The 72,089-nt window shown below is 35.9% G+C and overlaps 3 protein-coding genes and 1 long non-coding RNA gene across 5 annotated transcripts in view; 2 read left to right on the top strand and 2 right to left on the bottom strand.

Moving 5' to 3' along the window:
• The first annotated feature begins 6,062 nt into the window (after positions 1-6,062).
• On the top strand, positions 6,063-26,561 carry LOC123537326 (uncharacterized). The gene is made up of 6 exons (XM_045321003.2): positions 6,063-6,281; positions 7,467-7,600; positions 14,610-14,698; positions 22,101-22,217; positions 23,771-23,896; positions 26,398-26,561. The coding sequence occupies exons 1-6, from the start codon at positions 6,120-6,122 to the stop codon at positions 26,406-26,408; spliced, it is 639 nt and encodes a 212-aa protein (XP_045176938.2). The 5' UTR covers positions 6,063-6,119; the 3' UTR covers positions 26,409-26,561.
• Positions 26,562-30,644: 4,083 nt separating this feature from the next.
• On the top strand, positions 30,645-61,517 carry LOC123537410 (A disintegrin and metalloproteinase with thrombospondin motifs 16-like). The gene is made up of 22 exons (XM_045321118.2): positions 30,645-31,020; positions 35,460-35,593; positions 36,425-36,516; positions 37,218-37,331; positions 37,830-37,955; positions 38,324-41,369; positions 42,273-42,362; positions 45,265-45,463; positions 45,885-45,967; positions 46,363-46,451; positions 46,873-46,966; positions 48,058-48,135; positions 49,171-49,328; positions 49,664-49,813; positions 52,668-52,844; positions 53,927-54,065; positions 54,516-54,629; positions 55,742-55,799; positions 56,486-56,566; positions 57,416-57,607; positions 60,021-60,221; positions 60,975-61,517. The coding sequence occupies exons 8-22, from the start codon at positions 45,283-45,285 to the stop codon at positions 60,986-60,988; spliced, it is 1,809 nt and encodes a 602-aa protein (XP_045177053.2). The 5' UTR covers positions 30,645-31,020; positions 35,460-35,593; positions 36,425-36,516; positions 37,218-37,331; positions 37,830-37,955; positions 38,324-41,369; positions 42,273-42,362; positions 45,265-45,282; the 3' UTR covers positions 60,989-61,517.
• Positions 61,518-67,379: 5,862 nt separating this feature from the next.
• On the bottom strand, positions 67,380-71,267 carry LOC123536739 (uncharacterized). Its single transcript, XR_006683391.2, has 4 exons — positions 71,062-71,267; positions 70,696-70,848; positions 70,308-70,374; positions 67,380-69,037 (listed from the first exon to the last, which is right to left on the bottom strand). It is a non-coding gene; the product is annotated as an uncharacterized LOC123536739 (long non-coding RNA).
• A 307-nt stretch (positions 71,268-71,574) lies between these two features.
• Positions 71,575-72,089, bottom strand: part of LOC123536868 (uncharacterized) — a 16,420-nt gene continuing 15,905 nt past the window's right edge. For both annotated transcript variants that reach the window (XM_045320356.2, XM_045320355.2), the window contains exon 2: positions 71,575-72,089. This exon is cut by the window's right edge and continues 8,876 nt beyond it. The gene's annotated coding sequence lies outside the window, so the exon portion shown is untranslated.

The raw sequence follows: 72,089 nt of genomic DNA, 5'->3' as shown, positions 1-72,089 counted from the left end.
TAGCCAACGCAGGAGGCCTATATATACCAACACAGTGCATGGTGATGTTTTTGAAAATAAGTTGCCATACTCCGTACTCAAAACTTTGAGTCATACCGGTTGAGCAATAAACATGTCATATATTTTAGCTTTTTGCGTCAAATTATACTAAACATTGACTTCATGTATTAGCCCTGCCTTTTATTTAAATTTACAGTAAAATAACACTCATACAAATATGTACTTTCCAAAGTTTTCACAAGCTAAAATTACATAACAATGCTTTTGATTTTTTGACCGGCTATATGTTTCAAGTCGTTTTCAACATTATTTCATTTACATTTACACAAAGGTGGTAGTATTTGTTGATATTGCACCAGCACTGAATTGCTGTCCAAAGGTAACTTACAATGGGTCCTCCTTGGCCGAGAGGTTAAGGTCACAGACTTCGAATTACTTGCTCTTTACCTCTGTGTGTCCGAAACCTCCTGGTTAAGAATTCTTTTATGAGAGGAAGCCATCCAGCTGACTTACGAATGCTTGGTGGTTATTCCCAGGTGCCTGCCCGTGATGAAATTATACCCGTTAGAGGCATCTGGGGTCGCGTTCCACCATCAAAAGTTGGAAATTCGTCTTATGACCTCTAAATGTGACGTTAAACGCAACAAAATAGAGAAAAAATCAACTTAAAATAGCATTAACTTAAGCGATAGCACGACGTAACTAAATAATTATAAATGTACTCAAGTCTTTTCGTGAAATTTTGGTCTGAACTGATAAAAGCTTCAGACTCTTCTTAGAAATATTTGCAAATAAAAATGACAGGTCTTGTGCTTGAATTCACAAAATGATATTCGGTCCGTTTGCCGAATGCAGGCTTTATTCTACGTAATCCGGATAAATGGCGTTTAGTTGCCGTTTCTTTTTTATGCCTGTGCTTAAAAGGAGGTAGGTTACCTTAGTGTTTATGTATGCGCATGCTCAAACGGAAGCTAACGTGACGATTTACGACGACGTTTACGACAAACTAAATGTGTTTGTATATCCATTCTTCTGGGAAAAAAATCATGAACCTGTCTCCGATCTGATTCTTCATGGTTTAATAATGCAGAAATGATAAATAAATTGCCACAGAAACGTTTCAAAACAGTGTTGCCTTAAAATTATGTCATTGACATCATGACGTTACGTGTCAGTTACCGCGCAAAATTAATAGCTTTTATGTTGAAAGTACGTAATTCTGTGCATTTTATTTATTTGAACTATTTGTTAAACAGCCATTATTTGCTGAAATATTTTTTGAGTCTTTCGCTCTGAATAATGATCAATATTTTGCTCTTTCGTGTAGTTATATTGAAATGTACGTTATGCGGAATGTAAGAAAATGGATGATGGTTACTGATGTTATTGGGAATATAGTTGGATGAAAGATTACTTATTACGGCCATTTTCAAATAAAAAGTGGGCAATTTGATTTGTAATAAATATTTTTCAGTTTCCGTTGATAATTTGTTACTTATATACTTAAATTAAGCTCTAAAATTATTCAAATGTCAGTAGAAAATTGTGGTTTCTTGAATTAAATTGATGTTACCATGGAAACGAAGCCCGTGACCTATATATCTAAATGTAGAATTCAAAAGCGTTGACAATGGTCTATATAAGGAACACAGCTTTGGCTTTTTATTTGCATTTCCACAATATCAATGAGAATAATCGCAGCATGCAGAACTTAAAAAATGTCAGACGAGGGGTAGTGCTGCAAGTATTTTAAGCTGTGAAAATTGTTTAAATAAATGCAAATAAAAAATGTAACACGAAAATATTACTTACGTTAGAAATAAAATGTTTTAAAGCTACATTAACAAGAAAGATAATTTTATTTAATAGCTTTAAAATGAGAGAAAATACGTTACCATGGAAACATGAGCCCCGCGACAAATACATTTTAAGCTTATATTAGAAAGCTAACGCGCATAGTAGTAAAATTATCAATTATACATACTTCTACCAAAATACACTGAAAAGTGTTAAATATCCTTATTTTCCATCTTCTTCCAATATAAAATACCTTTGGAGGGTCATGTACTTCAAACCTGGATAAAAATTGTACTTGAAGGGACAGAGATAGACGAAATTGAGATTGTAGCAGTTAAAACATTAAATTACACGAAATACAAAAAAAATGCTGCGGTTCAACTAATTTGAATTTAAACTGGTAAAAAGGTAACCTACCTCCTTAAATAGATATTTACGTCCTTGATTTTGCATTTCTCTTTGATATGGTCATACCCTGTTTGACTATACACTGGGGTTTCTGAATGTACTGTGCATCCTTTACAAACGGAATAAGAAAAGAGGAAACAGCGATGCGCTAAATTTGACCTTCATGACTTTGACAGAGATGTAATGCAAAGAACTAAAATGGTATATATATAAATTAATAAATAAATCATTCCATGATTTGAACTATGTACAGTCATATTTATGTATGCCATCTGGTGTTTCTATCGACTGCGCCCCGTTTCCAATAAAGAAGAAGTTGCAAGTAAGTAAATTGACTGCATTTTTATAGTAACATATTATACCTGATTTACATTTGAAAATAAGGCATATCTGATGGACGATTTGCATTTATAGTTATCATAAAAGCACCACTCCGTTTTTCAGTATAAGATGCATACATCATATCATTAGATTTTTGCGGACTTATGAAATATTTTTCGACCGTCTGTCGATATATACTCGTACATAAGTATAATATTTTTGACACTTCCGGATAAGCTTGAAACGTCACCACAAAATACAGCATTACACGCTTTCTGCTTCCCCTCTGGCGGCCAGAAATACGTTTGAAATATAAAATGAAAGCGGCAAAAACAGCTTATTTTATTTGTCATGTGGTTTTGTATCAGAAGATTTTCAAAGTTTTTGCTTCTGTCAGTCTATATAGTCTATATAAACTATTTGACCCCCAGTGCGGGGCCATATTTGACCCTAGGGGGATAATTTGAAGAATCTTTGTAGAGGAGCACTAGATAATATTACATACCAGACATCAAAGCCCTATGACCTGTTATATTGGACAAGAATATTTTAATGTTTTTCCTTTTGCTTGCCATGAATATAAAGTTTTTCCTTTCGGTTGCCGTGTCAACTAAAGTTCTGTATGGAATTCATTGTTTGAACAGTTTGTAAAGAAGGTCATCCAAGGAACATCCCTATAAAGTTTCATCAAAATTGGCCTGGTGGTTTAGAAGAAGATGTTTAAAGGAAAATGCTGCGGACGATGTACCACAGACGACGGACGCCGGACAATCACTGACCACAATGTCTCACCATTGAGCACTTCATGCTCAGATGAGCTAAAAAGTGAAATGCTATTCAACACAAATATGATAAAACGTCATATGTGTGAAGTATCTGGTTTGTAAATTATGATTTGGCCCTATCATCACAAATACTCTGGCGACTAAAAGCATGAAAAAAGTATGAAATAAACAAAAATGCCAGTTTCTGACCTCATGTGCATTATTTGAGGACATCTGACGCTTCTGATGATAAACCAGGTAGCGAAAATATAACTTTTCTTTGCTTCCGATCCTGCTTATGGCGGCATAATTGACATAAAAATCATCAGGAATGGGATTGCTCCCCGAGAATGGAGTTGCTCGTATATGTTACACTTTTCTATATGTACTGTAAAACCAGATTGCGTCTGCAATAGGTATATATTTATAACTGAATTATTTCAATGGCTATAATTGCCTAATAATTTCAAGAAGAATGGGACCAAAATTTGAACACAATCAGACATAATAGGATTATTATAATAGTAGCTCGATCTGGCATGCTGTATTCGGCTCGCGTGGATTTTGCGAGAATTGATCTCACAAGTCGCGCATGCGCCGAGTGTGATCCGTCCTTGCAAAATCCACGAGAGCCGAATACAAAATCCCAGATCTAGCTACTGTTGTGATGACCCTTTTATTATATACCTTCGCCTTTTTGTTTGTTTATTTTTAATCGAACGAAATCTTAAATGTTTGGTGATGTTAAAATGAAATGAATGATGTTTTTACAAGTGTACGCTATTTATATAACTACACTCAGTTCCAAAAGAAAGTGTGCACTTAGTTTTCTGTTATTTTTTCTCGGTTATTTTCATGAAAACTTATAATGTTTGGTACCAAAATTTAAATCAGTTCGTAAACAAATTATTATTATTATTATTTACCAGATTTTTATAGCGCTCTTTTCATCTATAAAATAAACGTTCAAAAGCGCTGTGCATTTTAGATTTTGAGTTATACCTGAGAGTTAGTGTATGGAAAAAATGAAACAAAAACGTCGGGAAATTTTTTGAAATATTTAAACTTAAAAAGTACACACTTTCTTTTGGAACTGAGTATATGTCAGCTCATGCATATTTATGAAAGTAGTCCGGCAATATACAATACGGGAGATACAATACGGGATTATTGGAAGGTACAATTTTTTCAGCCTGTTGGTATTTCCTTTTGAAATGCAAGCTGTATTTTTGACAGAATTTATATAGGTTTATAATAAAATGAAATACCCGCATTGTATCATTGTCCATACCAAATGGTACAGTTGACCTCAGAAATGTTGCAAACATAGTCATGAGGAAATCATGTATAATAACTACATTTTAAAACGCGGTTTTCTCATTTTGTATATCATTTGCGTAATCATAAGACACAAGACAATTAACAGAATCAAAGGGGCAACGTTTGCAGTTCTGGACTAACATTGACCAAATGCATTTGACTGCATTTATACAATTCTGATACCGGTATTTCATGGTTACGGAGTGCTGCTAGTGAAGTTCCTGGGTATTGTATGATGCTCAACACAAGCACCGGGAGTTGCGCAACCCATTTTAAACGTATTACCAGTAGGAATTGGATTACGCGTTTACCAGCTGTGTAACTGCTAAGGATACCATGTTCCGTATGTATCAAAGTTTCGAGTGTGTTTTTCCGAATATTTAATTCGTATAGCTTAGCTTACCATTTAACAGTTGTTACAAGTTGTAAAAGGTACATATGGACGCAGTTTCGTTACAGTTAAGATGTCTGATCAAAAAGAGAGCTAATAAAACATCAAGCTATTTTATATATAGAATATGTTCCCTGGTTAAATGCATTTCGGAGACAAGTACCTTACAGGCTGTGTTGTCAAGTTTTACTCCTGCTCAGCAAAACTATGTATTAGGAAACAAATAAGACTTTCTTAAAAATGGATTTGCTGACGTGAAAGTGTAACAAAATAGTTGAAAACTCTTAATTACACTTAATTAACACTAACTCAGCTCATAGTTTACAGATTTTCGGTTTCAGCAAATCTTTCACATACGTATTTCAAAGTGGGCAGCTCGGTCTGAGAAACAGGAAGAAAAGAGAGTCTTCTCTGAGTTTTAGTAATAATTTATGAAGTTTTTACAAAGACTTTTTACGCATTTCTTTACACCTTACACATGTTTAAAACTTTTATATGTAACTTATCTATTTCTTTGTAATTTATTAAGAAAAGCCCCATTCCTTACAGATATTGTAAAGTAGGTACAGCCATTTAACCTAATAATGTTACAATAATGTTATATCTGTTATTGATTTCTGGAGCACCAAGGTGTTCCTTGTTCAGAAAATAGAGCAAATCTGAAAAAATGTCGTATTCCTACCCACCAAAGAAATACATATGTTTGACATTTTTGCTCAGTTTGTCAAGATTCAGCGGTATATTGAATAGGCAAGTAAACTTGCGAGAAGATAATATTGTTTTGCATTTTGACGGTATGTTACTTTTTCTGTGACAAAGTGATATAAATCTTTTCTATCTTGATGTCTTTTCCGGAAAATCGTCAAGAAATGGAGAATGTGTCCTCTTTATATGTATACTCAAATTTGCATACGTGACGAAAAGTTTCACCACTAGTGCAAGGCAGGAAACCATGCATTACATTTCCTGGATTTTTTAAGGTTATTTTTGCAGTTTCATCGGTAATGCGGCCGCCCGGGGGCTTAAATATTAAATGAAACTGAATCTTTACCACAGATAGCAGCAACATACAACGCGTTGCAATCAGTAAAAGTTTTCCATTTTAATTAAACCATAAAATGGGCAAAATCATGATTTTGTTTACTGGTCTAGCAATTATTTTCAGTATCTTTCCAGCACAAGCTACTCCCGAATGCGACTGCGGGAGGGAGCAGTTCATTAGATATGCTAGAATACCGAGCTACAATACCCTGTTGTCACTAAACGAGTTCGATGTTTTCGTAAGTAAATATTTTTCATTTTTCTTTATTTATTTTCCTTTTTTAACTTTTACTATTTTATCTTACATTTTTAGAAATGTTTTTGCAATAACCAAGTTGTAGATGTATCGCTGTTTGTACAGTTTTCATTTTAAATAGATTCAAAATGCACAAGACCTCAAGGCCAGAGACTGTATTTACCAATATCTCGACTACTCGCACTGTCTCCGCGTTCCAATCCATGACTACCTCTATGTTCTCTGAGTTCCAATCCCTCGACTAGTCGTACGTTCTCCGTGCTCTTCGACCAAAGGCACTCGACTATTAGAACGTTCTCCGCGCTGTTCTACCAGAGGCTGTATGTTTAAATCCCTCGACTAACTATAGGTTCTCTGCGCTATTCGGGCTTAAGACAATTGTCTGGACATATTCGCTTCTATCTCTGATTCATATTAGGGAGATGTGAAAGGTCGATGCTGAGATTTTTCTTACGTAACAAATTCCAAATATTTAAAAGCGTTGCGTAGATGTACAAATTATCTTCACATTTTTCCTCAAGATTTCTATTTTTAATAGCAGAGGACTCCGTAGGCAAGTGGTAAAGGTCACGTCCCTCTTTGTCGTTAATGGGAGGCGGCTTTCCGGCTGGGGAGAACAAGGTCAGGCCATTTGTGCCAAAACTAATACCTGGGAAAACCAAGTTCTTTTCTAGTATATGGCATCTACCTATCCAAAACATGTTTCATCGTAAAATTGAATACTGAAAGTATTCTCAAAAAGTTGTCCATTTTAAATAAAGGAATGTCAGTTGTGAAGAAATAAGAATAAATAATTGCTGAAAACTACGTGAAACATACTTATATGAAGTTTCAGCACTGGTACATTATATTATTGCAAATGCACCAAAACGAAGACTTTTAAAGGATTTGAAGCGTCCAAATTGTGGTCCCTTTCCAGAATTAAGCACATGTATCAGTAAATTGACAATCGTTTGTAGAGTAAGATACATGTTTTATATGCTGTTCAATGTTGATTACAAACAACTCTTTCTTTCCATGACTTTTTTTTTTCTCTCCAAAATATGGACGTAACCCTTAAGTCGCTAACAAAAAATATAGTTTTCATTTACTTCAGAAAAATGAGTAAAAGGATTATGTATAGGGTAAGGTTGATTTTATCTAACATTCGACTTTATTTGTCTCACAGGTTGTTGACAGGACAATGATGGAGGCTTATTTCGGTCTTATTCAACCACCAGCATTTGCTCCTGATTTGCATTACAGAACAACAATCACGAGAATACCGGGAAGCTCATTGTACATGCAATCTGTAGACTCGGAGTAAGTTATTATGCAGTATGCAGACGCGAAGTAAGTTACCATGCAATATATAGACGCTGAGTAAGTTGCCATGCAATATGTGGACTCAGAGTAAGTTGCCATGCAATATATAGACGCTGAGTAAGTTACCATGCAATATATAGACGCTGAGTAAGTTGCCATGCAATATATAGACGCTGAGTAAGTTGCCATGCAATATGTGGACTCAGAGTAAGTTGCCATGCAATATATAGACGCTGAGTAAGTTGCCATGCAATATATAGACGCTGAGTAAGTTACCATGCAATATATAGACGCTGAGTAAGTTGCCATGCAATATGTGGACTCAGAGTAAGTTACTTAACAATCTATAAACTCGAAGTATGTTGCCTTGCTATCTTTAAATCGGAGTAAGCTATTTCGCAATCTGTAGAGTCGGAGCAAGCTTCACTGTATTAATTATGTAGATTGTAAGTTACCTTACTATCTTTAGTTATTGAGCAAGTAATCTTGCCAGATACTTTCCCATCTGCAGGGTCGGAAATAATAACCTTTGCTGTCTGTAATTTCGGAGTAAAGTAGACTGTAATCTATAGATTCGTAGTAAGTTACCTGTCATCTGCAGACTTGGAGTAATTTTAAGAGCAATATGCAGATTCGGAGTAAATTGCATGGCAATTTATAGTTTCAAGGTAAAGTAACAGTTATAATCTACAGACTCGGAAAACGTTTCCTTGCAATCTGTAGTTAGTTGCTTTGAAGTATGTAGACTCGGAGTAAGCTGCTTTGAAATAGATAGACTCGGGGTAAGCTGCTTCGAAGTATGTAGACTCGGAAAAAGCTGCTTTGAAGTATGTAGGCTCGGAGAAAGCTGCTTTGAAGTATGTAGATTCGGAAAAAGTTTCCTTGCAATCTGTAGACTCGGAGTAAGTTGCTTTGAAGTATGTAGACTCGGAAAAAGCTGCTTTGAAGTATGTAGACTCGGAGAAAGCTGCTTTGAAGTATGTAGACTCGGAAAAAGTTTCCTTGCAATCTGTAGACTCGGAGTAAGCCGCTTTGAAGTATGTAGACTCGGAAAAAGCTGCATTAAAGTATGTAGACTCGGAGAAAGCTGCTATGAAGTATGAAGACTCGGAGTAAGTTGATTTGAAGTATATAGACCTGGAGTAAGTTGCTTTGAAGAATTTAGACTCGGAGTAAGCTGCTTTGAAGTATGTAGACTCGGAGAGGAGAAAGCTGTTTTGGAGTTTGTAGACTCGGAGAAAGCTGTTTTGAAGTATGTAGACTCGGAGAAAGTTGCTTTGAAGTATGTAGACTCGGAGAACGCTGCTTTGAAGTATGTAGACTCGGAGAACGCTGCTTTGAAGTATGTAGACTCAAAGTAAGTTGCTTTAAAGTATGTAGACCTGGAGTAAGTTGCTTTGAAATATGTAGACTCAAAGAAAGCTGCTTTGAAGTATGTAGACACGAAGTAAGTTGCTTTGAAGTATGTAGACTCGGAGTAAGTCGATTTGAAGTATGTAGACTCCGAGAAAATTGCTTTGAAGTATGTAGACTCGGAGAAAGCTGCTTTGAAGTATGTTGACTCGGAGTAAGTTGCTTTGAAGTATGTACACCTGGAGTAAGTTGCTTTGAAGTATTTAGACTCGGAGAAAGCTGCTTTGAAGTATGTAGACTCGGAGAACGCTGCTTTGAAGTATGTAGACTCGGAGAACGCTGCTTTGAAGAATGTAGACTCGGAGAAAGCTGCTTTGAAGTATGTAGACTCGGTCGGCGTAAGTTGCTTTAAAGTATGTAGACCTTGGGTAAGCTGCTTTGAAGTATATAGACCAGGAGTAAATTGCTTTGAAGTATGTAGACTCGGAGTAAGTTGCTTTGAAGTATGTAGACTCGGAGTAAGCTGCTTTGAAGTATGTAGACTCGGAGTAAGTTGCTTTGAAGTATTTAGGCTCGGAGTAAGTTGCTTTGAAGTATGTAAACCTAGAGTAAGTTGCTTTAAAGTATATAGACCAGGAATAAATTGCTTTGAAGTATGTAGACCAGGAGTAAATTGCTTTGAAGTATGTAGACTCGGAGTAAATTGCTTTGAAGTATGTAGACTCGGAATAAGTTGCTTTGAAGTATGTAGACTCGGAGTAAGTTGCTTTGAAGTATGTAGACTTGGAGAAAATTGCTTTGCAATATGTACACCTTGAGTAAGTTGCTCATCTGTAGACTAACAGAAAGTTACCTTGCAATCAATAGACTGGTAAGTAATACTATGCCCTTATATGTGCAGTGACTGCCCTTTAACCATACAAAAATGATCATAAAATCAATTCGAAAACATTTGTCAAATATCTGCAGCAGAAAATTGTGTATAAAATGCAATGAAATGTTTAATTGCAGATGGTACCTCTAACTGTAAGCATTGGTCAACAGTTGATGATTGGCAAGACAATTTGTTCCTTTTGGTGACCTTTATCTTTTTTAGTCGTAAATTCTATAATATATCCGTTTGTTTTATCTATTGTGAAATTTATTAGAACTCTGCAAAATGTACAGGTTTATATACATTCCAGTAGAATCAAAAAGATACAAACCTTCTAAGAATTAAATTTAGCGGATTAGATTTGATGAAACGCTATTTGTCTCTAAGATACGGCAGCATGTAACGGACACTATAAGATATGTATACCTGGTCACGTGTATTGAATGATGACATGGTGACACATTGCTACTACAGAAATGCAGTTAATTATAAAAGATCATTTATGCATATATATCTCTATTTTTCCGTGGAAAAGGATCCTTCCATACTTTCGCGTGGAAAAGGGTCTTACGTTAGTTTCTATTGAAAAGGATCCATTTTCTGCTTTACGTGATATTCTAGGAATGACAAATGGTGCAATTCTGTGTAAAAACTGCAACTCAGAAATAAAAGAAAAAAACGTTAATAGCAGACATATATCTGGGCCGTTCCATGAAAAAAACTGTATTAGTGACGTGATATAATTTGTGCATATTATAAATATTTTAAAACACAGGAAAATCATTGTTTTTCTTATGTTCATGCAGAAACTAGAAACTAGTGTATTGTAGTTTAGTTATTTAGGGCAAATCAAATTCTACCATATTTTACAAATAAATGTTATTTATGTTGTCATGGCGACCGAAATTCCAAAGCACCCATGCACTATTAGAATATAGCGGTGAATAGATAAAAGGCTCGTGATGAAACCAAAAATACACGGTTAATTTATTTTTCAGTAAAAACAATTAAAACTGTTTCTAAATATTCAAATGTATGACGTTTAGTTAGTGATGCGCATTAACTGTCTTATAGATGACATATGCACACGTTCATCACATTCATAACGTCAGGTCTTTAAATGCATTCGGTTACATACTTAAAAACATTGTAAGTCTTGAAATAGTGAAGATAATTTCTTCAATTTTTCAGATTTGAAATGTAAAAGAATGTTCGGCATGAATATTTTGTTATCTCAATTATGAATCTTTTGTCATTAATACAGGTTTTGTCATGGCACGGCCCATTATTATTATTTAATATCCTACCTTCTTGCGAAATAAAGGGCAAAATCGAGGAGTATAATAAATTTTGGAGACGAAGACTTTTTGACCTTTGTTCAAAACGATGCCAGTTTTTATGATAAACAAGTAAAATACATATTTAAGCAATGTCTTTTTTTTTTGTAAATTACCGCTCAAGAAATTGGAAGTTGATTTATCCGCAGCGTTTGCGCAGGATTTAGGCTTGTCCGGCTAACTCTTCTAGTTCTTTGATATGGTCGATGATATCATTAGATTTGCACTGCGGACTCGTATATTTTAGCTGCGTTGATAAAAATGCCTTTTGATATGTATTTGCGTGTTGGTGTGTGTATGTATAATATCTTTGACACTTCCGCACAAGCTTGATATGTTACCACATTAAAGTAGCAATAGACGATTTCGAGTCGCCCTCTGGCGGCCGGAAATGCATTTGAAATTTTTAGTCAGTATGCCGACCAAAAACCCCCCAAATTGGAGTATGCACAAGATGTTTTTACGTGAAAAGGTTCTACAGCATGTACTTTCATAGAAACTGGATGATGCAATTTTGTCTTCATTGAGCATCTTCAAGATGGCCGCCAAGATGGCTGCCAAAAATGCAAAGACAACATATCTCCTAAATTACAGGACATTATGACAGGATTGTAATGTATATATTATTTTTATTGCTAGAGGTAACATGATAAACATCAAAAGTATAATTCAAAGAAGAAATATTCATGTGAAAAATCCAAAATGGCTGTAAAAAATGGCCGCCAAAACAGAAAATCCCTATATATTGCATTAAACATTCAAAATGTGCAGATATTTTCCACCGTATATGAGTACTTCTAATAATTAGGAATGTATACAAAACTTTAAATGTTCTTCAGTTATTTTATAACGAAGAGGTGGATAAAATGGATATTCTTATTCAAAAGCATAAGAATTAAATTTTGAATATAAACTGTATATAAGAAGTAGGTATGATTTGCGATCAATTTGCTATAAATGCCAGTAATGATATATCAGGTGTCATTATAATGTAACTGTATGAAATTAACTGGTCCTTGTTCTACCTATGTATTATATATGTTAAAAGGTACACTGTTGTCTATATATGATATATTTTGTTTGACTTGAACAATTGGCATGTATATATTTGCTATGTTTTCGTATTCTCCGTCAGAATCACTAGAATCATAATCTGCATCACTGAGTATTTCATCTACATCCTTCGCCAATCATTTGACAGCTACAGTTTTAATGGCAGTTACGTAATATTGTGCAGGAGAGGTGAGCCACAGAACGACAGCGGGATGTTGCACATGGTTGTTCTGATCCAGAAAGGATGAACTTTTAGACAAAGCTGGTGCCCTGGGTGGGGTGGGGGTTGTCTTCCACGAATGTCGTTGGAACAAGCCTCGTAAAGAGTTGGATCCTTTACTCAAACTAAAACTGATAGCATCAAAATTTAAAGGGTCTGGATCCAATCCACTCCATCCTATGCATGACTGTATGTGTGCTCTTAGCATTCTCATTGAACGATTGTTGTTTGGACATATCTGAGCAGTTTTGTTTCCCGATTTGCATGTCCAGATATCATTTCTGATATCGGACAGCCTTTAAGCCTCTTTCATTTCGCAACAGGTAGCAAAAAAACTCCAAATACCTTGTCCATATCCCATCTACATCTCGAAGTTTGTCTAGAATGTACCCTCGTTTCACCTGCATTTTCAGTGCCACATAGTTTGGCAACAGTATCGCATCCAGAGAGGCAAGCTGGAATGTAATGACTGAATGTTTCTTGCCAGTTTCTATGAAGGTACATGTTATAGAACCTTTTCATGCAAAAAAAATTGTGCATACTGTAATTTAAGGTTAGGTAGCTAAATGGCATTTGGCATGCTGACTATTTAAGATAAACTAGAGGAAAACAGAGAGGTTCTGCATTTCCTTCCACAGTTGTAGGACATCATTCAAAGACCGTACAGATAATAGAGGATAATACATGAGTGTCTATTCATATTGAATTTATCAAATGAGCTTTAAATAAAATAATAAAATGCGAGATTCTGTCGAGCATTTCAATCAATTTTATTCAACGAGGTAAACAAATTTAATGTGGAAAGACGTAAATGTAATATTCTTTTTATCGCATGTAAGTTTGTCCTGCTGAAATCTCAAAATTTCTTCTCTGTTTACCTATCATAGATCAAGTAAATGCGACCAACATCTCCTTCGCTTAAACCTCAATATTTCCAGCCCATATCAGCCTCCACTTGATGACTGTAGACTCTTATTCTATTTATCATGTAACTCATATAACCTGCCTAAAACAACATATTTCATTTCGACATGGATAGCGTTTTATTGCTGAAAGTGAAATCAAACCATATAGAATCGTAAAAGCAGGTGTCAGATGTACTAACCAACTGAAACTAGATTCAGAAGTCTCGTGCGCACAACATAGCCGCACAAGAGCAGGGATATAAAGGGACCGGAGACCCTAACTTCAAGTGTATACGGGAAATATGCCCCTACTACAATTTTGACCATCAAATCAAAATAATCACAGAAACAAATAAATGTAAATTAAGAAACCTGCTTGAAAAAAGGCGATAAATATAATTAACAAATAATCGAGGCCTTCGAGTAGCTTGTCGTCTGATCTATCACGGTTCAGAGTTCAGATACGCAGGATTTGAACCCCGAAGGCGTTAGCCCGAGTGGTTAAATATTTAAGGACCTAAAGATGAACCAAAGTTAATTAGACGGTAATCCACAAGAATGTATTCATTGTTTTCATTCTGACGTGCTCAATGAAATATTTCAATAAAAACTATCCTCGGTTTCATTTATCCAAGTAGTTATGAACTGGACGTCAAGCGGCAATGTGACGTAATAATTTACGTCATAATGTTCTCTTACCGGTCCGCGCGTCAACCGTTGTTTGTGGCAGAATATATAGAGCTTGACTTCCTTCTTTGCTTAACTGTCAATATCAAATCGACGCTACGCTCCACGTCAGCCCCCTTTCGGTTTGCACAGTTTCTATTCTATAAAAAGGACATAAATGGTATAAATTGCCAGCGCTCAACTAAACTGACATCACAACATAGAAAACAGAATACCTATTAAGAAGGTTTGTTTGTTTGTTTGTTTTGGGTTTAACGCCGTTTTTCAACAGTATTTCAGTCATATAACGGCGGGCAGTTAACCTAACCAGTGTTCCTGGATTCTGTACCAGTACAAATTTGTTCTCCGCAAGTAACTGCCAACTTCCCCACATGAATCAGAGGTGGAGGACTAATGATTTCAGACACAATGTCGTTTATCAAATAGTCACGGAGAACATACGCCCCGCCCGAGGATCGAACTCACGCGATCCGTAGACAGACGCTCTATCTACTGAGCTAAGCGGGCGGGCTACAGGATATATTCAATACAATGTAAATGAATTAGTTTAAACTGTTGACACATTTTTGAATTTCAGGTCGCGAGGTGAAAACGCAATGTGTAACCGTAATGCTTTGCCTCTACGACCAGTGGATCGTTTCGACAGTGCATTGTTCTACCGTAATGGTAGGTTATGGAGACCAGTTAATCTTTTCATAAGGTGTTCCTCTATCAAAGTGGCACGTTATGAAAGCCTGCGGGTCGTTTTATTCAAACATAGTTCTATCGCAATTGACTGCTTTGGAAAACCAGTTGATCGTTTTCATCAAGCGTTTTTTTTCTATCCTAACGGTGCGTTTTAACAGACCAGTTGATCATTCATGAGGCGTTGCTCTATCGTAATGGTGCTTTATGAAAAGCCAATGGGTCGTTTTGATAACGCGCTGTTCTATCGTAATGGTGATCATTTTCATTGCTCTATCGTAATTCCATGTAATGACTATTTGGTCGTCTTCATAATGCATAACGAAATACCGATGGGTCGCTTTAATAAGCCGTTGTTCTACCGTACGTGTGCGTTATGAAAGACTATTTGATCGTTTCATAAGGCGTTTGTCTATAGTATGGTGCGGCGTTACGAAAGACCGTTGGATCGTTTTTAAGCCGTTGCTCCATCGTAATTGTGCGTTATCAATGATCAGTTGATCGTTTCATAAATCGTTGCTCTATCGTAAGGAAACTGTATGACAGAGCATTAGGTCGTTTTGATATGGCGTTTTTTTTATCACAGTGTACCATTATCGAAGACCAGTTGATCGTTTATAGGGCGTTGCTGTATCGAAATGGTTAGTTATATAACAGATGGTAAAACGTCACTTTGTCGTAATTGTACGGTATAACAGATCGGTGGGTCGTTTTGATAAGGCGTAGTTCTATCGCAATGAATTGTTATGGAAAACCAGTTTCTGGTATTGCTCTATCGAAATGGTACGGTCATGACAGAATTATTGGTCGTTTTAATAATATGTTGGTCTGCCGTAATGATGCGTTAAAACAAACCGGTTTATCGTTTTCATCAGGTGTTGCTTTATGGAAATGGTACGGAAATGACAGACTTATTGGTCGTTTTAATAACGTGTTCTTCTGCCGTACTGATGCGTTATAACAAACCCATTCTATACATAGAGCGTGACGTCACACATTCCGTCTAACCTCTATACTAGGAACTGATAACTAGCCGATTTTGGATAATTGTACATACACTAAAACATAGTCCCGCGGAGGACGGTAAATGTTCAGAATCTACTTATTTTTTCATGTTATTACAAGAAATATGCGTAATTGTGATTACTTAAACTTTTTAAACCGTTATCGTTCTCTGACTCGTGTCATAGAATTATTTTTTGACAAAAAGGAAAATCTACTTTCACTTTCCTATACTATAGTATTGCAACGCAATTATGGTATATTCAATTTTGATCTGGAGACTTAGATACCATAAGATCAATGTCCTAAACGTCTAAATGATGCACAAATAGAGTGCTTAAGTCACGTCATCAAGAAGGAATACTGTGTGGCCTGATATACCAGCTGGCACCCCATGTCAATGTACATGTATATCATAATTCATATTCTGTTCAAAGTGTTAATAACCAAACACTTACTCTAAGTTTACATATTGCAATTCTGATAGTCTAGTCCTGCCCTTGGTGCACCACTGACAGACAAAAGAGAGAATAATTTCTCTGCTATTACTAACTGGAAATGCTAAAAAGTACTTGTTGTTAATGAATGAATCATAGACAGTGTAATACTGACAGAATTTCCGTTTTCAATATCACTATCATGAGTGAAAAACAACCACCTTTGTGAATTCCAGTTTTATTTGTACATATATTAAAGTTCATACACATTATTTTGCAGTTTTTTTTTTTGTTTTTTTTTATTAATTAACAGGCCTTTTAAACATGGGGAACATATCAAACAAATACACTTCAGGTAAACATATAAAATCCTAAGCACAGACAACTTCAATACAATATAATTATTAATGGAAGTATTTGCTGATCAATAGTAAAAAAGGGCTAAGTCATGAATACTGACTGGCAAGCCATTCAATAAGTGGTATATAACATGACTTTAGACATTAATATTAACTATTATTCTCAAATATTAGACATGTCATAAAACACAAACTATGGACCAGATATTTATGTAAGAAGTCATGCAATATTACTAATGATTATTAATATTATTACTGGTACACACATTAAAACATTTTATCAAATCAGTAAGAGGTAAAAGGGTAATACACTCATAACTTAAATGAAAATAATAACTAAAATGTTAACAATGTGTATATATATACAGTCAATAAAAGATGTTTAAAATGTTTCTAGATTCTGTTCAATGTTTTAATTTGATAGTATTTCACACAAAAATTCTATTTCCCAGGCTAGTTGTAAAATATTTGGTTCATTCTTCTCTCAGAAAGTAGGTTTAATTTCCAATGTTTGACCAAAGATTCTCTCCATCTTTTTTACATCTTCCAACCAAAACTTTTAGTAAATATTATGTCAACCATACCATTTAAAACACAAAGCAATATGTTTAAATCAAGTCCCTTTCTTCTGAAATGGATAATTTATTCAGATACAAAAATAAGAATGTCACTTAGTTTCAAAAGATTCCATTATTTCTATCACTACACCTTTCTGACAGTTCATGCAGCAGATTAAGAAATATGCAAGGATTTTTTATAGTTACCTTTACAAATATGTAATGTAATATACTGTTACTAGTATCTTGGTCAGTATTCATCTAGTCAATTTTTACTAAATAAAACAAAAATGTCCTAGTTTGTATTACCTATTGACCTGCAGTTATAAAACATGGGACATGCCTGTTTCTCAGTTGAAAAAAATGTAAATGTTACATTAGTATATACCTACCATTTCATGTATCTAAACTGTAACATTTTATCAAAGTTAATAGGATATTGTATTCAACAACAAAATTTACAACAATAAATTAAAGCATCAGTCTCATAAGTTTTCCATGGCAAAATGCTTGAAACACTTTCTAAATGTGCTGTGTTATGAAAAATATCATAAGATCAAATGTACATACATGAAGAATTGAAGATTTATGTGTTAAAATTTGGAAGGGTAAATTGACATAATTGGAGGTTATAAGGTGGACAAGTGCCAGGTCAGGATTCGAACCTGAGACCTCCTATGTCTGGGGTGCTCTAACCAACTGAGCTACCTGTCACTGACTGTCCTCACCGGGAAATAAATTCTGAGATTTTTTACAATCTTGAAGCAAGCTGAGAAATCTTTATTGAATAAGATTTTTACTATTCCGATATCATATAAACTCGTACTAATTATCAACTGTTTATTCAAATTTATATAGAAAAAATATCAATTAACAAAACAAGAATACAATACAAGAAAACAAAGTGTACATCTGGTAATTAGCCTTTTAAGTCTGGACCATTTCTGACTGGACTGTACATTTAGCCTTACTGAACTACATCGAACCGATACTTTGGAAATTAGTCCTGCAAAAAATAAAAAAAATGTATGATTGACAATATTTCAATTTATAGTTATACTGAATTCGAAAATGGTACGTTCAATACTTATGTACATTCGTACAATGAATGATGTACATGTACAGCTCAGTAGGTAGCACGTAGATCTACAGATCGTGAGTTCAATCCTCGGGCGGGGCTAATGTTCTTTGCGGCTATTTGATAAACAATATTTGTGTTTGAAAAAATTTGTCCTCCACCTCCGATTCATGTGGAAAAGTTTGCAGTTACTTGTAGAGAACAGGTTTGTACTGGTACAGAAATCAGGAACACTGGTTAGGTTAACTCCCCGACGTAACATGACTGAAATACTGTTGAAAAACGGCTTTAAACTCAAAACAAACAATCAAAAAGCTGTACAGAAATATACATGTACAATTTTGCAGGTAAACAAGCTAAACGATGTCGTTTTCATGTATGAATCGATTTGCACAACTGCAGATAACTTAAATTCATCATTTCAAATGATACTAAAATGGATACACTAGAATTAATCATACTCTGGAAACAACAATGGTGAATATTCAACTAAAAATGCAAAGCACACTTTCACTTCCTTGTTTACGACTCCATGTTGAAAATACTTCTTACCCATAATGCCCCGAGCGAAAGTACACAGGTCAGCGCTACGGTAGTGTACACAATGTAACAAACCGTATCATTTTCATAAGGCGTTGCTCTATCGAAATGATACGGTAATGACAGACTTATTGGTCGTTTTAATAAAATGTTGTTCTGTCGTAATGATGCGTTATAACAAACAGGTTTATCGTTTACATAAGGCGTTGCTCTATCGTAAAAGTGCGTTATGAAAGACCGTTGGGTCGTTTCAATAAGCCATTGTTCTGTCATAATTTTACGTTATGAATGACCATTTGATTGTTTTCATCAGACGTTGCTCTATCGAAATGATAAGAGAATGACAGACTTATTGGTCGTTTTAATAACATGTTGTTCTGTCATAATGATGCGTTATAACAAACCATTTTATCATTTACATAAGACGTTGCTCTGTCACAAAGGTGCGTTAAGACAGACAGTGGGTCGTACTGATAATTTATTTATTTATCTGGGTTTTACGGCGCACCAACACAGTATAGGTTATATGGCGCCAAACAGGACTACAAATTTTGGTTCTACATCTCATTTACATCGAAATAAAAACATGAGGTATGGAATCGTACTGATAAACCATGGATCTATCATAAATATGCGTTATGAAATAACAATGGATTCTTTTGATAAGGCGATACGATTATAACTGTGCATTATAAAAGATCAGTGGATCAATTTAATTAGCCTTTGTTGTATCGTAATGATACGTTATAACAGACCATTTGATCGTTTTTATAAGGCACATTGCTCATCATAATGGTGTGTAAAAAATATCCGTTTGATTGTTTTATAAGGCATTGCTCTATCGTAATGGCGCATTATGAAAGACCGTTGGCCGGTTTTTTTTTTTGAAATGGTGAGTTATGAATGACAAGTCGATCGTTTAAATAAACCTTATTCTATTGTAATGCTGCGTTATGAAATGTCATTTGATCCTTTTTATTTGGCGTTGCTCTAACGTTATGGTGCATTATTGAAGACCACTTGATCGCTTAAATATTGCGTTGTTCTATCGTAATGCTGCCTTGTGATTTAACGTAAATGGTGAGTTATGACAAACAAGTCGGGCGTTTTGATAAGGTGCTGGTTCTATCGTATTAGTGCGTAAACGGAAGACCAGTGGGTCGTTTTGATAAGGTGTTGAATCTATCGTAATGGTGCGTATCGGAATACTAGTGGGTCGTCTAATAAGGTGTTGTATTATCATAATGGTGCGTAATGGAAGACAAGTAGGTCGTTTTGATAAGGTGTTGGTTCTATCGTAATGGTGCGTAACGAAAGACCAGTGGTTCGTTTGGATAAGGTGTTGGTTCTATCGTAATGGAGCTTTACGGAAGATCAGTGGGTCTTTTTGATAAGGTGTTGGTTCTATCGTAGTGGTGCGTAATGGAAGACCAGTGGGTCGTTTTGATAAGGTGTTGTTCTATCGCAATGGTGCGTATCGGAAGACAAGTAGGTCTTTTTGATAAGGTGTTGTTCTATCGTAATTGTGCGTAACGGAAGACCAGTGGGTCGTTTTGATAATTTGCTGGTTCTATCGTAATGGTGCGTAACAGAAGACCAGTGGGTCGTTTTGATAAGGTGTTGATTCTATCGTAATGGTGCGTAACGGACGACCAGTGGGTCGTTTTGATAATATGCTGGTTCTATCATAATGGTGCGTTACGGAAGACCAGCGGGTCGTTTTGATAAGGTGTTGTTCTATTGTAATGATGCGTAACAGAAGATCAGTGGGTCGTTTAGATAAGGTGTTGATTCTATCGTAATGGTGCGTAACGGAAGACCAGTGGGTCGTTTTGATAAGGTGTTGGTTCTATCGTAATGGTGCGTAACGGAAGACCAATGGGTCGTTATGATAAGGTATTGGTTCTATCGCAATGGTGCGTAACGGAAGACCAGTGGGTCGTTTTGATAAGGTGTTGTTCTATCGTAATGGTGCGTAACGGAAGACCAGTGGGTCGTTTTGATAAGGTGCTGCTTCTATCGTAATGGTGCGTAACGGAAGACCAGTGGGTCGTTATGATAAGGTATTGGTTCTATCGCAATGGTGCGTAACGGAAGACCAGTGGGTCATTTTGATAAGGTGCTGGTTCTATCGTAGTGGTGCGTAAACGAAAGACCAGTGGGTCGTTTTGATAAGGTGTTGATTCTATCGTAATGGTGCGTATCGGAATACCAGCGGGTCGTTTTGATAAGGTGTTGTTATATCATAATGGTGCGTAATGGAAGACAAGTGGGTCGTTTTGAAAAGACCTTGTTTCTATCGTAATGGTGCGTAACGGAAGACCAGTGGGTCGTTTTGATAAGGTGCTGCTTCTATCGTAATGGTGCGTAACGGAAGACTAGTGGGTCGTTTTGATAAGGTGCTGCTTCTATCGTAATGGTGCGTAAAGGAAGACCAGTGGGTCGTTTTGATAAGGTGCTGGTTCTATCGTAATGGTGCGTAACGGAAGACCAATGGATCGTTTTGATAAGGTGCTGCTTCTATCGTAATGGTGCGTAAAGGAAGACCAGTGGGTCGTTTTGAAAAGGTCTTGTTTCTATCGTAATGGTGCGTAACGGAAGACCAATGAGTTGTTTTGATCAGGTGTTGTTCTATCGTAAGGTTGCGTAACAGAAGACCAGTGGGTCGTTTTGATAAGGTGTTGATTCTATCGTAATGGTGCGTAACGGACGACCAGTGGGTCGTTTTGATAATATGCTGGTTCTATCATAATGATGCGTTACGGAAGACCAGCGGGTCGTTATGATAAGGTATTGGTTCTATCCCAATGGTGCGTGACGGAAGACCAGTGGGTCATTTTGATAAGGTATTGGTTCTATCGTAATGGTGCGTAATGAAAGACCAGTGGGTCGTTTTGATAAGGTGTTGGTTCTATCGTAATGGTGCGTAACGGAAGACCAGTGGGTCGTTTTGATAAGGTGTTGGTTCTATCGTAATGGTGCGTAACGGAAGACCAATGGGTCGTTTTGATAAGGCTTTGCTCCCTTGTTACTGTCGGATATGGAAGACCAGTGGAGGGAATCGCTTATCAGATTTGTGTATGTCGTCCTCTTTGATAAGATACCGACTTGGGTTAAGTCTTCTTTAATATGTCCAAAATATAAATATCATCAAGACCCGAAATAAATTTACTGCTGGCCGTGTTAACAGTTTGACTTACCTTGTTCCTTATGTATCAAAGTAATGGAATATCTACGCCGTACCTTTCTTTTCAATGCATCCTTACTGTAGAAACAGATGTTACAAGTGGTAAAAAGTATATTTTATGGACAAAATTTCATTAAAATTATTATGTTTTATCATACAAAAAGGAAACAAATAAGTGAGCATTTATAATATTCAGAATATATGACCTTGCTGTTACATTTCAGAGACAACTACAGTACAGGCTGTGTGGTCATCTTGCCCAGAGAAGTACGTTTGGAACATGTTCTGTTCCAACTACATAGTTGGACAAAGGAGATGCCTGCTCGAGGAAACTATGTTTAGTAAGTATGGGGCGCATGTTTGCAAGTTTCAATTTTAAATTTCTCACAGCGCAAATAAGACTTTCTTAAAAATAGATTCACTGAAGTCTAGTCTGGCCTTCCGACTGTCTTTCAAGTTAGGTCTGGCCTCTTGTCTTTCCGCCAGATTAAGCGTGTCCTTCTGTCTGTCTTTCAAGTTAGGTCTGGCCTCCTGTCTTTCCGGTCCCTTCTGTCTGTCTTTCAAGTTAGGTCTGGCCTCCTGTCTTTCCGGTCCCTTCTGTCTGTCTTTCAAGTTAGTTCTGGCCTCCTGTCTTTCCGTCAGGTTAAGCCTGTCCCTTCTGACTGTCTTTCAAGTTAGGTCTGGCCTCCTGTCTTTCCACCAGATTAAGCGTGTCCTTCTGTCTGTCTTTCAAGTTAGGTCTGGCCTCCTGTCTTTCCGGTCCCTTCTGTCTGTCTTTCAAGTTAGGTCTGGCCTCCTGTCTTTCCGTCAGGTTAAGCCTGTCCCTTCTGACTGTCTTTCAAGTTAGGTCTGGCCTCCTGTCTTTCCGTCAGGTTAAGCCTGTCCCTTCTGTCTGTCTTTCAAGTTAGGTCTGGCCTCCTGTCTTTCCGGTCCCTTCTGTCTGTCTTTCAAGTTAGGTCTGGCCTCCTGTCTTTCCGTCAGGTTAAGCCTGTCCCTTCTGGCTGTCTTTCAAGTTAGGTCTGGCCTCCTGTCTTTCCATCAGGTTAAGCCTGTCCCTTCTGACTGTCTTTCAAGTTAGGTCTGGCCTCCTGTCTTTCCACCAGATTAAGCGTGTCCTTCTGTCTGTCTTTCAAGTTAGGTCTGGCCTCCTGTCTTTCCGGTCCCTTCTGTCTGTCTTTCAAGTTAGGTCTGGCCTCCTGTCTTTCCGTCAGGTTAAGCCTGTCCCTTCTGACTGTCTTTCAAGTTAGGTCTGGCCTCCTGTCTTTCCGTCAGGTTAAGCCTGTCCCTTCTGTCTGTCTTTCAAGTTAGGTCTGGCCTCCTGTCTTTCCGGTCCCTTCTGTCTGTCTTTCAAGTTAGGTCTGGCCTCCTGTCTTTCCGTCAGGTTAAGCCTGTTCCTTCTGACTGTCTTTCAAGTTAGGTCTGGCCTCTTGTCTTTCCGCCAGAATAAGCGTGTCCTTCTGTCTGTCTTTCAAGTTAGGTCTGGCCTCCTGTCTTTCCGTCAGGTTAAGCCTGTCCCTTCTGTCTGTCTTTCAAGTTAGGTCTGGCCTCCTGTCTTTCCGGTCCCTTCTGTCTGTCTTTCAAGTTAGGTCTGGCCTCCTGTCTTTCCGTCAGATAGGCTGTCCTTCTGACTGCTTTCAAGTTGGTCTGCCTCCTGTCTTTCGTCAGTTAAGCCGTCCCTTCTGACTGTCTTTCAAGTTAGGTCTTGCCTCCTGTCTTTCCGTCAGGTTAAGCCTGTCCCTTCTGACTGTCTTTCAAGTTAGGTCTGGCCTCCTGTCTTTCCGTCAGGTTAAGCTTGGCCTTCTGTCTGTCTTTCAAGTTAGGCCAAATGTTTGTCTGTCACTTAAGCCTTCTGTATCAATTGATAAATTATTGGAGACACCAATGACTTTTTCAGGTCTTTATATACATGGAAATATGGATGATCAACCACTGTTCAATATTGCGGAAGACCTTTACCGCGCCACTGGAGTCGCATTTGGCGCAATAAACTTCAAATGGTTCTTTACATTCGGCGAAAACAGTAAGACATTTGATAACAAATATGTTTTATTAGGTCACTTGAGTACGAAAGGTTAGATATTGTGATATCACTCACCTCTGTCGTTTTATCGTTCACGTGTTCTGGTCTATAACAATCAAACCGCCATAATAACGAGGGATTGTAACGTGCTGTAATCTGGTTCCCTCAAACGAGTATTAAACTTTATAACCTATATATTTCTATTCATCACATTACTCTAACAGGTTAAATCTGATCATTTACAGAATACCGTTCAGAACGTTCACCACTCATACGGACGGACCTGTGTAGTTGTTACGTTACCATGTATTTCATTGCCTGAAATACAATAACAACAAAACCTTTATTCTAAGATAGAGTCTTGAATTCCTAATTTTTGGTTTTATTTTCTTATGAACGCACAGAAACTATTTACATTTACTCAGAATACTATCATAACCTTTTTATTATCAAATGCCACTTTACATTAAATGATTCTATATGTCATGTAAACGTAAACCTGGTCTCCTTTTAAAAAAATCCTGCAGTGAAACGTTATTTCGTAAAAACAATACAAAAAAAAAACAGAATCAAGTACAACCTGAGGGTGGGCTACCCAAACTAGTATCTCTATCTTTGTCACAAGACTCTTTTCTTATCCGTTTTTGTTTCTTACATTTACCTAAAGGTGTATAAAAGAATTTTAAAAAATTGCACATCGTTAGAAGGTTTGGGAGGTACGTTAGAACAAAACTTGATATTGCTGATAATAGTGACTGGGAATAAAGGGGAACAAGTCATAACTTCTTTTGTGGCATTCCATTAGCTGCACTGCAAAGCCAGGACAGAACAACATTTTTTCTCATCCGTTTTTGTTTCTGCTATTTACTGGTAAATACTTAAAGATGGGCAAAAGAAATACAAAAAAAATACAAAAAACTGTATTTGATGTTCTTATGCAAGTTTTGTATCATTTCATTTCTGCGAGGTCCTAAATTATGAAGTATAAAAATTATACGTTTTGTTGGATCTTTTATAACAGTGACAGTATAACAGGCAAAGTAACATATGCACCAACTCGTTAAAAATGTTAGGGGTCTAAAATATACCGTAAACAGCTAGGAATCCACATACACCACTTGTCATACCAGATGTTTTGCTTTTTGCATACATTTGGTAAAACACAAAAGAATATATGAGCATGTCTGCTTATAAATGTAATCTGAGATCTTATTTGAACTACGTGCGACCTAATTTGAGACAGAAACGTTTTGATCTAAATACACTGGACTACTTTATCACTTATATAAATTACATAATTTTAAAAGGCAGCTTAAATACAATCGGTGATTTACAGGCCGGGCTACATTATGATTATCATTTTCATCTTTTGGGTGTGTGGAGGATAATAAGGATTCTATCATTTTCAAAACTCTACAAGCGGGTAAACCAGAAACCGATAGGGGCGTGGTCACGATACTAGCTTAAAAACTCTTCTCACCAGGAAACACTAGTCTGATTTGAAAATAGCCCCACACAGTTGTTGTACAACATGGCTACCAGAATACGTGCAAACTGTTTTATAACAGTAGATTGAAAAATGCTGAAATGTAAATGTTAGCCGAAATCGCTGGTGAAATTTCATACAGATGTGTTTCTTTTAAATGAACAACTATCTGACAAAATTGCTCAACAAAAAGACTCACAGTTAGTGTAGTTGTTTTTCTCTGTACATTTTGATAGAAACTATTAAAATACATTTGATTTAAACTACCGGTTCTTATACCTTTGGTAAACCTTCTGCAGAGATGTTCAAGCGGTTGCGATTTGTCAAAACTATGGCCTCCGTGAGTTTGACTGATTGATGTCTAGATTCATAAACGTGATATGATAAATATATTCGTATCAGAGATCGCTTGTTTGATTTCAGAATAAGTTCAGACAATCGGTCCTTTGTTTGATCTTCTACCAAAACTGTTATTGCAATGCAGCCACCAGGAAAAAGTAGTTTGGTGTTTCTGTCAGATCTTCAAAACAGTTTGACAGAATGAATCTGAATATGGGTCACATGTACAATAAAGCTAGATCAATAGTATGTGGGAAAATGAAACTTTCTTCAATAGATCTTCATAAACCATAGACAAGATGACGATCAAAATAATATGACACAAATGATCCTTCAGTGGACTTTCTTATACTAAGATTGTTCTTTAAATAACGTTGCACATTGTGTGCGTGCCCGTTTCCCTTGAGTACTTTGATAGCTTTGTTTGAGCTGTAGAATTTACGTGCACAATTTAGGGTATTGACTCTTTTTACTTTTGTATCAATTTGTAACATTTTCAAAAATTCGGGGCGAAGATTATTTAAATGATATAACTTTTTGGAGGGAATAAAGGGAGAAAACTTGAACGATTTTCACTACGATTCGTTTCTTGATTTACCTTCATCATCTTTAAAGCTATATAAAACGTTGTTTTGTTACTTGAACCATAAACTAATTGTGTTTTCGATCTTTCCAGCTCTCTGCTGATACATACATGCAGGAACGAAACAAGCAGAAACAGCCAGAACTAATTATTTGTCGGAAACAGTGACAGCATAACAATCGGTTTATATTTGTATCGATCTTGTTGTGGACATTTGTTTGACAGAGGAAAATAAATCATATAAACTAAAGATTTGTATTATATACTACTATTTTGTCATAATCTTTTACAAACAAATACATGAGCAAATATTTTGTTCCTTTTCCGTTTTATCAAGTTGTCCTGTCACTAAAGTTGTTCTTAAGCATCATACTATCCTTTGTATAAATATATTTATGCTACATGAACAGATCAATAACACATTTTTTTCATTATTTTTGTACAAATGTATAATTTTCAATCAATGTGCATATCAATTTGCATGAGTCGTAAAAAAAATCCGATCCTCCAAGACTACAATATTAAATCATCAGTATTTATTGTAAACCTATGTAAAAAGTCGATCACAAGTAAAATACAGCAGGCAGAAAACAAATTACGTATTGTACTGTAAATCACGTATTTTTCATTTTGCCATTAAATAGCACAACTTTCTTCGGCTCTCGTGCATTTGCCAGGACGGATCACGCGCGTCTTGTATGATCCACCCTGTCAAAATCCACTCGAGCCGGCTACAGTGTCCAAGATCAAGTGACTATACAATTATTTTCATGGCATAGGATCATGTAAAGGACAAATAAATAAAGGTGTATTGCACCTCAAAATGGTAGCAACGCATTTTGGTAGTCACTACCAAAATTCGGCCGAGTTTTGGTAGTCACTACCAAAATGTGTTAAATCAACGCAGTTTGGTAGCTTACAAAGATGCAGTACCAAATTGCGTTGGATATGTAAACATCCAACGCAAAACGGCATTAATAATAATCACATGATTTACAGAAAAGAATATTTTGTGATGAATGGACAATATTATTTCAAAGAGAGTCATGATAGAACTAAGTCGCTCATCCGACCTTGACCTTTTGACCTTGAAACTTGGCACAACTATTCGCCACACTTATTTGATGCGTCGTTCGCATGACCATAGGAAAGGCTTCACAAACGCCCATAAGTAAGTAGACTGTTTGAGATTAAAATTCAGGAGATTCGCGAGGAAAGGTCACATAAGACGAGTTCTATAATACCTTTAAAAGTATATAGGACACCTAAAACATGTACAGAATCCACCATTTATGTTTATGTGGGATGTTTAAAAAAATATCTAGGTGAAGGACCCACATGCCATTCTCATATTTATACTTAGTTTTACAGAAATCAACAATTTCGTGCTTTAAAATATCTCGGTGAACTATCCCTCCGACAACACTAGCACATTCAAACAACAAAACAATACAATGTTATTGCATAGGAAGCGTCGTTTGAGGTCCCTTTCACACGCTCAGGAATCTACATTTTGGTTGTTTTTATACGCAAACTATATCTTGGGAGGGGAACTCCGAACCCCTCCCCCACCGTTTTTATAGGAGACATTCCCTCTCTCTCTCTCTCTCTCTCTCTCTCTATCTCTCTCTCTCTCTCTCTCTCTCTAATCTGTCTGTCTTTAACTGATTAGAGGTGGTACATGTTTTTAATTTCTTTTTACTGGAGCATATATAGTGCATCTTTCAGCTCTGTCAAAATTTATCCATCGTCTTTTAAGTCTCTTTTATGCTCTTCAGTGCATGATTAGCGAACACTTCCTAATTCTTACCGGTACAGACGCATTTTCTTTCTGGTCTGGCGCCAGTGGGGGCGGGGGCTCGTGGCCGAATGGTTAACGCCGCTGACTTCTCTCGACGCAGAAGTTTTGAAACCTCGCATAGGTGTAATATTCTTTAATTTGAGGAAGCCATCCAGCTGGCTTACGGAAAGTCGGTGGTTCTACCTACGTGCCCGACCTTGATGAAATAATTCCTTCATCATCAAAAGCTAGAAAGTTGCCGTAAGCGATGTGTATGTGTTGGAGTGACGTTAACCATTAACAAATCACCTAAGAATTATATTGCCTACTCAATTTCGAAAGTTATATAAATACGTAAATACAGTCCAAACTCGGTATCTCGAAGTTCAAGGGACCGTGCTTTTTATTTCGAGATAACCGAAATTCGAGTTATGAGGAGGGACGTCTATGGACGAAATGATAAAAAAGTTGATTCTATTACGAAAAGATTTAATAAAAAATATTAAAAAAAAACTGTTTCCGTTATGCCGTGTATACTTTGTCGGCACTTTTCACGTACATGATTCCGTACAGTTTTTGTTTATCAAAGTTTTCAGTTTTTTAAAGATTGAAAAGGATATAATCTCAAATGTTTTTGAGCCAAATTTCCTGTTTGTACCACGTTTCTCTACCGGAGGATTGACAGCATTTCGATCTGACATTTTGAACGAATGATGCTTTCCCCCAAGAAGTTATTTTTTACACATTCTCATCGCGATTTCCTCTAATTAATCCTTATTGAAGATCCCATCTGTTTAAACAAATTAATTCATTAGTTTAATTTAAAAGCAATTTTCATAACGTTCAAAAACAAATGACAGCTGATTAAGAAATCTAATGTTTACATCAATCAATTATCATTATTGCATTATGACATCATCTCACTTTGATAATCGCCGCACCTTTGATATGTCGGCATCACGGCTCTCTGGTGAGACAATAAACATGGACGTATTTTAAAAACCAACCCCATTCACAATGAGATGTGTGAAATTTTGTTGCATATTTCCCCACTTCGACTTACCAAGTTTACAATGCACTTGAATTATTTGACGGGACTGAAAATTCCCTTCGACACATCCGGAGTCTTCGTATGTCAAATTTTGACGTAACCGGAGTTGAATTACATATATAAAGAAGGAAATTCGACGGGACTTGAAAATTTCTTCGGCTTAAGCGGAATTTCGAGGTAAGCGAGTTTGAGATACCGAGTTTCGACTGTAATTAATAAATTGCATACTCTGCGTGTACTTTGATAAAACAATAATTTCCGATTAAAGGAAACTTTTAGATTACTCCGTTTAGAGACTTTCAGTTTTTAGGCTTTATTCTGAGTGAATACTCTGATTTAGACCTCTAAATGTTGCCTCGACAGCTCAGTGGTAATGCGTCCAGTTTGAGTGTCGGTTGTCTGTATTTCGATCCGAATGTAGGACGTTTTGGCCAGTGGACGTTTTGGCCTGGACGTTTCGGCCTAGGATCTTTCGGCCTAGGATGTTTTGGCCAGGCATTTTTTGGGGGTAGGACGTTTTGGCCAAAAATAAGTTGTGGTTCCATATCATGCAAAATATGGTCTGGAGATTATTCTAAAAATGTTATAGTATAAGTGAACAAATTAAACTGATAATAAAACATACTCATGGTATTTTATTTTTATTTTTATAATCTTTCTATATGTATACATATAAACATATACACATTGTATGTGTTTGTGTATGTGAAAATATTTGTCATTTACAACAAACCAAAAGAGTTTATTTTATTCACAATTACATTTTTAAAAAGAATGATCAATTATACTGTAACATATGATAACATATTAATGTCCAGATCATAATTTGCATATTATGGAAATAATTTCTTTTTGGCCAAAACATCCTACCTCAAAAATTTTCTTGGCCAAAACGTCCTAGGCCAAAAGATCCTAGGCCGAAACGTCCGGGCCAAAACGTCCGTGGCCAAAACGTCCGTCCGGCCTCGTCGTATATTAGAACTGTTCCTGAACATCTTACGTATTTTGCTGAATACAACTTGGTGAATCATCTAGGATTTTTTTTTTCGTTTCCATTACATTAATATGTGGCATCTGTTAAAATTAGTAAACAAAGAAATGGCTTTCAACAGATTATTTCTGTGGACTTAAAAGCAAATAATGTTAAACACAAGAAACTTTTATATAGCTTGTCCAGAAGTCCTTACAAAAATCAAATAATAAATTGTATAATAAAATTAAATAAAATGCACACTACCTCCTCCATTCTTATTTTTTATTTTTCCTGCTGAAAATAGTATAGTCGTTTAAAATCTTACAACTATTTCAGATATCGTAAAAGGATGAAAGAAATGGTTGTACATTACACGTATTATAGGATTCTGTTGCAGGTAATCACACGTTACATGATGTTGTATGGGATTATTTTATGTCGGATTGTCAAGGTGATAGCCACGTGACTTGAATATTGATACTTAAATTGATGAAATCTATCCCTTTGCTGGCCTCATATTTTAACATTTAGTTGCGCGCATCCAAATACAATGAATAGATACATAGAAACTAAAATAGTTCTTTCTTCAAGGTGCAGAGAATAAGGCGGAAGGGAACTTATTCTCGTTCTGGCTACATTTATTTTATTCTTTTAATTCACGGGATATTCTGAAAGATAAAAGGTGTATTTTGTGTGAAATCTCAGTGGGACTTAAAACCCGTATTTCATTTGAATATTTTCTGCACTTAGGTAATGAACAGGGTGAAAATGTATAAACGGAATATTGCATTTTGCGTTGTGTTTTGCATTTTACCACACTTAACGTCGCAGTGTGGGCTCAAACAGGATATAGCCCACGCAAACATACCTCATTCCAACACTGTGTTGTCTATTGATGACTTTGAGAAATATGTAAGTAACAATTGTTTTATACTATTAACATAATTAACAATTAGTCAATTGAAAATAGATTTACTGAGAATTCACATGACTAAATCGGAAGAATACAAAGAAATTTAAGTATATATTATACGACCTATTCAGTACAATACGATACGATACGATACGATATAAAAGACATGACTTTATAAGATACGATACGATACACGATAAGATACGATACGATACGATATACGATACAATACGATACGATACGATACGGTACGATATACGATATACGATACGATACGATGCAATCCAATGCAAAGCAGTTCTGCGGTGTAAATAATGCTGAAATGAATGTTAACACTGCATTTATTATCGTTCGTATAGGCACATTGGCCAAAATATTACACAGGCAACCACCGAAAACAAAACTCAATTTCATCAGGCATGAAACGTTTTACACAGATTAATTAATGTCTAAAGATGTCAGATAGTGAACACTCGTTGTATTAACCACTCCCTGATCTGCATCCTGGGGAAATCGTGTCGGTGCCAGAGGAGTGAGAATCAAGTGAGCTTGTGACCCCATTGAGACTCGAACCTGTGACATGCTTTGAAAAGCCTTCAAATTTTGTTTGTTATTTTAAATCCTCACACCAACCGTCGGTCACGCATACTGCTCTCCCCTTGTTCATAGAAACATGATAACTTAACGACAGGTTTTATGCATCAAAACAGACAATTTTATAAGCAATACAATCTTTTAATTATATGATCAAACAAAGTAGTGACGGTCTATATACACATTTATCCACGGTGGTGTGTGTATATATATATATACATACGCTCTAAAATATCCCTGTGTTTTGGCTACAGTCAGAAAAAGTTACTTTAAATCTTGATATTGTGGGTACTGATGGACTTTATCGGGAGACAACCCAATGCACACTGGGTTGGAGACCGATTCTTGTTATTAGTTCCCTATTGATGTTTTACCGGAGAGGACTTTTGGTTTGCAGTATTGAATAACGTTAAAAGCGCAAAATATTTTTATCACGAAACCTAATATATCGGTAGAAGCCAACATGGAATATATTAACGTTATACTAATGCTCCATTTATCGGCCTGTCCGTCTGTCTCTCTTTCAGGTTGATCCTTCCGTAACCTTACGAATAAGAGACGCACCGCCTCGGTAGCCTAGTGGTAGAGCGCCCGCTTCGAGTGCGGGAGGTCGTGCGTTCGATCCCTGACCGCGTCATACCCAAGACGTAAAAAATGGTACTAGTAGCTTCCTCGCTTGGCGCTCAGCATTAAAGGATAGTGCTAGGACTGGTCAGCCCGGTGTCAGTATAATGTGACTGGGTGGGGTATCATGTCATGTGTCTACGGCCTGATATTCCATTGAAGCAGCACTCTAAAGTTGGGCATTGTGCTCACTGCTACAAGTAGACATCGTTGTTTATAATTATGACTGAAAAAAAATGTTGAAAAAGACGTTAAACCCGAACACACACACACACGCACACGCGCACACGCACACGCACACGCACACGCACACACACACACACACACGCACGCGCGCGAATAAGAGACTTTCACTCAAAACCTGATGATTTAACACAAGGTAATGTAAAAAATGTATGTAGGCCTACATCATTTTATTTTGTCCATCTCTGTGCTTGTTCGTCCGTCTATCTGTTTGTCTGTCAATTACAAATGATAGAGATTTTTCACGAAAGCTGTTTAATAGATAACAAGTGAGTTTGGGGTTAATGACTGTCCTCTTATGTAGCTGGTTTACATGGCAACAAAAATTTAAAATATAACAAATGAGTCTTGCAATAATTTTCATAAAATATTTTTATTCAAACTTTTTTCATAGATAAAGGACAACATGAAAATATGCAGGCAGTTTTACTATTTTATTGCATCTTGAATTGTGGCTTGTACAAAGGGGTCTCATATTACCATAATCAAATTTTATATGTAATGTACAAATTCGTTTTTGGACTGTCAGCGTGCAGTAAAAGTTCCCTACATAGAGGGATAAATAACTTCATGATATGAGATACGTTGGCGTATATATGTAGCATGAAGAAGCCAATTGACCTAACGATGCACGTTTGGGGTCTGTAATTTTGAATATAACTTAATTAGAAGGAAGTGCTTTCGGATAGTGACGGTCCCCGCTGTATAAAGCAAATATCCTAGAATATGGAGGGATATCTAGTATTATTCCGGCCCGTATCAAAGGGTCGGTTTTGCGACAGAATTTTGAGAAAATATTACACGTTTGTAAGCTATTGAAGTGTATATCCAATAAAAAAACGTTTTGCAACTTTACCTGGGTATTTCATCTCTATTTTCAAAATAAAACTGTATTTGTTTCTTATACATAGCAATGATAATTTGAATTATTTCAAACAGATGTCCCTTTCGTTTTTATTAGGCCCAGAAAGAAATGGATAAATTACACAGTCTTGCATTTCCTTTTTAGTTAAATATCCCCAGTTAGTTCCCGAGTTTATTATACTTAACAAAATTATAAATTAAAACAAACATTTGACTTGACTGTGAATTAAGCCATTCTATTTTCATACTGGTCAATATATAGAAAAGAGAAAAGTTGTTAACATGCATAAACAATTATTTTCTTCATAAGTTTATTGCATATTAACATACCATACTTTCAGTATGCTATGATGATAAATGAAACTGAAGTTATTTTTATGGTTATCATATACGTTCATTGTTATAGTTTCATTGGTGTTGATGTAAAAATGTATGTGGCTAAATAAATTTTTAAATATTACTTACGTGATAAAACGTTTTCACGGGTAAAAAGACCTTTAAGTACAACCTGAAACGACTACATACTTTTCTGATACTACCAGCTAAATATGTAAATAAAGACGCAAGGAAAAGATATGATATGCCATTTAAGTATTTATTTTCTTTATTATTTTACTTTGAATTTTATTATATCTCAAACTTCATTCTTCCTTCGCTGATGTCACATCATCCCTATATACATGTGTTTTTAATCCGCTTGCTATGTAGAGTATATAGGTTATAACACACTAAATAGTTGTTGTTCTTTATTCTATATGAAACTGACCCATTTCCAATGACCGCAGCACACATCAGGACCCATTTTAAATTTCTGTAACTTACATTTTCTTGAAGAATATTGTCAGTGCTAACTAAAAATCAAAAGAAAAGTCATGTTTGATGCAAGAAAAATAATTTCAGTCAAACACACAAACTGCAAAATCAGCTAAAAAATGATACCCCAAATTATACTGGTGGTGTATGATCTAAGTTTCCATGAAAAATTTTGTCATGTTGTTATTTCATTATGAAAATGCTACCTACATGTCAAGCATAGATCTGTCATGTGATTTTAGCAAAAAAATTGCAAAGAAAATAAGGAAAATAGCTCTACAGAGCAAAAAAAAAACTGAGGACTATTTGTATCCGCCATTATGCGACTACCATTTTTTTTCGCGCCATTTTTCTATTTAGTGTCTGTATGCCTAAAGACTTATTACCTGAAGGCAATAAATATCGATTTTAGGCTGATCACTACCAAATAGAATGTAAGCCTCCGCAGGTCTAGTCACAAGTAGTCCAAATATAAATAGTACTAATCTTTTTTCCTTTCCTAGTGCATTTTCTCGGCAGCAACGTGCTTACTTTTACCCTACTGCGTTTCAGTATGTATCACTTTGCATTCTAATGAAATCGGCATGTTCCTATCGCATGCTAGATAAAAATGGCGGCGTAAGAATTTAATGTCACGAAAAGAGAAATTGAAAGAAGCGAAAAGTAGTAAATTCAGCAGGTTGTATTTAACGAACTGTAGTTTTCTTATATAAAAGTTAACTACCCCTTTTCTTTTTGTTTTTCTAAAGTAGCGATCTAGTTCTTTATGGGAATATAAGTCTCTGAAAATCTGATATGCTAGAAAATGTCGAAAAACCGTTATGAAGTGAGTGGATTTTATATGAAATAAAGAACAGCTGGATTTAGTGGTGTTCAGCCTTTATAGATTAGGTAATTTATGACCCCCGCTTAATCTCGGAAGTTTACGTAAAATTTACGGGCGATAACGATCATACCTGTTACATTATCGATTTTTCTCCAGCTGGGCTTAACTTGTCCCGCTTAGTACAGAAAGTTCGATATGATTTGAAAACAACGAAAAAGATGAAAACTTTCGAATCCCGTAGAGGTTTTTTTTACCTTGCGTTCTGTGACAGCGATTGTAAATATCTTTGCAAGCTCAGAACCAGCCAATACAATTTATAAACCCCAAAGAGTCTTTTTCTAAATGAAAGTAGTTCCTGTCGATGGTAAACCGAGATATAAATCACAGAACTTTCAGACTCAGTTGAGCAAGAGTAAAATAAACGGGCTGTTAACTAGCTTTTACAAAATGCTAACTTCAGATTTTTCTTACTAGGTCGTAAATAATGAGATGCCGAGAATGTATGTGGCGCGTACAGAGCCGCTATCTGCCACACCAAATATCAGCTACTTCAGTTCTGTCACCAGGGTTTCCGGAACCACCAGCTACAGGCTTAACACAATAGCAGAGTAAGTGTCAGTCGTTTCAATGTTTTATATTATAAATATAGTAGTCGCAACTTGACCACGATGGTTGACCTTAGGCTGATTATTCATATCGATTATTTCATTGTAGAAATCAAGGGTGCTTAGGGTGGCTGTGTATATTTATATGGAATTAGTTTGTATACAGCGCAGTATCAAAGTATATATATATAGTGCATATTTTCTGACCTGGCGGAGATATTTTTAGCACAGGCTGTAGCATTAAAATCAATAGGTAACTTGGTGCATATCGGATTTATTCGTACGGAATGAAACTAAATCTAATGATGTAGCCGATTACCCTAAACTAAATGATAGAATGGCCCATTTATGACCTTTCTATAAATATCTCAGCCAGGTCAGAAAATATGCACTATACTTATACATAAGATCAGTTAAAACTTTCCAATACACTAATTCATATATATACATATATTTCATTTTTCTCGTGCAGCTTGTGTTTAACGTACACTCCTTTTCAATAATAGGTTGTGCCTCATTATGTTTTATAATGCAAAGTTCAACCATCGGGGTCAAGTTGCGTCTACTATATGTATAAAATATAAACCGTCAAGTAAGCTACTGTTCAGTAAGCGAAAAGCGCATTTTGATATTTTAGTATATTTTCTTCAGTTCTGAACTTTTTCAGAAATGATATGCCTTAATGATTATGTGTTTGATATAAACCCAGAAAAGGATGTAATTCATAAAATAATTGCAACATGTTTCATTCCTTAATTTTCAATTTCTTTATGATTCGAATGTGCTCAAATCTTTTAAAACATTTGTTAAAATTTTCCCGTTTACACCTTTCAGAACCCGTGTTGTGAACCCGCAGTGCGCCAGGACAGAAACTCTACTCAGACCGGCATCAGTATCACCTGAAGCTGTCTTCATCTGTCAAGACAGTACGTTTGTATGAATAAAGCATTTAACGTAGTGGACTCTTAATGACAATCGACAAAGCACGTGTTCTCCGAATGCTGGTTCGGTATTCTTCGTTTTTACAGACAGCCGTGCAGACATTAGTACGTCCGAAGAATGCCGAACTGCTTAACGAAATTATGTAATTACATGTAAATTGTCGAGTGACATCACGGTCCGACTACCTTAATTACTTGTACGGAAAGTTTTCAGTAATGGAGAGTAAATATACTCCGAATACCCCAGTACCAGTACATCAAGCAAATGATTGAGCCGTGCCATGGGAAAACCAACATAGTGGCTTCGCGACCAGCATGGATCCAGACCAGCCTGCGCATCCGCGCAGTCTGGTCAGGATCCATGCTGTTCGCTAACAGCTTCTTTAATTGCAATAGGCTTTGAAAGCGAACAGCATGGATCCTGACCAGACTGCGCGGATGCGCAGGCTGGTCTGGATCCATGCTGGTCGCAAAGCCACTATGTTGGTTTTCTCATGGCACGGCTCATATGTCGATGAGATCCTATGAACAACACAATTATACGTCGTCAAAGTTAAAAGAAAATAAAAGATAAAGCTTTTTAAGATATATTTCTCCACTGTTTTTAAGACAAAAGTCAGAGTGAAGAAATTAACTGCAGGCAAACATTTGATTATTTCATACAAAAGTATATGTTTACTTCACAGATTCTACCGTCATTACCTTCTGGTCGAGTTGTCCGACACGATATATATGGAGTATGCAATGTTCGAAACATTACTTCACTAGAAAGAAGTGTCTTCTACAAGATGTTACACTCGGTAGGTTGTTTTCTTGTTGTTAGTGTTGCAGGGCACAAATGTCTCTGTGTGCTCTATTGCGATACACGGTGTCCCATCAACCTGTGTGATCTATTGCGATACACGATGTCCCATCAACCTGCTGCAGCAAGTCATTCTTGTTTAATAACTGATAGTTCTACAAACGGTGTTTTAAATGCACTTCGTTTACGTAATAGAATATAGTACACTTTCGCGAACACTTTGATGGCAGGAACAGTTACTGCAAGTGATAAAATGTTTAACGATAGAGCTACACATGAGCCGACCATCGTGCGTTTACAACCACATTCCAAAGAGGCAACGTGAAAGAAGTATAACAATAAAGTTACATTTATTTGAAACAAGAATCGCTTGCGCTAGGCTTTTTAAATATAAAGATTTCTTTTAAATCTATTTAAAAAAAAAAACATGGGCTTCTATACGATGTTAAGCTTCCAGCGTTGATGCGAAGTTAAGTTGTGTTGAATGTTGTTTCAGAACTGTACGTTCACGGTACGCTGGATGACGTTCCGGTGACGGATATTTCCCAGGATTTGTGCCACGCTACAGGAGTAAAGTTCGGAGCTAAAAACTTCAAGTGGTTCTTCACTTACGGCGAGAATAGTAATTTTATATTTGTTTAACATGAACTTAAAGTTTTCAAACAGTCTTGTTATATATTACGTGTGCATGTTACTTTCACAAATGCATTTAAAAATGTTATATAAATCCATAAAAATGTCAGCGAGTTTCTTAAATAATTTTAATTCGTATTTTACGACTTTTTCAAAATGGGTCAAGGTATCAAAATAAATACAATCATGTTTAACTTTTCTGTAGTTTTTTTCAGGTAAAAGAGTTCTAACTGAGCACACGACTGCATTGTACTTGTTTAGTTTGATGGCTTTGCTTATTTATGTTGGAGTTTATATTCGCGGACAACACATTCCGGTTCTTTAGTGCATTATATATAAAATCTATTTTTATTTCAGATAAATGTCGAAAGAGTTGATAGAAGTTGCAGATTACTACACGACCGGAGAAATAGTTCAGCTGGAAATATCCAAACATTCTCTTTTACAGCTACAAATGAAATTACCTGTTGTAAATAATTTTCGTTTAAACATGAACACATAAGCACTCTTAGATTTAAATCTCCTATCGTTCGGATGTTTAGTCACCCATGGAATTTAAACATACGCCATGCATGTATTGCAAAGGATTTATTACAGGAAAATTTTACCTCAGATTTATTATAATTCATAAACGAGATAAGATATAAATCTAAAAGTCTGCATGAAAATGTACATAATCATGATAATGCATAGCAGTAGTGTTATTGTGCGAACATTTATCGTTAATTTTACAGCGAAACGTTTCGCTCTCTTCATCCGTACAGCATACCACTGTACGTCCCCAAACTCTGCACACTACTCCGATTAATATCAAAACGATTTTTGTGAGTGTGTTCGTGCGTGCGTTCGTGTGAGCCTGTGTGTTTGTCCATTTTAACGTTTTGATTATATATTAAGAAAATATAAAGAAACAAAACCGTGGCTTACAAATAAAATACCAGACTCACGTTCTATTATATGCTTCATTCACAAATAAAACGGGCGCCACCCGATCTTTTCTAACGGCGCCGATTCACAGATTTGGAGAGTACAACAGGCACCGGGCGATTTTGAAGCTTTTTTTGTTCACGCAGTCGCAAAACAGGCGGGCACTGGAATGGGGCCAAAGCTTGCCGTCAAGCCGCCGCAAAGAAAGAATTCTCTCCGCGTGGCAAAATTAAACGGAACCAGGCTCTCTGACATGGCGGCCCTAAAACTCAGTCAAGCGGTACCATAAGATAAATTTTAAGAGGAGAATTTGTTTGTTCCATTAACCAAAAAGTTATTTAAATTGAAATGTTAGAAGTGTTTAATGGTTGTCTAATGTATGTTGTGTTGGTTTTATTTTATCTTTTATTACATGACTCCTAACACAAATCGCCAGTCCACAGTATGTAAGTAAGTAAGTAAGGCAAGCAAAGCAAAGCAAGCAAGCAAGCATGGAAGTAAGTAAGCAAGTATAAGTAAATAGTAAGCAAATAAGTATGCAAATAAGTATGCAAGTAAGTAAGTAAGTAAACTGTATATTAACGTGACTTGTGCTTTGTAATTTACGTAATACAATATTGTATACAGTAAAGCACTCGGCCTCTTAGGCCTATAAGTCACCCATGTTGATATATGATTTCATTATACGTGGATTTAGATTATAGAGTATTATGTTTAGATGCATCACACTATTAATCATAATCATATAAACATTATATCTACAGGATATCAAAATATAAAGTTATGAGTTTGTATAAATTGTGTTTCTTCGTTTTACAAATTTTAATAATTAAACACTTCGGTACAGTTCGATTCTAAGGTTAGCAATGTTATTTTTCTTTTGTAACACGAATGATAATTATATTATATTATGTTTCATCTGATAGTTTCCCTTGGCTATACAAACAGTGTATTGGATAACTTTAAGCTGAAAGTAGGTTTTGGGTTTATCAAGTGGTATGATTATACTTAATTATTAAATACACTCCGTCAGTGTGTATATCCAATTAGGAAAAAATAAATATACACAATAATTGTTTTTATTTAATCATGGAATACAACAGAAACATTCATCAATATTTGGAACTCGTCTTAATTATATAAAAATAGTCCGGCTTATGACCTGCCTGCGGACAGTATGGTTAAATTAAGTCCCCCGCGATTACACTTGTCGGCACCTTTTAGCACCCGGATAGATCGCTGGCGTAGCTCCGTAAGCACTGTAGACCCCGGACTTAACGTAGTTTGTATTATATTTATTTATTGTTTATATTAATACTTTCCAGATTTTATAAATAACCGAAAGATATCGCTGGACATTATACTTTGTTATCAACACTTTTGTATAGTTTTAAATTCTACATCCTTGAAAACGCTCCTAAATGCATTATAGATAAAATCCCGCGGGAGCAGCTCCCGTTGCTCAGCAGACTGCATGGACCTGCCCATTTATTCTTGTACAAGCTACGTCCCTGTACGTGTTCAAATAAAACGCACAGACCTTTTGGAAGTTGGAAGCTTTTAAGTACAAACAATAATATAAGTTTGCTATTTAAGGGGAAAAAACCTAGACACTTTATTAGCATATTTCGGAAGCGTAAGAAAATCATTGTTTCTTTATGATGGAAACAATGATGCGGATTTTGGTGTGGTATGTGGCTTTAAGTCTGGCTGTTGAAGCGGGTAAGTACCTACAATGATATTCTAGAATCAAGATTCAGATTTTATATACAAAGTAAAGTTTGGGTTTTTCTTTTACACATTTTGTGTAATGTCGTATAAATTGATACAGAGCACAATCTTTTATAATAGTACAAGCAGTTGACATGTTATGCAAAATACTTTATATTAGCAAATCACTAACGTACTACAAGTAAATGCATATATAAAATACATATATAATGTGATTGTTTCTTTCAATTATTTTTTTTGCCATAAATTATGACTGTCAAAATGGGGTTTTAACATATGTCACTACGTCCTTCATTAAAAGAATACACAAACACGAAGATATGGGCAGTTTCTTTTTTAAATATTGCTTTGTATAGAATGGTTAGTCTTTTACCATTTTACGAAGAATATAAAAGAAAATGATTACTGTTTCGCATTAAGTCGCGGAATAAGTTTAAGGTTTTAAAGCCTAAAGAAAGCTGTCGAGTTGTAGACACACTTCTTAAACTGTGACATTTTCTCCAAAGCGACTGCGGAACATGTGTGGCTAAGAGATTTAAACTCAGACCTTGATAAACGCAATCTCGAGTCAGCAGGCTTGCCATCCACTCTGAGATTCCAACTTTCACGAGGAAACAATGGCCCAGGACTTGAACTCAACTTGGAAGAAAATCTCCGACTCAATGCTAACGCACCGGTATTTGACGTTGAGCTGAGATCTGACGGTAAACAACGGTTGGTGAGGAAAGAATCGACCCCTATCAAAGTTTGTATTTTATAACAGTTGTAATACTTTATTTCATTCAGCTCGATCGCTGTTTCATACACGAAACTATTAGCAGAAAATAATATTCATGATCACTGATTTGTGAGCAAATGGGATAACACTCTTTCTTTATAGTTTCATTTGATTTGCAGCATTTTTACAAATCAAATCCGTAGAGCATAATCTTCACAATTTATTAATAAGTCTCGCTTCTCATGAATGCAATATACGCCATTAACATAAAAATCATCTTATGAAATATTCGAGACTGTTTATCTAAATTTTCTTTGTTTAAAACACAGTAAAACGTAAAAAAATAGTGCATATCATGTGCAGCCTGTTAACTTTTAACCCTTATGTATGGATAACGCATGTTTTTTCGTGTTATAACATCTGCAGAATCCCGAGGGATTGGGCGAGGGTACCAACGATTCCCGAGGGATTCTGAAGATGTTATAACACGAAAAGAACATGCGCTAACGCTATTCTATAGCATAAAACGCGTAAAAGCAAGTAAATGAATATATTGTCCCTCAACGTTCATTAAATTTCCATGAAATGCGCGGTTAAGTCTACGTTGTTTTTTCATATTGACGACATTTCCTGTTGAATTATCCGTTTTGGGGCCGTAATACGTTTACGCTTTGCCACGGAACGCGCATATATAAAAAGCAACCCTGGCATGCGGTTGATTCTGTAATGTCCTTAACTTGTTACCTCCGTTACGCCTTAAACTCCTCACCCAATAATATTTTCATTCGTTTTACCTAAGATTTGGCTTTTCACAAATAACATTTTCACACGAGTTATGTTCTATAAAAGAATTACTCCTATTATTATTATTATTATTATTAATAACACTGAATAATAACCCAAGAATTGCATTAATTTGCTTCTTTACAGACGACAAAGTTTTACCAAGACAAGAGGAACTCTGGCGTCTTCCAGGTCACGTGCGAGATTCGGCCTGGCGGTGCTTGTCAAAGAAAGCTGGTAGGTTTTTGATTACATTAAACTGAAATCGAAATTTTGTAACGATTGAATGAATATCCTTTTCCTAATTTCGAGCAACAAAAAAAGACAACATTGTATTATACTTGAAAAATAACATCAGATCTGAACCTAGACTAGCCACTAGACTGATAATAACTATATTTCTATATTTTCCCCTTTTTTGATAAATTCAATTTCATAGAGACAAAAGCCAGTCTATTTTAGAGATTTTCACACAGGACTGTTGTTGAAATTATCAGTCTAGTACAATCCGAAATGCTCTCAGAGAGATGATTGGCACCTATGGCTATTAGATTACCCATGGATAATTTGGTACATCATGCTAGTGGTCAAGGGTTACGCTGCTGATCATAAATCTGTTTACCTAACTGATTTTTAATGGTGATAGTTGAAGAACCATTCTCATCTAGAATAAACTATTTTGCTACTTTTGAAATCTTGATGGGTCATCTTGCAAATATATTTATTAACAATAATATGCTTATTTTATTTAAAGGATTATTCTAATCATTAAATTTCTGAAACTGAAGAATGAATTTTAAAAGTTTATTACAGCATGTCTTTGTCAAAGGCACATTTTAAAAAATATGTCGAGTTCAAGTTTATTCAAACAATAAAGAAACTGCCCTGTACAATACGTGTCAAAAAAGAAGATTAGGATCGCTACCATATAAAACTTTTCAAAGGTGTTAATAAAACCGAGACTGTTGTCCCGTTTGAAAGCCAGTAGATATAGACAAAATTATGAGAAAGCTGTACCAAAATTAAAAGAAACACAATTGTCAGCATAAAATGATTTCTATTCTGTGACCAAGCACCGTACTGCAGTCACTGCAGCACAAAACAAAAAAGACATTTTATTTTCTTAACAAAGATTGATAAATAACAAAACTATTGAAAGTCGATGCATATATGGAAGGCTGGTGCACCATTCTATTTTCCAGATATCTAAATGCTAATCGCTAAATACCCTCATAATTCTTACCCTCATAATAAATGCAAAAATGTCAAATATCTAATGTTTATAATGCTGAAAGATAATGCTTATTGTCCATTGATTTTATGAAATAAAGATCTGCATCATGTTTTATGAGTCTGATTTAAAGCATCTTCTACCATGTCATGCCAGCATCGGACAATGCATGTTAGCATTCAGCTTTGTATGGAGGACCTGTGTGCCATGCTAACTGCCGAATGTCAATTTTAATGCAAAATGCCAATAACTTTATGCTAAATACATATTATTTAATGCTAAATGCCAATTTTTATTAAATTGTCATTTAGCATTTGCAATTAGCATGGTGCACCGTCCTTCCACAGTACTGTTTTGCCATCGCATTTGACAATTATGACTAAATGTTTAAGATTTAGCATTTGGCATTAAATATTTTGCATTTGGCATGTGGCATTTTTCAAATTGATGGGCGGAGTTATAATGTTAACTCCTAATTTATATATTTTCTGCGAAATATCAAATGCTTACTTGTATTTAGAGTATTAAACATTTTTAACTTAAAAATGAAGTATTTGGTAAATTGAAAAACCCTTCCATAAATAAAAATGTACTACTATAAACTAAATAGCAAATAAAGTGGTCTAACCAGCGCTTAAAATTTCAAATAATATTACTTTATAGTATACACAAGATTTTCAACCATCTCCAATCCTCTCTACACTGGCGATTAATTGAACAAATGCATGTATCTTATAACAGAAATGTAACTAAATGTTAATACGTAGAGTTACCTTTTCAACACCAAAACACTTTGAAACCACATGTCTCTATTTAACATATTTTTCACAAATCAATTAAGTTTTATTTCAAAACATTTGGCTCTGCTAATCTTTACTAAAGATTATACAAGTATGGGGTTTTCTTCATTTGTGTAGTAGTAGTTAACTAACTGGAGTTAACTTAGAAATATAGTATGCAACATGCGAAATTTGCACAAATAAGAAACATACAAGAATTATAAGCTTAAATGTATATCTAACTTTGAGATGTTTCTATCTTCTGCAGAAATACCAATTTTGATGTAAAAAAGTGTGCTTTCATGTACTTACATATAGATTTTTAAAGCTAAAAGTTCCTGAGAAAAGCCATAGACTTTCTAACAGAATACAGGATTACAAGAAATGAAAGCATTCTGTCTGAATATTCTCAGAGCAAGATTGCAGATTTATGTAGCTGTACTTGTTTTTCACTGTCCTTCAAATACAACACTTCAATATGCATTATTCAGCCCCTGAACCTGGATATTTATTAATGCAACAAGAGGTGATACCACTATATTATATGTGCATTCCGTCTATTAACGTTCAAGGTTTTAAACACAAATATTGCAAAAGCTAACTTTTTCCGCTACCAGTTCAGGGAAAACAACATATCTGTTCTACTCCTTTATTGTTCAATTGCAGTTTAATTCCTTATTTACATTTTATGACAAGCCATAGGAAGTGTATTTTTCAGATTTTCCAATCTAACTGCAAGTACCAATACAGAGAAATGAAAATTCATTTCTGATAAAATTTCAACTCAGCTGACCCCTGCAGTTGTAAATCCCAGCTACCAGATGGTCTCAATAAATTGCATAAACATATGGCAGTAAACCACTGATCTCTATCAGTTAGGCTGTGGTCAGTTCTTGACATTGATTGATAACAAACCTAAAAAGAGGTTTGTGAATTTTCGGATTGTACTAGACTATGATATAGGACATAGGATATAGACTGGCTCACTTCACTACATTAAATCATAAAAATGTAAAAAAGATATATCATTAGTCTAGGAGCTAGTCTAATCTGAACCTAACTGATAACACCTGAATGTAACTGAAACGGTGTATGCAATGAATAAAAACAATGATATTTTTATTTACAGCATGGTAATTTCAACATAATGGGTGACAGTTACGACTTGAAGCCTATACCAGATGCACCCAGTCCCCCTTCCTTTCAAGGAAAACGTAACCGGATGTCAGAGGATGTTCTGCACGAACTGGTGCCAAGCGATTTGGGAAAAATGAGAGACTGGTTTCATTCTCGTGGCGCTGATACTGCAGATTTCTCGGATTTTCCAGGTTGCCAATTCTTAGGTCACGTTAATTGCTTTGGGGGGGGGGGGGGGGGTAAGTTTTACACGTGATAACACATAATTAAAAACAGAAAATACACGATTTACAACCATGTGACTCACAACATTTGTTACATGGGCTTGTAAATACATGGACAAAGGTCCTGTTGAAACAGGTACGGTTTAACTCCCTGCAAAGAACACCCTGCAGTAGTGTATGTGTGTGCATGTTTGAAACATGGATAATGTACACACTAATACATAGTCATAATAACGTTATTCCACCATGTAACAAGGTAGTCCCAGTATGTGCCTCTAGTTACCTCCCCTGATAGTCCGCCCCTACCAGACTGAAATAAAATGAAAGCGACAATTACGGCACGACTTTGACTAGTTGAATGTAACTTTATTAACTTATTGTTTTAAAGGCAATCGTCCTCAACAACGGAAGGGATTCCTAGAAAAACTGAAATCTTTTCTGAGCAAGAGACAGCAATATGTGATTGCCAAGGTAACTGTTGTATTTTGATTCAACGCTAAGTAATATAATTTTGTATGACGTATGTAAGCTCCTACCAGATATACAAGTTCAATGTATGACTTGCTTGGCCGGCACAAAATGAATAAGCCCTGGTTTGTGTATGTATGGATTTCATTTATAGCCGTCACTTGGGCGGCTCCTCCACAGAAACAACAATTATATTGGAATTTTTGTAGGCAATTTTACTCTAACTAAAGAGCAAATCTATTTAAATTTTATAAAACCAAGGCATAAATATATTGTAAGATTTAAATGGAGATTAATGCCCTTGTTGTTTTTTCGGAATAATATATGTTGCACTCCTTAAAGTTGCACCAAAGCTTATAATAAATAAAGAATTTTAAATAAAAACACTGATTCTTCAGAAATTGAGAAGGTCTAGACGCCAGAAGAGGGCAGACGAAATGTACGCCATGGAAGTTGTTGTTGTAGTCGACCCGTCATTGTGGGAAAAGTATGAGAATGTTTATATATTAGGCTAGAAAAAAAAGATTCTACAAAAATCCTTCAAATTCATTCAAGCTTGTAGAGTAAAATGTACAGATAAACGAGATCTTCTATGTTCTTATAAGAATGTCAAATCTGTTTTTAGGTAAATGGAGTATACTAATTATAGCTAAATACTCACTGTTACATAATTAACGAAACCTCATGTGCTCCTTAAAAGTAAAATTCTTTCAACAGACATGTATGCCTTTCTTACATCGATGTTATTTTGCAAAAAAAAAAAAAAACTGAAAAAAAAAATCATAAAAAAAAATCATACAAGGAATTTGGTACAGCGAGTTAGTATAATAGTGATATATTGATATTAATTTGTAACAAATGTTGATTTCGTAAAGATAATGAACGATAACTGAAAGCTGTTCCTTCAGATATTACAGCGGCACGTCAGCGACTGATGGCCTGAGTAAAGAGGAAGCCACAGAACTGACGCTGAGACAGCATTTTGCTCACGTTGTAAACGGGGTACGGCAAGTTATTGTCTCTGTATGCAATTTGCTCACATTATAAACGGTGTATGGCGATATATTGTATCTGTTATTACGAATGCAATTTGTTCACATTACAAACGGGATACTGCTAGTTATTGCATCTGTTATTACGAATGCATTTTGCTCACATTATAAATGGGGGTAAGGCGAATTATTGTATTTGTTAGTACGAATGAATTTTGCTCACATAAACGGGGTGCGGCGAGTTATTGTTTATGTTGTAACGAAAGCATTTTGCTCACATAACCGGGGCTGCGGCGAGTTATTGTATGTGTTGTAACGAAAGCATTTTGCTCACTTAAACGGGGGTGCGGAGAGTTATTGTATGTGTTGTAACGAAAGCATTTTGTTCACTTAAACGGTGGTGCGGCGAGTTATTGTATATGTTATAACGAAAACATTTTGCTCCAAAAGCGGTGTACGGCCGGTAATTGTTTCTGTTATAACGAATACATTTTGCTCACATTATACACGGGTTACTGCGGTTTATTGTATTAGTTATGCTGAACACCATTTGCTCATATTTTAAGCGAGGATTTGGTGAGTTATTGTTTTTATTTTAAACGCTGTTTGCTCATACTTAACGGGATTCGGATAGTTATACTATTTGCTATTCTAAACGTTACTTTACTTTACTTTACTTTACTTTACTTTAAAAACGGGTACAGCAAGTTATTGTTATCATGTGTGTCAATCAAAACACGCACCTGTTTTACGAAATATAATTTGAGGTTTCTGGATAACAGTATTAACAGAGCGACAAACTTCAAGTATTTTCAGGTCTTGTGCTCTGTGTAGTATTTTCCATAACTTCATCACAGTATTTTGCTGAAATCACAATGTTGGGCTATGTCGACATTATGGTAGCATTTTCATAATGAATTATTTTAATTTTTTGAATATTTGTCATGAAAACTTATGTCCTACATAACTGCTCTTTTTTTCAGATGGTTATATATGTTTGTGTTTTTGCACCAAGCAAGTTGATGTAGGCTTATTTGTTTTACTAAATTCAGTTGAAATTACTTAGTGTCAGAAGTTCATTTGTTTAATTTTCCTTAACAGATCAGTCTCCGCTTTGAATCGATAGAGGATGCCGACATGGACATATACGTAACTTTGTCAGGATTTATTTTTTACAAGGTGATTCTTTTTACTCACAAACGTTCTTGAAGAAACTCGATGGGTTACCTATGGTATACAAATTGTATTTATTGTTACTTACACCTTCAATGTTCTACATGGCCATTCCCGGTTTAAACAACTGGTTAGGAATAAGATAAAACGGAAGAATCGTTAGATTTGCCAAAGACTCGAACCATGATGTGTTGTAACCGGAGCTTTGCACACACTGCTCCAAGACTTAGGAGGCTCTCGCAATTCAAATTCTGGATGACACTACACTAACTACTTTAAAAGATCAGTTAAAGACCTACTTTATGTACAATATCTTGCACACTGAATAAGAACTTCTTATTTAAAGATTTATGTTATATTCTCATATAGCAGATTTGTAATTGTTTCTATTGTTTTCAATGCCTGTTGTAACAAAACAAAAAATTCTGTAAGTGCTGTATAACTGGAAAATAGTGTTACATAAATGTGGTATAATAATGATGATGATGATGATGATGATGATTATTATTATTATTATTATTATTATACATAAATGTAGTATAATAATAATGTATGTACAATATCTTGCACACTGAATAAGAACTTCTTATTTAAAGATTTATGTTATATTTTTATATAGCAGATTTGTAATTGTTTCTATTGTTTTCAATGCCTGTTGTAACAAAAAAAAAACTTCTGTAAGTGCTGTATAACCGGAAAATAGTGTTACCTAAATGTGGTTAAACAATAATAATGACGATGAGGATTATTATTATTATTATTATTATACATAAATGTAGTATAATAATTATGATGATGATCATAATGATGATGAAACGACAAACTGTATAAATCATTCAGGAAAACATGGCAGTTTGAGCACAAATATTATTTCAGACGCAATCTTATTTTCCCTTTGAATCTTATAAACACGTTCTTGAGTATATGTTTTACAGTGTTTGTATAAAAAGTGTGTACGCGATGTATTTCATATTCTAATGGAGATGAAATTAAAAATCATTAAACTTCTTGATGTGCAATATGATTTATATTGTTTTTCAGACTGTGGACAGTACAAATCCACTTCCGCCGGAGATAGAAATTCCAAGCGTTAACGGTGTAAATTACGCTGACGTTGATATCTACCTGAACAAAACGGTGACGTGGGCAGAAGATGTTGAAAACCTTCCACATAATGATCACATCGCAGTGTTTACTGGGTAATTTCAAGCTTTTAAATAATGCTAATTCCGTGTGGTAGGACCAAAATGAAAAAAAATATGAAGTCGTTTTTTTTCCTACAAACAGTCAACTACTACGTAATACAATTACTGTATACATGTACACTATTTTCAATGGTTTCAGTTAAGAAACAGAATGAGTGTTTTTCCGTAAAAAATAAAGATGGATTCAATAAATGGCTTAACAGCTGTCAGCACGGAATGATGCAAATTAAGTTATCCAAAATCTGCAGCGATTCTGTATACCTACTATATATATATTTATATACATTCTTCTATTTCTACCTTGCTATTTTTAACTATTGTGATTTTAGGTACGACTTGTATTCAGTTGATACCTCAAACGATGGTGTTTCTGGGATGGCCTGGGTAGGAGGATTATGCAGTGATTTTAGAACTTCTGTTAACGAAGATGGTTCCTATTTTGTCACCGTTTCAGTCGCCGCGCACGAGATTGGGCACAAGTATATCACATCTTTGTTAAATTTACTTTCCGAATATATTTTGTTTTTCATTTCATTCATGTCTTTGGTGTGGATAATGAAGGCCCTCGTAGCGGCGTGAACAGTTTTAGAAGTCAGTTAGACTCTGTTTACATGTGATGTTTAGAGTCAGATAGACTCTGTTTACTTGTGATCTTTAGAGTCAGATAGACTCTGTTTACTTGTGATCTTTAGAGTCAGATAGACTCTGTTTACATGTGATGTTTAGAGTCAGATAGACTCTGTTTACTTGTGATCTTTAGAGTCAGATAGACTCTGTTTACTTGTGATCTTTAGAGTCAGATAGACTCTGTTTACTTGTGATCTTTAGAGTCAGATAGATGTTTAGAGTCAGATAGACTCTGTTTACTTGTGATCTTTAGAGTCAGATAGACTCTGTTCACGTTTGATCTTTAGAGTAGAGTCAGATAGACTCTGTTCACATGCGATCCTTAGAGTCAGATAGACTCTGTTACTGCGACATAGGTCAGACGGACCTATTCCTTTGATCCTTAGTCAGACGGACTCTGTTCACGCGGGATCTTTAGAGTCAGATAAATTCTGTTTACGTGTGATCTTTAGAGCAGAGTCAGATAGACTCTGTTCACATGTGATCTTTAGAGTAGAGTCAGATAGACTCTGTTCACATGCAATCCTTAGAGTCAGATAGACTCTGTTCACGTGCGATCCTTAGAGTCAGATAGACTCTGTTCACGTGCGATCTTTAGAGTCAGACGGACTCTGTTCACGTTTGATCCTTAGAGTCAGACGAACTCTGTTCACGCAAGATCTTTAGAGTCAGATAAATTCTGTTCTGTTCACGTTTGATCCTTAGAGTCAGATAGACTCTGTTCACGTGCGATCTTTAGAGTCAGACGGACTCTGTTCACGTGTGATCTTTAGAGTCAGATAGACTCTGTTCACGCGGGATCTTTAGAGTCAGATAAATTCTGTTTACGTGTGATCTTTAGAGCAGACTCAGATAGACTATGTTCACATGTGATCTTTAGAGTAGAGTCAGATAGACTCTGTTCACATGCAATCCTTAGAGTCAGATAGACTCTGTTCACGTGCGATCCTTAGAGTCAGATAGACTCTGTTCACGTGCGATCTTTAGAGTCAGACGGACTCTGTTCACGTTTGATCCTTTAAAAGTCAGACGGACTCTGTTCACGCGGGATCTTTAGAGTCAGATAAATTCTGTTCTGTTCTCATTTGATCCTTAGAGTCAGATAGACTCTGTCCACGTGCGATCTTTAGAGTCAGACGGACTCTGTTCACGTGTGATCTTTAGAGACAGACAGACTCTATTCACGCGGGATCTTTAGAGTCAGATAAATTCTGTTTACGTGTGATCTTTAGAGTCAGACAGACTCTGTTCATGTGTGACCTTTAGAGTCAGACAGACTCTGTTCACGTGTGATCTTTTGAGTCAGATAGACTCTGTTCACGTGTGATCTTTAGAGTCAGACAGACTCTGTTCATGTGTAATCTTTAGAATCAGATAGATTCTGTTCACGTGTGATCTTTAGATTCAGATAGACTCAGTTCACCTGCGATCTTTAGAGTTAGAGACCTGTACTGGTTCTTCCCAGGAAAGACGACTTCGCGTGTATCGGTGCTATAAACCGGGCAAGTTAAAGAACCAGACTGTCTGTTCGCAAAGAGGTAGGCTAAGTTAGCCGGACAAGTCTGTATTTAAAAAGGATTTCTCTCTATTTGTTCTGGGGGTTTTATCTCACTTTGTCCCTCTGGTCAGATCGCTCTGTGTCTGTACTAGCAGAAGATGAATTTCGCGCCCTGTGTGGCTGCGTTTGCTATATGCAAAGCGCCTTTGAACGTGTTTATCGTGAAAAGGGCGCTATATAAATCTGGAATAATAACAGAGTCAGACAGGCTCTGTTCACGTGGGATCTTTAGAGACAGACTCTGTTCACGTGTGATCCTTAGAGTAAGACAGGTTCTGTTCACGTGTGATCTTTAGAGTCAGACAGAGTCTGTTCACGTGTGATCTTTAGAGTCAGGTAGACTCTGTTTACATGTAATCTTTAGAGTCAGATAGACTTTGTTCACGTGTGATATTTAGAGTCAGACAGAATCTGTTCACGTGTGATCTTCAGAGACAGATAGATTCTGTTCACGTGTGATCTTTAGAGTCAGATAGATTCTGTTCACGTTTGATCTTTAGAGTCAGATAGACTCTGTTCACGTGTAATCTTTAGCGTCAGACAGATTATGTTCACGTGTGATCTTTAGAGTCAGATAGACTCTGTTCACGTGTGATCTTTAGAGTTAGACAGATTCTGTTCACGTGTAATCTTTAGAGTAGAGTCAGACAGACTCTGTTCACGTGTGATCTTTAGAGTCAGACAGTTTCTGTTCACATGTGATCTTTAGAGTAGAGTCAGATAGACTCTGTTCACGTGTGATCTTTAGAGTCAGACAGACTCTGTTCACATGTGATCTTTAGAGTCAGATAGACTCTGTTCACGTGTGGTCTTTAGAGTCAGACAGATTCTGTTCACATGTGATCTTTATAGCCGGGTAGACACTGTTCACATGGGGTCTTTAGAGTCAGATGGACTCTGTTCATATGTAATCTTTAGAGACAGATAGAATTTGTTCACATGTGGTCTTTAGAGCAAGATAGACTGTTCACATGTGATCTTTAAGTCGCATATTTTAATGAAATTTGTACTTAAGTTATCTGATAGAAAAAAATCCAAATTGGAATTTATTACATGGGACCAGTGCGATCAAGGTTATTACAAAATTAGTCCTTAGAAACTAAATTAGTCGCTAGAAATGAAATGTCACAATTGTTGCATGCTTACAGTATGAATGCCACCCATGACGGGACTGGCTGGGCAGACGACTGCGATGACGATGATAAGTACATCATGGCTCCCATGGTAACAGATTTCTCACCAGATGATGACTACACCGTCAACCCGTGGCGGTTCTCTCAATGTTCCATAGACGCTTTCAAAGATTATGTCAACAAAATGGGCGAGTAAGTATTAAGGTATAATAATCAAGTCAAGAATATAATTGTAACTGAAGCCAGCTCTATCTAATCACAGTGTAGATTAATATAATAATATGAGCTGCACCATGAGAAAACCAACATGGTGCTTTTGCGACCAGCATGGATGCAGACCAGCTGCGCATCCGCGCAGTCTGGTCAGGATCCATGCTGTTCGCTAACGGTTTCTCTAATTGCAATAGGCTTTGAAAGCGAACAGCATGGATCCTGACCAGACTGCGCGGATCTGTATACAATTACATTTTATAACAAGATAATATTCATAAAAATATCAGTAATTCATTTACCACTGCTTCATTTCTTATTGTTCTGGGAAATCTGGATCATTCTTGTGCTGAAGTCCCCTTCACACACACCGGACTGGCGTTTCTTGAACACTGGACAAGCGTTTCTTGCACACTGGACTGGCGTTTCTAGCACACCGGGCTAGCGTTTCTTGCGCTCCGGACTGGCGTTTTCGGCGATTTTGCCCATGCAGGCAAAAACACATCTGACACCCCCATGTCAGATGACTCGTGCTGTTATTGACAACTAACGATTCGTTCATTGATTATATATTGTTTACGTAAAATGGGATAACAATCAAATACCTTAATAGTTGTTCTCTTTCCTGATAGTATTTTTCTACATTTTACGGAAAAAACAATACGTAACGATACAAACGATAAAACTAAACCGGCAATTCGTTGTTGTGCCTCATTCTAACAGGACCCGATTTGTGTCGCTATGAAACAAAGAAGACTGAGACTGTGTGTTATTATGCAACACATTCAGTCTGTACGTCACAATTATTACGTTGTAGCGTAAAACGTGGTTGTACATATACAGAAAGGAATATCCGGGTCTCGGGTAACTGTTTTGGCGGTAACTCGGCAGAGCCTCGTTACCGCCAAAACAGTTACCATCGATTCGTATATTCCCATCTGCATTTAAAACCAGTGACAGATTAGTCTGATTATTACTGAGTATACAATTGACAGGCTGAGAGATGTTCAGTTTGTGTATCAGTTCACAGGACTGAGAATCCATTATATGATATATTGTTTCAGTGGGAACTGTCTATTAGACCAAGGAGACTACTATAATACCACCGAGTACAACAGTCACGTGTCACTGATGCCTGGAGAGTTGTATACTCCGGATGAACAGTGTAAACTCGTGAGAGGGGAAACTGCCACGCTGCGTTCGGTACGACCTTTACCTTTTGCACATTATTCACGTTATAATTATTATCATGTGACGATGATGGAAATGAAATAATTTTGGAATTACAATACCGGATATTGGTGAATAACATTACCGGAAGTCGGTGAATTACGATACCGGAAGTAGGTGATGTGCTCACTGATCTGATTGGTTCTGAAATGACAGATGATAAAAAAAAACAGACCAAGAAGACGCACATAAATTTTTTTTAAAAAATCAAGATTACATGATTCTTACATATTATTCTCTCATTTACTATCATAATCTGTGCAATGGTCTTGCACAAATAAAACTGTAGATCTGAATAATGACCTTTTTTCCTGTTTTTATTGCATAACAGCTTAAAATGTCCATCAAACGCATTCCTTATGTAATAAAGGATAAATGAAAAATAAAAACGTGTTTTGAAACCGTTAGTTATTTATTTGACAGGATGCAGAATCTGAGGATATATGTACATTAATGGAATGTATAGATGGCGACGGTTATTACTCGTACTATGCCGCTGCACGTGGCACTCCATGCGGAACTACCTCGGATAACAAGGTTAATTATGCCTTCAGTATTTTGAAGAACTATATATTAATATTAGATTTAGACGATAACAGATTATGTGAAAAGGTGTGTCGTTTAGTTTGGTTTATACTAATTTATTATTGCTCGATTGTGATGACAGCTTAAAGCATATTGGAATCACTCTCGAATCCGCTTCCTGGAAAAACCAGTACTGGTGTCACATGAGAAGTCATGGTCGTGACCCCAGTGGGGCTGAAACCCACGGCCCCCAGGTTGAGCGACCGACACCTTAACCACGTTTCGACTACACATGTATGATGAAATGTGTAGATTCTAAATGCAACATAAATGCAATGTATTCTTTTTTTCATTTAAATAAACAAAACAAAGGTATAATACTGAATGGTTTCACATTCAGCCCTTTCAGTTTTATTGTATCACTGTGAATAATGCACATTTACTTTTTGCTTGTTTACGTTTCATGTGCACACGGCCGGAAGTTTACTGGTAGACTTTGTGGCAAATTTCATATTTGAAGAAAACGCAATCTTCGTCATCAATTCTTTGTCGGCCAGGATCAGCACGATCCTAAAAAGTCCAACATCTGTAAAAAAAAACGTAGTTTCTATTTATGTAACAAGAAAAGAACAAGATAATAGAATGCTTAATTGTTATTCCTACGAGTGCTTGTTAACATCTAGGACATTTCTGCGATGCTTCAGAACAAATATCCATAGATTTAACGTTTAAAACCGCAATTATTTTGTTATTTTATGCCAACAGGAGAGAAAACAGGATTTTACTAGAGTGGTTGATAATTGGTAGTTGATTATGTAATCTAATTATTGTACCAATAAACAATATTTTACACTTAAAATACTAGTTTACCTCAAATAACTGCAAACACTTGTCTATAAAGACTAACTTTTGGAAGAGTCCGAAACTCATCTTTATTTACAGATGGTCTTTATTCAAAGCTCAAAGTGTACTGCATTTTTAAACCGAAACTGAAACCAGGGGTCTTTATAGACTGGTGGTTGTTGTTCACAGATAGATGTTATTTTTTACAGGTTTGACTGTATACTCTGGCATACCAATATACGTTTTCACTTTTTTTTCATATTTGATACACTTTATTATAGTGGTGTATTGATGGGCAATGTGTAACCAAATCGGACAGTCACACAGGAGGAAACACTGGTAATTTTTTTCAACCGTTATCGTCATTGTGTAACGATGGTAACATTTTTCAACCGTTATCTTCATTGCGTAACTATAGAAACATTTTTTAATGTCTTCATGTAACAGCTGGAATTAATCGGATGTATTTATAAATCTCATGTTCAAATCTCAATTTATTTTACAGAAACAAAACATTTTTAAGAATGTAGTAATATGTCAGCGTGCTACTTATACAGGAGGTCGAGGATATTTTCACTAGTCATTGTCTGAATAAAAGGAGTTCAATTAAAAATGGCTTTTTTTATAACAACGTGACTGCCACATTTTTCTTATGAACATAAATATATTAATTTCTTATTTCCCACTTTCAGCAATTATTATTAACGAAATTTGTAGAACCATAGCAGAAAATATATTTATTTTTTAATTACCTCCCTTTGACTTTCACTTCATAAATTCATGTGGCTGTGCAACATTGTAAACCGTACTTTTCTAACCACGTAATTACGCATATTTGCTCTGTTTTGACAGCTGCTTTGTGTGCGCGCGTGCGTGCGCGCGTATAAAATTAAAGCATTATGGAACTTTAACATTTTCACATAAGAATAAATGCATTATTGGACTTTAAGTGTAAGTGTAATGCTTTTAGAAACACCTTCTATCTTGTATTCATAATTTTAAACATATTTACACGTAAATTTCAGACGATGGTTCCATCGACACTGGAGGAGACCAGGACGAGACAGAAACAGAAAATACAGATGAAAACACCGATGGATCTGAAGGTTGTATAGACTGTGACTGTGGTGCTGGGATGGGATGGGGAGGGGGCTGGGACGGCATGAGCTTTCAATGGGTTTCCGACTATTTCCTTTTCTGGAAAAAGTTTATGTGCTAAATATACAAAATAGCTTGTAAAAGGAAGGGGAGCAACGATGTTTGAGCAGTAATAACTTTAGAAATAGAAGTAGTTTCAATTTCCGAGCTATTTATCTTCCTGGATGAATGTCATTTTTGTTTTTTCAAATATCTCAAATCAGCCATTGCGAATGACATTTTATGTCATGTTTAGATGCATTTTATCATCTCAAGTGCCTGAAATAACTAACCCAGCGACTGACACATCGTTATACATAAATGTGTATTTTTACACAGACACTTTTGGTCAGGATCTCCCCACCCCAACACACACACACACCCTCCTACGACCATGCCAACAGTTTGCCAAAAGTTTTCACATTATAACACATACTGAGCATAGGTGACGATCATAAAACTCTGGTTTTGTTACAATTTCAGCACGTTTTTCAAAATGCTCTGTTTTACCATCAGTGCTCTTTAAAAGTAAAGATCGAAGACGCGTGGGGGTCCTAACCCCAAGTGTCTGAGGTTTTGTACTTTACCTACAATTTTTTTCATTCTTAAGCGGAAGTGGAGGAACGCCAACTCTGTGTGAGTCGTTGCCTGGCAATACGAGAAAAAAGTTGTGACATGTAAAACGAGGTGCATGCTGGTATTATAATTATTTGCATGAGCTGGAATAATCATAAAAGTTATAATCGTGTATTAATACATGTCAGTGTGTTCAGGCACAAAGACCAACATTTTCATTATCATTTGCACGTGAATTTTAGTCGATGAGACAGTAACAGAAAATACTGATGAAAACGGCGATGGAACTGAGGGTTGTGTAGATGTTGGCTATGAGGGCTATAGTTGTCAATGGGTTGCCGACTATTTCCTGGAGAGTGAATACAAAGCAACGCCATCAGAGTGGTGCACAGATCCAACATGGGGAGAGGACAATTGTTGCGCGTTCTGTTCAGGTAAAAATTAAGAATAGCTGTAGTTTGAGGACTGAAGACTGCTGTACACCTGGGCTTACAGTTGTAATTTTATTGGTTAGCATATCGAAGATCAATGTCAGAGCATCCTCAAGACTGAAAAGAGTTCTGAACAATAACTGGGGCCTAAAGCTGTCGAGCTTAATAATACAAGTCCATGCGGTCAATGGATCACCGTTGTTATTTTATGGACAAGTAGGTTAAAGATCAGGACCACAGTGTCATTAAGATTGAAAACAAACTTTACTCAGTAACTGAAGGGCACATATGTCTTCATTGGCTGATCAGTGGTCAAACGTCGTATTTTAGTGACAAAACAAACAACAACAAAAAACAATGTCCATTAATTTCATAGTATGATTGTTTATGGTCAGGTTATATGACATCTAGGCCTACTGGTTTAGGGTCCATAAGGTCAAAGGTCACATCACACTCAATACTGAAAATAACACTCGCATAAAACGGCTGCAAGGCATTATAGAAGGATGCATGTGTATTTTAAGTTCTGTTATAATTTAACTTAAGAAAGATAATAATAATGTTAGTGTTCTATACACTTATTAAAGACAACGGCCTGAAATAGTTGCCACTGTATAGGGAGAGCTACCACGTTCGGAGTATAATTGCCGTTTAATTAGTCTTCCATTACAAAAACTAAACACTATTACTCCATTGATTGAATCAGTTAATCATATAGAATTTCATCACGAACGAAGTTATTTTTTGTCGTGACGACGCGGTATAATGACGTTAAAAATGAAGTCAAATTTATCCTACCCTTATACAAGATAAAGCACAAAATCGGCCTGCCTAATAAACTTTGCTTTATTCAGTCAGTGTCAAAATATCACCTTTGCGGGAAATTTTGAAATCACATATTTTATCAAACTTTTAAATTGAAACCGATACCATTGTATTGGAAATGTTTGAATTTAGAAAATGAGTGGTCAAATTAAAGGTTTTTATCCAGAAACAAAAAAGTTATTGCTATTTTTCACTTTTACGGCACTTCAGCCGGAAATTTTGAAAACATATTTTTTTCGAATTTTTCATTGAAACCGTTATCATTGTACAGTATTGGAAATGTCCTAACTAAGAAAATAAGTGATAATATCAAAAGTTTTTTATCCAAAAACAAAAAAGTTATTGCAATTTTTCAATTTTATCCGCAAATTTTATTGCACTTGCAAACGTTTTATATATGACGTCAAGTCTGCACACTGTTGCTCTTTCCAACGACTTTTCCCCCAATATTCTGAGCACGTAGGATAAATAGAATATTAGATTTACTGTCTGAAAAAAATTAATTTATTAGGCTCGTCTACGAAAATATATAAGGCTCAGCAACAGCCTCGCCTAATATATTTTCTTCTACTCGCCTAATAAATTTAAATTTATCCGACAGTAACCTAATATTCTCTATATCCATGGTGGCCCAAAAACCCTTTATTATGCCTGGCCTGGGTGACAGGATTCTGTCTTATGCAATTGTGGTACTATCTATGGTATGTTATTACCGTTGTTATTGTGGGGATAACGCATGTTTTTTCGTGTTATAACATATGCAGAATCCCACGGGATTGTTTGGTTTCCGAGCCTAGTAGAGCGAGGACTCCAATATATCCAGAAAAATTCTGAAGATATGATGACACGAAATGAACATGCGCTAACGCGTTTCTAGCACATGAGTGCCTTTTAATACTGAATGTATTAAGCTAGTTGAATAAAATTGTGTAACCCTTTTTATTTGACAAAAATGACATTTCGTTAATAATGTAAGGTCGTATTTGTTACTTAAGACCCATTTCTTGGCCAGTCTTTAGAAATATCAACGTATGAAAAAGGTCGTATCTTCTATTTTCAACCTTTTAAGATTGCATATTTTGCGATTTTAGATACCAAAATTTATAGTAAATAGACCTAAAGCAACAGATTCGACATTTCATTACTGATGATTGTAATACGGCGTATATTCAATTTCTCAAATACCTTCGGTTACATAAATATATGACATTTATGTATAAGGTTTCAATATGGATTGCAACAGTTTCTGTGAAATATACAGTTTTGTCTCAAAAGTAGCTCAACATATTTTCACTCATCTCCCGCCGACATATTCATTATGTCTGGGATATAGAGGATTTTACATGAGTGTCTTTTCAAATAGTAAAATGCGAGGCTCTATGGTTTTTGCTGAAACATAGAAATTTCTTCTTTCTTTACCTTTTCTATACAAAGTCAGTTCAACCAACGTCAAATGACGTCAAAGTTGTATCAAATGGCTTTATTGACTCCTCCTCAAACGTGTGATAAATACTTACAAGTGGCATATCTGTGTAGGCCTTAGTAGTATATACGAAATAGGCATTTTCAAACATTTGCACGTGAATTTCAGATTATGGTTCCAGCAACACCGGAGGAACCCAGGAATCAGAAAATACTGCTGGAAGTGATACTTGCGTAGATGTTGGCTATGCGGGCTATAGTTGCCAATGGATTGCCGACTATTTCTTGGCGAGTGAATACAAAGCAACGCCATCAGAGTGGTGCCGAGATCCGACATGGGGAGAGGATAACTGTTGCGCGTTCTGTGCAGGTTAAAATTAGATTTTCACTTGAGACAAGTGACTGTGTGCTCGTGTTAACGTTACCAGTAGAAATGATGTACCTTTGAATGTGGCTTTTAGTGCTTAACTTTTCTCCTTGTTTTCTTGTTTTGCCTACTGATACATGATAAAAAGTGGAAGCATAAGGTTTCATCCTGCCTCAAGTTATTGAGGAATTATTTCCCCCTAATTCAGTATGTGGGATTTAGCACATCTCGTTATGTCTCGTGGACAGACTCAATCAAACTGACGTCACTATCTTTTTGTTTGGTTAGTTGCATTTTATGCTTCCAAAGATCTTATTATATACTCGTTTCTATTCCCCGTTAAGTTACAATGGCACCGGAAACCTCAATATTTTCCATACACTGACTCCTGAATTTCAATATAGTTTTGACATTAAATTTCATAACTTATTTACCTAACGTGACAGCTCTTAATTTTCATGGAGGCATGAATTCGTGAATTCTTAACTCTAAAGATATAATGAATGGTATTTATATCAGGGGATGAACCACGAAAACTAGTTCCCTTCTATAAATAATGCTTTTACAATACCTCACTTTTGTGCAGTTGTTTTACAAGATCCTAGTTAGGACAACTGCCTCACTTTATTCTTTTACAGACCTTTGTCTTAAAATTTATATCATTCTTTAATGCCAGTTGTTTGTACTGTTTTATATAAATTCGACACTAATGTGAAAGAAACTTCTGAATAAAATGTACAACATATTGTATTTCAGTTTATGGGAAATAGAGCACTTCCAGATTTATCAGCGTCCAGATGTCAGCGTCAATTTTCGACAAAAAATTCAAAGTACAGTCTTCTTTGCGTTTCTGCCTTCCACGTATTTTATATTTTTTTCTATCTAAAAACTTTAAATGACTTCGTTTTTTTTTCTTAAAAAAAATAAATCTACGTGACTTTTGAAGGAAATCAAAAATTGTTGATGGATTAAAGTAGTTCCTATCAGGAAATGTATTTGAATGTTATTACCTTACACGTTCTACGGCTTACCGTGATGTTTTAGTATAACTTTAGAGTTGCCGCGGTCAGTATAAAACTTCTATGATATATATCTATGATATATATTGTTGGATTGAGAAATGCATTTTGTCTTATTGCATGAAAATGCTTGCTCAGTTCATCACTTCTTGTGATCAGACTCAAACCGATAATGCTACAAGAATGTATAATGTTTCTTTGTTACATTCTGTTTCAACAGATTTTTCTATAAACTTTATTTTCCTGTCAGTGTTGTGTAGACTATATATAGAATAAAACATTCAATATCTCATGGTGGTTAGCTTTTCTCTTAGATAGGATTCCAATAATTCTGATACCCTAAGTAAAACATTGCCTCTCACGCTGACTCGATCAAACGTGGTTTGCTGTTATTTTGCTTGGTAGCTGTCTATGCTTCAAACAGATCTTTTTATAGTCTTATTTAACCACAGGCAATGAGAATGTAGTGCAGATTTATTTCAAAGAGACAGATGTTACATCCATTAACCTTTACCCTGCTAAATTTCTATAATGAACTTGTCCATGATCTTCCAATTTGGACAGTACCTGTTAAAAGGGGTGCCTACCAAAAATATACTGACTGAATGGCAAACAGCAACTGCACGGATGTGCAGGCGGATCATGATCTACACTGGTCGCAAAGGCAGAATCAATCGTGTCCAGCATGGAAAGGGTTAACGCCCAAAAGTGTTCAAATGGCAGTATGATATTGTACTTTCTGTATGGATAATCCGAAGCAAATATTTTCCTTAAAGTGTGCCTTTATTTTGCAACATCCAGTTTTAGATTTAACTATAATCATCCTTTAGGTCTCCAATGCTTGAAGTAGGATTTTTTTTGTAAAAATTTCACTTTATTTTACCAGTTAGATAGACCTCCGTCTGGCCGATTTCCAATAAATTCATTTTTGTTTGAAATTTCTGGCGAAACACGATGTCAGTTTTACTTTTATGTGCGTTTGTATCACTCAAAGTGTCATTTCAAAACCAATTTGAAAATAATGCTGATTTACCGCGTTTTTATTTCACACATGGGCACAACCTGAAAAACCTATCATATATGTCATTGTGCGCCTTGGTGAAATTATAAAGGTAGTGGTCTAGTTTGAAGGTACAGCATCAACAAAACGGATAAAAGTTTCTTGCATGCCAGACAGGATTTTCCTGCTAAAACATTTCGTTTACCCCGGGGTGTAAGATGACTCACGTGCTGCAATTTATGAATGAATGCGTAAATTCATACGCTTCTATAATAAAATAGTCCTCGAAATAAAGGCATCCGTTTTTCTATAAATTGAAGAATAAGGCATGCAAGGAAAAGAATCTATCTCTGGTTGAAGGTACGGATGGAAATATATGGCTCTTGGGTAACTGGTTTGCGGTAACTCGACAGAGCCTGGTTACCACCCGAGCCAGATATTTCCATCCGCACCTTCAACCAGTGAAAGAATCCTCAGTTTTATTCTGTCAAGATTTCCAGATTGAACAACAGCGTTTTATATTGTGTATTATGTAACCATTTTCTAGTTTAAAAAAAGAAAGACCACTTACACCTGTATTTTCTGAAAACACATTTTTTTGTGCATTTTGTGATTTCAAAAATGTGTGTGGTGGTAAAATGATTAAAATTATATCTTTGCGTAATTCGATTAGTCCAAAAGTTGGATGTTACTAAAATTTCAAAAACGTGCTTTCCGGAATTTTTAGGTTGTTGTCAATGTAGGAATTTGGTTAACTTACATATAACCAAAGTACATTGCCATTCATAAGTGAATTGTAAGAGGCTCATTGTAACAACTTATAAACATCTAAAATAATGCGTAAGTAACAGTCACAATTTATATCAGTCATACAAAAAAGGGATTAGGGAAACCCATTGCATATACATCACAGTCTCTAGCCACTTGAGGAATGAGTGAAGGAAATATTTAAAATCGGAAGTGATCATTTGCCGTTTTTAATTAAAAAAAAAACGTTTTACCACCCTAACATGCCTGCACGTCCCTTCTGTTACAAAAGTATGACATTGTTCTTGGGCATTTTCCTAGCAAGGAAGCTCCAGTTGCTGGTACCTTAAGTAGAAAGTCCCCAAAAATTCTCAGAGGGAATGGACTTGAAAGTCACTAGCAGCAAAATGCAAAAAAAATCAGGTCCTTAATTGATCAAGTTGACAGACAAATTATATTGAAATCAATTATCCTTCAGTGTTAACCGGGAAAAAAACGCAAGAACGCAATAGCTACTCCAAGAACAAAAACCCCTAGGCAGTGTGTTTGTATGTGATATATATATATATACACACACACAAAAAGTGAAATAAATTGGACAAAAAAACGTTAAAGAACCATGTGGGACACAGCCTTGAAACGGTCAGTGACAAAAATACCACTTGAGAGCTTAAACTGAGCTTAAACAGCGCAACCGTCACCCTGCACCGGCTGCACAACCCGGAGATCGTGGATTCGAGCTCAACTGGGTTCATTACCACACCTCATATGAAACCAGGAAGCGGACTCGGAAAGTGATTCAAATAAACTTAAAGCTTTAATCGCAGTCGAGCTTAAATGGGTATGTATAAATTGAACACTAGCTCTTTAAAAGACAGAAAGCAAAAAATGGCCAGATGGGGTATCAGTGACAAGGTTACCGGTATCTTTGACAATGGGCGCTGTTATAGCTCACTGGAGTTCGCGTTTTGAAATGGAATGAAAATTTACACATGAAACCTATATATAGCCCATGGTATAACAAATCAAATGGTCCAACTAAAATATGTCTCAACCGGCAAAAACAAACTCAAAAAAGCTAAAGCAGGTAAAAGAGATTCACCAACAGTGTACAATAGTTATCGATTGGAAACTGTTTTCAGTCTTAAGGTTGCTGTGACATTGACCTTTAACCTACTGCCCCCAAAGCAATAGAGGTCATCTACTGACCACTGACAACTATCTGCTTCTTTTTTTACGATAATGGCCTCGTTCAATTACTGATGCATTTTGGCCATGCGGGGAGGGGGGGGGGTTAAAAAGTGACAGACTATCAGGTTTCCCAAGCTACTCAGTCCGCCTATTACTCCCGGACAGCTGGTGATAAAAATGTGCAAAACCTGACACCCCTAAATGTAAAACATGTACATTAATAAACTGTTGTGCAGGAAAAGAGAAATATTAGTAGGGTTAAAAACAGGATAAAAGCAAGTATATATAGTAATTATTGTTGGAACAACGATGCAGCCAGTGCTGATTTGAATCCGAAGATTGTTTCAGCACTGACTACATGAGATGGAAAGAAGTTCCACTCTACCACAGTTCTTGGGAAGAATGAGTACTTGTAGTAGTCAACTGTGGTAGAAGGTATTTGCAGAGCTAAGTGATGGTAATGTCTAGATTGTCCTGTGATTGGAGCGAGATATTGTTTAGGATCGACATCAACATGATTATGAACCATTTCATAAAATAAAACCAACCTACTATATTTCCTGGAATTCCAATTTAAAATAGTTAGGATATTTGTGACTGTGCCCGGGGTCTTGCTGTAATTATTTACTACAAATCTCGCAGCTTGCCTCGGAATGTTTTTTTTTATCTATATCCTTCTGATGGTAAGGAACAATACTCTAAAGTTGGTCTAACAATGATGTTATAGGCAGTTGTTTTTGTACTCTTAGCAGAATGTATATATGCAATCTCAATCTTAGTTCTTCTAGAAGCTACGTACATGTCGGCCAAGTTTAGTTTCTATACAGTAATCTAAAGTATAGTTAATGAGTGGAAACTGGCTTTTTCTGTTTGGAGTAACAGTAGGCTTGACCTAAAAGCCCCCAATCTTTTGGTGCTATTAAACTATCCACATAACTAACTTTTATCACATTAGTAACTGTGCTAACTTATTTTCCTGTTTTTAGTAATAGCGACCCCAAAATACAATCCACAGCTATTTCTTTGTACAAGTTTGCTATATGCAAAGTTTGGTGACAGCATGCCAATGCTCAGACTAAAGTTATAACATGAACAAGAGGCCCAAGTGGGCCTATGTCGCCGAACAGATACCGACTTTGACCTAATTAGAACTTTCTTGTGACAAAGTATTAAATTTTAAAAAGAATCAAAATTATCTTTTAAAGTTCTGAATTAAAAAAGACTTAAGTATTTCTATTTTTAGCTCTAGCGGCCCCTACAAGGTCCCAAGTACCCCTATTTGAACAAACTTGGGATATGACCATATAGTTATGCTACATACCAAGTTTGGTGAAGATCCATCAAGCAGTTCATGATAAGAAGTTGTTGACAAGAGGGTCATGATGACCCTGACTGGCTCACCTGAGTAATATGAGCCACATGTTTCAAATGGCAAACTGATGCTAAAATATTAAGAAAGTAGGTCAGTAGGTCACATTCATGGTCACTGAAAGTCAGTTTTAAGATAGGTGTGCAAAACTGTACATGTCATCCAAGTTTCAAGGCTGTATCTTAAAAAACAAGAAAGTAGGTCTGCAGGTCAAGGTCACAGTAAGGTGACCCCTAATCACTTGGGGTCAACATGTAATTATAATCAAACAGTCTAGGAAATACGATCTGATAATTTTATAATTATTTTTCCTATATAAGTCATATAACAAGTGACCCCCAGGGTGGGGCCTCTTTTCACCCAGGGGCATAATTTGTACAATCATGTTAGAGGACCACTAGGCAATGCTAAATACCAAATATCAAAGGCCTAGGCCTTGAACTTTCAGACAAGAATTTTTTTTTCCTATGTAAGTCTATGTTAAACTTGGGACACCCAGGGCAGGGCTTCTTTTCAACCCAGGGGCATAATTTGAGCAATTCTGGTAGAGGAACACTAGCCAAGGCAACATACCAAATATCAAAAGCCTATGCCTTGCAGTTTCAGACAAGAAGATTTTAAAAGTTTTTTTCCTAAATAAGTCTATGTAAAACTTGAGACCCCCGGGGCAGGGCCTTTTTTCGACCCAGGGTAATAATGTGAATATTTTTGGTAGAGGACCACAAGGCAATGCTACATACCAAATATCAAAGGCTTAGGTCTTGTGGTTGTAGATAAGGAGATTTTTGAAGTTTTCTCCTATATAAGTCTATGTAAAACTTGGGACCCCGGGGTTAGGGCTTTTTTCACCACAGAAGCACAATTTGAACAATCTTCATAGAGGAACATTAGATAATGTTACAAGCCAAATATCAAGGCTCTACGCCTTGAGGTTTTGGACAAGAAGATTTTTAAAGTTATTCCTTTCGGTTGCCATGGCAACCAGAGTTCTGCATGGAATTCAATTCTTCGAAAAATTTTGAAAGGGGGCAACCCAAGGGTCATTCTTTTAAAGTTTGGAGTAATTTTGCCCAGTGGTTTTCAAGAAGAAGATTCTTTAAGAAAATGTTGACGGACACATGACACAGGAAGCACGTCGCACGACGGACATTTAACGGTCACAAAAGCTCACAATAACCTTTGGCTCAAGTGAGCTAAAAAGGTATTTCTATTTTTAGCTCAACGGCTCCGAAACGGGGCCAAGTGCCCCCATTTGAACAAACTTGGGAGAGGACCATATAATGATGCCACAGACCAAGTTTAATGAAGATCTATCAAGCAGTGCATGGTAAGAAGTTGTTTGAAGGTATTTCTATTTTTAGTCCTAACAGCCCCTAAAATTTGAACAAAATTGAGAAAGGACCTTATAATGATGCTGCAGACCAAGTGTGATGAAGGTCCATCAAGCGGTTCATGAGAAGAAGTTGTTTAAAGGTTTTTCTATTTTTAGCTCTAGCGGCCCCTAAAAGGGGCCAAGTGCCCCTATTTGTATAAACTTTAAAGAGGACCTCATAATGATGCTACAGACCAAATTTGATGAAGATCCATTAAGCGGTTCATGAGAAGAAGTCGTTTCAAGGTTTTTCTATTTTTAGCTCTAGCAGCCCCTACAAGTGGCCAATGCCCCCATTTGAACAAATCTGGGAGAGGACCATATAACAATGCTACAGACCAAATTTGATGAAGATCCATCAAGTGGTTCATGAGTAGAAGTCGTTCAAAAGTTATTCTATTTTTAGCTCTAGCAGCCCCTAAAAGGGGCCAAATGCCCCCATTTGAACAAACTTAATATGGGACCTCACCAGGATGCTACAGACCAAATTTGGTGTTATTCTGACCAGTAGTTTCAGAAATGATGTTTAAGTAAAACTGTGGACGACGGACACCCGACCATCCACCCTATACTAATAGCTCACCCTGAAACTTCAGTTCAAGTGAGCTAAAAACGCCCTTTTTAATGATCTCGGTGAAAACAAGTTCATATATCTAGTAATTGGGACCATGACCATATGACATTTAAATGGCTCTTTTTTATCCGCAGGAACAGTGATATCAGGTATATTCGAGTCAATGTAACAACAACACCGTCTGTCACTCTCCCTTCTGTAAATTTGCCACCATTTCCCACTGAAAAATCATTGGAAAACAGTGGAGTATTGGAACAAGCCTCTTTGAGTGGAAACTGATGGAAAACATTGAAAAAATAGAGGATGGAAAGGCCAGTCAAAATTTTCCACCATTTTCCATCAAATGCCAGTATCAGTGGAGTATTGGAACATTTTTCACTATTTGCCATTAAAGTTTTTCACTGTTTGCCACTGTCACATATTGATGTAAAAACTGCCATTGCTTTCCATTGAATGCCACTATCAGTGGAGTATTGGAACGTATTTCACCATTTGCCACTAAAATTTTCAACTATTTGCCACCATAACTGTTGTGGCAATCAGTGTAAAATAGGCCACTGTTTTTCTCTAAATGCCACCGTTTGCCATAGATATATCTCCACCAACCAGCATGTAATATAGTAATATTGGCTTGTTTATTGATAATGAACTGTGTTTTGACAAATCGATGATTGCTGAACGTTTTAATTCCTTTTATACTTCTATTGCTAGTAAGCTTGTTGCAAAATTACCAAAGGTCATTGATAAATTTGGTAGGAATTTTGTTTTTAATTTCTACTCATCAAAGGGAGTGAAACCAGATAATTTCCGTTTTGGCATTGTATCTGAAAGTACTGTTTTAAAATATATTAAATCTCTTGGTACAAAAAAGGCCACTGGACTTGATGGTATTCCCTCAAGATTTGTGAAGGATTCCTGTGAAATTATTGCACATCCGTTGTCACATATTATTAACTTATCAATCATTCAAGGTGTTGTCCCTGATGATTTGAAATTAGCACGTGTAGTTCCACTTTACAAAAAGAATGATAAAACTGATGTTGGCAATTATCGCCCTGTTTCTATTCTATGTATTTTATCAAAGGTCTTAGAGAGAGTTATTTACGACCAAGTTGAAGGTTACCTGACAAGTAAGAATTTGTTGTATGATTATCAATCTGGTTTCAGACGCAAGTTCTCTACAGAAACTTGTCTCTTACATTTGACCGATTTTATACGATTTCAGATGGATAAATCTCATTTTGTTGGCATGGTGCTAATCGACCTACAAAAAGCCTTTGATACTGTTAATCACACCATTCTTTTAACAAAGCTAGAAGCTCTTGGACTTGCAGAATCTTCTGTTAATTGGTTTTCTTCATATTTGTCCGACAGGCGCCAAATTGTAGATGTGACAGGGACGCATTCACCTTATGCTAACATATCTTGTGGAGTGCCTCAAGGCTCCATCCTTGGCCCTCTTTTGTTTTTAATTTACGTGAATGACATGTCAGCTGTAGTCAAACATAAATTGTTATTATATGCTGATGACTCTGCAATTTTAGTTTCTGGAAAAAATAAAGAGGAAATTGAATCCATACTCAGTTCAGAACTTGAAACAGTTAGTGAGTGGCTCATTTGTAACAAACTTTCACTACACTTGGGCAAAACTGAAGCTATATTATTTGGATCTAGGGGGAGGTTAAAATCGCAACCTAATCTAAATGTCACTTGCAATGGACATGCGATTCAGTCGAAAGGCTCAGTGAAACACTTGGGTGCTACAATTGATCAAAGTTTAACTTTTGAGTCTATGGTCATGTCAGTTATACAGAAAGTTAATTCTAGACTAAAATTTTTGTACAGAAAAAAGGATTATCTCAACTTGCACACTAAAAAGCTATTAGTAAATTCTCTTATTCAGTGTCATTTTGATTATGCCTCTTCAGTATGGTTTTATTCAATTACCCAAGAGCTCAGAAACAAGTTGCAAATATCACAAAATAAACTCATACGATTTGTTTTAGATTTAGACTGTAGATCTCATATTGACAAAGGACATTTTTCCTCTTTAGGATGGCTATCGGTTGCCAAAAGAGTTGACTTTAAGACACTTTGCCATGTTTTTAAAATGTCTTCCCATGCAGCTACTTACTATATGGAAGAAAATTTTGTTTTGGCCAGTTCTGTTCACAATTACAATACTAGATTCCGAGTTACAACTACAGAAAAACAATTAAACACTAATTTCAATTTTGCTGATAGTAGCAGATACTCTATTCCAAAGGTTAAAAGTTTTGGCATACGATCTTTTGCGTACAAAGGTTGTTCCTTATGGAATAATTTACCACAGCATATAAGGGATATTCAGTCCTATAATAAGTTTAAAGTCAATATCAAAAAGCACCTTTTTGCACAATGATATATTCGTTTTAACATTATTGCAATTATTTCATGTTAGTATTTTTATCCAATTGTGATTTCATTTTAGACTACATTTAAGTTCAATAATTATCGGCAATAGTTTTATTAAGTGTATTTGCCTAATTGTGATACTTTTTATGACATACGATATTGTAATTGTTTTTCCACAAGTCTTTCATGATAAAGTTAACTGTGATAACAATGTCTTCCTTTGTCAAACTGTAATTATTATTATAAGGACCACAATGGAAATAAGAGACATCTTTGTCCCTTTTTGTGTTATCCTTTGTGTATAATGTAGTTGGCATGGCAATATGGCATTATATTCAATTCATTTATGTTCTTTTACATATATGTTTGATATCTATTTTACCATGTTTTGTATACATTTTATGCAGAAATAAATCTATCTACCTCTATCTATGGAGAATGCCACTGTTTTCCACCATTTGCCATCAAGTCCATGAGGTTTATACCATCACTGCATGTGTTTGAAACATGATATGAAATAAATAATGAAAGAAAGGAATATAATCATTAGAGTAGCTTATGTAATTTTTCCTTTTTAAACTGTCAATTAATTCACATCATTTTCATGATATTATTAAAGCACTTAATTCAACTTTGCTCATTAGACTTAAACATTCTTGAAGTGAATATACTTAGATAAAAGAAAATTGTTTTGTATTAAGGTAGAAGTTTACTAGAACTGTTAAGTAAAAAGATGTTACAAGAACATTCCTTACAATAAACACTGTTCAGTGGGTTTTGTGCTGGATTAAAGTACCTGCAGAATACTTACAAAAATTTACACATCAATAGGGTTTCTCTGTGAGCACCATTCATTCTGCAGTGTGTAAATCACTGAAGCCTGAAAATGTCTCAGGCCTCATAATTTTATCCATGTGTGTTTTGGCATATGTCAGGTACTGCATATACACACCTGATACTTTATCTGAAAAGTAATTAATATGATAAAGGAATTTAAACCTTTTTATGTTTATTATTGATTTAGTTTGTATATAAACTGACAAGAGATGAATCACTGAAGAATAAATGGTCATTTGAAAAAATTGAGTCAGCATTTAATTTACTCAAGTTTATTCTGAAGCTTCCTGAATGTTATAAAACATGTTTAAATAGAAAATAAGTAAATGGATGCACTTACCTAGTGTCCATTTAAAAGTTATTTTAGCAACATAAACTGTTTAAATTCCTGCTGCATGTGTAAAGGAATATCTCCAACAAAGAAGTTCCTGTTTACTTTTAAACTTTTGATATTCTTGAGCAGCTTTCTATTTTGCTATCTATTGTTGAAGGAATCTCCACTAGAATGTTTTAACAAATACTTATATCTACTAAAGAGAGAATATGTTTCATTTGTCTATTTTTAAATATTTAGAAGGCCTTTGAAATAAAACAGCACTGTTGGGATTACTGTGTGTGTTTTGGCTGTACTACATATCTTTATTTTCATTGGCTGAGAGTTCTATTTATAACACAGCAGCATTCCGGAGTTAACCCTTTATCTCTGCAGTGTGTCTACAATGTATTTTTATACAATGTATAGGTATCAAGGCCATGCTGTGAGAGAAACAGCCCCTATAATAAATAGAGCCAGTCAACAAATAGATTCTCAGTAACTTGAGTAAGATACAATGATGAAACAATATTAACTATCTATAAGTTTGATGTTTATTTCAATTGAGGCTTGTTACACAGTAGAAACAGCAAATTTAAACAATAAACTACATGCTTAAGAGTGACTCAAACAATAGTTCACCTTCATTATAATTATAAGCAAAAATTATGATTATGATTAAATTATTATGTTTTGCAAGAGGAACTCAATGTGACAAGTCTTTACTTAAATCTACTGTTTCAGCTTTATCACTACACAAATGATTTCAGCACAGAAATTTCCAGTCTCAGAATGAGAGAAAAATTCTAAGTGTTTTCCACTGATTTACACTCATAAAAATGGCAAAGTTCAATTTTCCACTGATTTCCACTACAGTTCTGTGGCATTTGGTGGAACTTGTGTTGTCATTTGGTGGCAAACAGTGGCAATGTAAGGAAAAGGCAACAATTTTCTATCAAATGCCAGTATTGTCCATCATATTTTCCATCAGATGCCACTGAATGCCATGAAAAATAATGGAAAATGATGGAAATTGGTGGCATATTTACAGAAGG

The sequence above is a fragment of the Mercenaria mercenaria genome, chromosome 17 (assembly GCF_021730395.1).
Source record: "Mercenaria mercenaria strain notata chromosome 17, MADL_Memer_1, whole genome shotgun sequence".
Taxonomy (NCBI): domain Eukaryota; kingdom Metazoa; phylum Mollusca; class Bivalvia; order Venerida; family Veneridae; genus Mercenaria; species Mercenaria mercenaria.
The sequence above is the reverse complement of the archived record's forward strand: the minus strand, read 5'-3'. Positions and strand labels throughout refer to the sequence as shown.

What these genes read in the sequence shown, in the direction of transcription:
- LOC123537326 (XM_045321003.2), top strand. Translation starts at nt 6,120, where the DNA reads ATGGGCAAAATCATGATTTTGTTTACTGGTCTAGCAATTATTTTCAGT. An exon ending in TGCATTGTTCTACCGTAATG is followed by an intron (nt 14,699 to 22,100) that starts GTAGGTTATGGA and finishes GTTACATTTCAG; the next exon opens with AGACAACTACAGTACAGGCT. An exon ending in GCTCGAGGAAACTATGTTTA is followed by an intron (nt 22,218 to 23,770) that starts GTAAGTATGGGG and finishes TGACTTTTTCAG; the next exon opens with GTCTTTATATACATGGAAAT.
- LOC123537410 (XM_045321118.2), top strand. Translation starts at nt 45,283, where the DNA reads ATGGGTGACAGTTACGACTTGAAGCCTATACCAGATGCACCCAGTCCC. An exon ending in CACATCGCAGTGTTTACTGG is followed by an intron (nt 49,329 to 49,663) that starts GTAATTTCAAGC and finishes TTGTGATTTTAG; the next exon opens with GTACGACTTGTATTCAGTTG. An exon ending in AAACACCGATGGATCTGAAG is followed by an intron (nt 56,567 to 57,415) that starts GTTGTATAGACT and finishes CGTGAATTTTAG; the next exon opens with TCGATGAGACAGTAACAGAA.